Below are 72,089 nucleotides of genomic sequence, written 5' to 3' on the forward strand. Positions count from 1 at the left end.
CTTATCTTATCTTATTTCAAATTTCAAATTTCAACTTCCAAAATTCAAAATTCAAATTTCAAAATTCAAATTTCAAAACTTTTTAATTTAAATTCCTTATCTTCTCTTACCTAGCTTATCTTATCTTTTCTAATCTCAAATCTTAAAATCAAATCTTTTTCATATCTTTTCTTTTTTTTATTTTATTTTATTTTCTTACAAGTATCTTTAATTTTAAGACATATCTTTTTCAAAACTTCCTAACCAATTTCTCTCTATTTTTTTCGAAAATCCTCACCCACATCTTTTTTTCAAATCTTTTTAATTAATTAATTTAGTTTTCAATTTTCTTTTATTTCTTTTTCTTCAAATTTTTGAAATTATAAGTCAATTTTTCATTTATTTTATTTTATTTCCATTTCGGTTTTCAAAAAAAAATTATTTTATTTGCAATCCGCATCATCTCCCTTTCTCCATCATGGACCTAAGTGGAAATGAACAGTCCAGAAGGACTCTGGGGTCATATACTAACCCCATTACTGCTGCATATGGGAGTAGCATCTGTATACCTCCCATCAAAGCAAGCAGTTTTGAGCTAAATCCTCAGCTCATTGTCACGGTGCAGCAAAATTGCCAGTATTTCGGTCTTCCACAAGAAGAACCTATTGAGTTTCTGGCGCAGTTCTTGCAAATTGCTGACACAGTGCGTGACAAGGAGGTAGATCAGGACGTATACAAGCTGTTGCTGTTTCCGTTTGCTGTAAAAGATCAAGCTAAGAGGTGGTTAAATAACCAACCCACAGCAAGCATAAGAACATCGAAACAGTTATCAGACAAATTCCTGAATCAATATTTTCCTCCAATAAGGATGACACAGCTAAGGCTGGACATCCAAGGCTTTAAACAAGAGGATGATGAATCCCTTTATAACGCTTAGGAGAGGTATAGAGGGATGCTAAGGAAATGCCCCTCTGAAATGTTTTCAGAGTGGGTGCAGTTAGATATCTTCTACTACGGGCTTACAGAAAAAGCTCAGGTATCTCTAGACCACTCAGCTAGTGGATCTATACACATGAGAAAGACTATTGAAGAGGCTCAAGAGCTTATCGATATAGTTGCTAGAAATCAGCATCTGTACATAAGTAATGAGTCCTCCATGAAAGAAGAAGCCAAGGCAGTATCAACTGACTTTAGTCCTCAGGAACAAGTTGCTGAACTCAATCAGCAACTATCTTCTATAACAAGGCAGTTAGCAGAAGTTAAGGAGATGCTACAAGAAACCGAAAATGCTAACAAGGATATGGAATCACAATTGAATCAGACAGAACAGCAGTTATCAAAACAAATAACAGAGGAGTTCCAAGCAGTTCAATTAAGAAGTGGAAAAATATTAAATACCTCAACTCAAGGCAGCAGAAAGCCAAGAAAAGAATAGCTAACAGAGGATGAGCAACCTGCTACCCAAAATCCCTTTGAGGATAGTAAGAGCCCAGAGAGGAATAAGTCTGGCGTTCAAACCCCAGAAAAGGGTGAAAAACTGGCGTTAAACGCCCAATCCATGTTCAGTTCTGGCGTTCAAGTGAGAGATCAGACACCTGCAAGTGCTGATAATAACTCCCTCAAGAAGGATTCTCAACCTGCCTCTGTAGGAAATAAACCTGCAGCAACTAAGGTTGAAGAATATAAAGCCAAAATGCCTTATTCTCAGAAACTCCGCCAAGCGGAGCAGGATAAGCAATTTGCCCGCTTTATAGACTATCTCAGGACTCTTGAAATAAAGATTCCATTTGCAGAGGCACTTGAGCAAATACCCTCTTATGCCAAGTTCATGAAAGAGATCTTGAGTCATAAGAAGGATTGGAGAGAAACTGAAAGAGTTCTCCTCACTGAAGAATGCAGTGCAGTCATTCTGAAAAGCTTCCCAGAAAAGCTTAAAGATCCCGGGAGCTTTATGATACCATGCATATTAGAGGGAAATTGCACCAAGATAGCTTTATGTGATCTTGGGGCAAGCATCAACCTAATACCTGCATCCACTATCAGAAAGCTTGGTTTAACTGAAGAAGTCAAACCAACCCGGATATGTCTCCAACTTGCTGATGGCTCCATTAAATACCCATCAGGCATAATTGAGGACATGATTGTTGGTGCGCAGAAATTGTGATTACACTTTAATTATGTAAAATTCATCGCTCTTTCTTTCCCTGGTAATGACGCCAAAAACATGATGCCAATACCATGGTTCACAACTTCGCACAACTAACCAGAAAGTGCACTGGGTCGTCCAAGTAATACCTTACGTGAGTAAGGGTCGAATCCCACGGAGATTGTTGGTATGAAGCAAGCTATGGTCACCTTGTAAATCTCAGTCAGGCGGATATAAAATAATAATGGAGTTTTCGAAAGTAATTAATAAAATAGGGATAGAAATATTTATGTAATTCCTTGGTGAGAATTTCAGATAAGCGTATAGAGATGCATTTGTTCCTCTGAATCTTTGCTTTCCTGCTATCTTCATCCAATCAGTCTTACTCCTTTCCATGGCTAGCTTTATGTAATGCATCACCATTGTCAATGGCTACTTTCGGTCTTCTCTCGGGAAAATGATCCAAATGCCCTGTCACAGCACAGCTAATCGTCTGGAGGCATCACCCTTGTCAATGGTTTACATCCTATCCTCTCAGTGAAAATGGTCAACGCACCCTGTCACGGCACGGCTATTCATCTGTCGGTTCTCGATCATGCTGGAATAGGATTTACTATCCTTTTGCGTTCTGTCACTACGCCCAACAATCGCGAGTTTGAAGCTCGTCACAGTCATTCAATCATTGAATCCTACTCGGAATACCACAGACAAGGTTTAGACCTTCCGGATTCTCTTGAATGCCGCCATCATTCTAGCTTACACCACGAAGATTCTGATTAAGAGATCTAAGAGATACTCATTCAGTCGAAGGTAGAACGGAAGTGGTTGTCAGACACGCGTTCATAGGGAATGATGATGATTGTCACGTTCATCACATTCAGGTTGAATTGCGAATGAATATCTTAGAAGCGAAATAAGATGAATTGAATAGAAAACAGTAGTACTTTGCATTAATCTTTGAGGAACGGCAGAGCTCCACACCTTAATCTATGGAGTGTAGAAACTCTACCGTTGAAAATACATAAGTGAAAGGTCCAGGCATGGCCGAATGGCCAGCCCCCTCTGATCTAAGAACCAGGCGTCCAAAGATGATCAAAGGATCAAAAGATTCAAAGATAATCCAAAGATGTCTAATACAATAGTAAAAGGTCCTATTTATAATAAACTAGCTACTAGGGTTTACAGAAGTAAGTAATTGATGCATAAATCCACTTCCGGGGTCCACTTGGTGTGTGCTTGGGCTGAGCTTGAATGTTACACGTGCAGAGGCTCTTTCTGGAGTTGAACGCCAGCTTTTGTGCCATTTTGGGCGTTGAACTCCACTTTGCAACTTGTTTCTGGCGCTGGACGCCAAAATTGGGCAGAGAGCTGGCGTTGAACGCCAGTTTGCGTCGTCTAAACTTGGGCAAAGTATGGACTATTATACATTTCTGGAAAGCACTGGATATCTACTTTCCAACGCAATTGGAAGCGCGCCATTTCGAGTTCTGTAGCTCCAGAAAATCCACTTTGAGTGCAGGGGGTCAGAATCCAACAGCATCAGCAGTCCTTCTTCAACCTCTGAATCTGATTTTTGCTCAAGTCCCTCAATTTCAGCCAGAAAATACCTGAAATCATAAAAAAACACACAAACTCATAGTAAAGTCCAGAAATGTGAATTTAACATAAAAACTAATGAAAACATCCCTAAAAATAACTAGATCCTACTAAAAACATACTAAAAACAATGTCAAAAAGCGTATAAATTATCCGCTCATCAATTGTCAAGGTTGAGCCATTTGCTTTCCCTACTGACTTTGTAGTGCTGGAAATAGAGGAGCACAAGAGTGCAACTCTCATTCTAGGAAGACTATTCCTAGCAACTGGACGAACCCTCATTGACGTCCAAAAAGGGGAGATAACCTTGAGAGTCAATGAGGATGAGTTTAAGTTGAATGTTGTCAAAGCTATGCAACATCCAGACACATTAGAAGACTGCCTGAGCGTTGATATTATTGACTCCCTGGTGGAAGAGGTCAATATGACTGAGAGTCTCGAATCAGAGCTAGAGGACATTTTTAAAGATGTTCAGCCAGATCTGGAGGAACCAGAGGAAATAAAAGCACCTCTGAAAACTCCTCAGGAAGAGGAGAAACCTCCTAAACCCAAGCTCAAACCACTACCACCATCCATGAAATATGCATTTCTGGGAGAAGGTGACACTTTTCCTGTAATCATAAGCTCTGCTTTAGAGCCACAGGAAGAGAAAGCACTAATTCAGGTGCTAAGGACTCACAAGACAGCTCTTGGGTGGTCCATAAGTGATCTTAAAGGCATTAGCCCAGCCAGATGCATGCACAAGATCCTATTGGAGGATGATGCTAAGCCAGTGGTTCAACCACAGAGGCGGCTAAATCCCGCCATGAAGGAGGTGGTGCAGAAAGAGGTCACTAAGTTACTAGAGGCTGGGATTATTTATCCTATTTCTGATAGCCCCTGGGTGAGCCCTGTCCATGTTGTCCCTAAGAAGTGAGGTATGACAGTGGTTTATAATGAAAAAAATGAACTGGTTCCTACAAGAACAGTTACAGGGTGGCGTATGTGTATTGACTACAGAAGGCTCAATACAGCCACCAGGAAGGATCACTTCCCTTTACCATTCATAGACCAGATGCTAGAAAGACTAGCAGGTCATGAATACTACTACTTTTTGGATGGCTATTCAGGTTATAACCAAATTGCAGTAGATCCTCAGGACCAAGAGAAAACAGCATTCACATGTCCATCTAGAGTATTTGCATACAGAAGAATGCCTTTTGGTCTGTGCAATGCACCTGCAACCTTTCAGAGGTGCATGCTCTCTATCTTCTTTGATATGGTAGAGAAATTTCTGGAAGTCTTCATGGATGACTTCTCAGTATTTGGAGACTCATTTAGCTCCTGTCTTAACCATCTAGCACTTGTTCTGAAAAGATGCCAAGAGACTAACCTGGTTTTAAATTGGGAAAAATGACACTTTATGGTGACTGAAGGAATTGTCCTTGGGTATAAAATTTTGAACAAGGGAATAGAGGTGGATCAAGCTAAGGTAGAGGTAATTGAAAAATTACCACCACCCACCAATGTTAAGGCAATCAGAAGCTTTCTGGGGCATGCAGGATTCTATAGGAGGTTTATAAAGGATTTTTCAAAAATCGCAAAACCTCTGAGCAATCTGCTAGCTGCTGACACGCTATTTATATTTGACACAGAGTGTCTGCAGGCGTTTGAAACTCTGAAAGCTAAGCTGGTCACAGCACCAGTTATTTCTGCACCAGATTGGACATTACCTTTGGAACTAATGTGTGATGTTAGTGACCATGCCATTGGTGCAGTATTGGGACAGAGGCATAACAAGCTTCTGCATGTCATTTATTATGCTAGTCGTGTTTTAAATGATGCCCAGAAAAATTACACAACCATAGAAAAAGAGCTGCTTGCAGTGGTTTATGCCATTGACAAGTTTAGATCATACTTAGTAGGATCAAAAGTGATTGTGTACACTGACCATGCTGCTTTTAAATATCTACTCACAAAGCAGGATTCAAAGCTCAGGCTCATAAGATGGGTGTTGCTTCTGCAAGAGTTTGATATAGAAATAAGAGACGGAAAAGGGACAGAGAATCAAGTAGCTGATCACCTATCCAGGATAGAACCAGTAGCAGGAGCATCCCTCCCTCCTACTGAGATCTCTGAAACCTTTCCGGATGAGCAATTGTTTGCTATTCAGGAAGCTCTGTGGTTTTCAGACATTGCAAACTATAAGACTCAAGGTTCTCCTTCTGTAACCATGGAGAGGAAGCATGAAAAGCTTCTCTCAATACAGAGTCAAACAAAACCCCCCACATTCAAACTCTAAGTTTGGTGTTGGGAGGCCACAACCAAACTCTAAGTTTGGTGTTGAGAGGCCCCAACCCTGCTCTGATTATCTGTGAGGCTCCATGAGAGCTCACTGTCAAGCTATTGACATTAAAGAAGCGCTTGTTGGGAGGAAACCCAATGTTATTTAATTATATCTATTTATTTTCCATTGCTATTTTATATTTTCTTTAGGTTGATGATCATGTGAAGTCACAAAAACAACTGAAAAATCAAAAATAGAATAAAAACAGCATTAAAAATAGCTCACCCTGGAGGAAGAGCTTACTGGGCATTTAAACGCCAGTAAGAAGCATCAGACTGACGTTTAACGCCAGAAAGAAGCATCAAGTTGGCATTAAACGCTAGAAACAAGCACCAGACTGGCGTTTAACGCCAGAACAGAGCATCAAGTTGGCGTTTAACGCCAAGAAAGGGAGAAAAGCTGGTGTTTAACGCCAGAAACAAGCAGTAGTCTAGCGTTAAATGCCAGGATTGCACACTAAGGGCATTTTTGCACGCCCCAATGGAGCAGGAATGATAAGTCCTTGACCCCTCAGGATCTGTGTATCCCACAGGATCCCCACCTGCCACACCTTTTCATAGACACTTCCCCCACCCTTGGCAGAACCCACCACACATCTCCATCTCCTTCTTTCCTCCTTCTTTTGCTCGAGGACGAGCAAATATTTTAAGTTTGGTATGGAAAAAGCATTGCTTTTTTTTGTTTTTCCATAACCACTAATGTCCCAAGGGATGCACTTTCCTCCACAAAACTATTGGGAGCAGATTAACACCTCCCTAGGAGAATTAAGTTCCAAAATGGGACAACTAAGGGTAGAGCACCAAGAGCATTCCATCCTCCTCCATGAAATTAGAGAAGATCAAAGAGCTATGAGGGAGGAGCAACAAAGGCAAGGAAGAGACATAGAGGAGCTCAAGAGCACTATTGGTTCTTCAAAAGGAAGAAGACGCCACCCTCACTAAGGTGGACCCGTTCCTTAATCTCCTTGTCTATTTATTTTTTCTGTTTTCATTCTCTATGCTTTATTTATGTTTGTGTCTTCATTACATGATCATTAGTATCTAGTGTCTATGTCTTAAAGCTATGAATGTCCTATGAATCCATCACCTTTCTTAAATGAAAAATATTTTAATTACAAAAGAACAAGAAGTACATGATTTCGAATTCATCCTTGAAACTAGTTTAATTATTTTGATGTGGTGACAATACTTTTTTGTTTTCTGAATGAATGCTTGAATAGTGCATATGTCTTTTGAATTTGTTGTTTATGAATGTTAAAATTGTTGGCTCTTGAAAGAATGATGAAAAGGAGAAATGTTGTTGATAATCTGAAAAATCATAAAATTGATTATTGAAGCACTACAACAAATAAGGGTTTTCGCAACGGTCAAAAACCGTTGCCGTAGATTGAAAAACCGTTCCTAAAACTTTAGGCAATGCTTTGGCAACGGTTTTTGACCTGTGGTATATGCGGCCGTTGCCAATGGTCAAAGGCAACGGTTTTTTACCTAAGGCAATAGTAACCAAAAAACCGTTGCCAAAATTACTGGCATAGACAACGGTTTTGAAAGAAAATTTTAAACAACGGTTTTGAACCGTTACTCGATAAGCAACGGTTTTAAAACGTTCTCTTTCATAATCCAACGGTTTAAAACCATAACTGAATAGGCAACGGTTTTAAACTGTTGTAGTTTTATTATTCACAAAGCCAACGGTTTTAAAGCGTTACTGTTGGTGTCGTTTTTTGGCAACGGTTTTAATATCATTGCCATTTTATAGTCGTCTAAGACAACGGTTTTAAAACGTTACCATTTGTGTCCTTTTTTGGCAACAGTTTTAATTTCAATTTTTTTAATTATTTAATGTCAATAAATAATCTAAACTATTTGAATAAATTCACTAAAGAAAAATAATTGCACATTTCCCATTAAATTTGACTTATAAACATTGTTGTCAGATCCACAATCACATTATTTGCTAGTAAGAATAAAATATATGTATATGTCCTTATGTTTCTAAAAGAAACAAGACTAATATTCTCAATTGAACATATTCCCAAATAGCTTCTTTATCTTTAATCCTCTTGCAGTTTGTGAAAATTAATGGACAAATATTTGAATTCCTTGCCACTGTGCCCAATTTGCTCAAGTTGTTTACAGCTTCACCAGTAGGACCAATTGCCTCTCCTTCAATATCTAGAGTAATTTCTTCTCTATCTTCCAACTGTCCTGCATGAATCTTCAAGCATTCTGTAGGTCCTCATGTTTTCTTCACTGTTGTCTCTATACAAAGAGACTAATTAAAATTACCATAATATATTTAAAGATACTAAAACTACTAGAAAAGATGCAGAATGAACTAGAAACTTCCCCAAAGAATGAACTAGAAACTTTTCGAAAAAAGAAAGAAGAAAGAATGAACTAGGACTAAATAGAAAAGATGCAGAAGCTAAAAAAATAGATAGCTTGCAGTGAAAGTAAACTGAACTATTATTTAGAAAAATGATAGCAATTACACCTCAATTACATAGAGAGAGAGTTATTTATAGCCTAGTGCATCAAGTAAAAATCACAGACTCTCACAACTGCTATAAGAAAACTAACTATTTAACACTTGAGTCTTGATTTTCTTGTTCAGGTTTTGCTATTTAACTTGAGTCTTAATTTTATTGAAAGCCTAGCTCAAATTAATCAATTCAAGTAAATTAATTGTGCTTATTAATGAAAATAACAAAAAACCATGTCCTCACATACAACCATTTTCATCATCATGCTCACCAAACACTCTTTTTCAACCCCCGCCCTGCCGCCCCTCACCAATTAATAGATCCAATAAATTATTTATTAAAATATATCCCTATTATACAAAGAAGTTATCATATATAAATCTTTCATAGCAGTAAATTTAAAGAGAAATGATGTCATAAAATGTTTTTAAAGAGATCAAAAATTTACCTTTCACAGTATTATCTATGACCTTAGTCTCAGTTGGATTAATATAATCCTTGTCCTGCTCCTCTATATTATTTCCTTCATTCTCATCCAATTGCTCTTTACCTGTAGTGTAGCTCAATTGTAGAAGATTTAAATTTTGGATTCATTGTGATTCAATATGATTAAGAAAAAAGTTCAAATAGTAAAGACTATGATAGAGAATATAAAAAAAATAAATAAATATGTTAAAACTTATAATATCAGTGCTAGAAGAAGCTATGAAAGTACTAGTTTTTGAAGAAGATAAAAAGTATATACCAAGTCAATTTATGACTATTAAAGCCAAGACTTATTACATACTCATCTTTTCATATATTCCTGAGTATGGTATCTATATCCTTCTCACAGTAAATGATCCAAAAGAAAAAAGATACCGTTTGATTTCTCTGCAACACTCATCAAGAACTATGAGTTAGTTATAGCATTTCCTAAGGCATCTCTTGCACACTGCTACCTCTGATATCAAGGTAACGCAAGCTTATCAAATCACATATTCTTTTAGGTAAACTTGTGAGTTTAGGGTAGTTTTTCAACAATAGTATCTGCAAATTATGCAGATCACAAATGGAATCTGGTAGTGTCTGCAATGGAGTGTTAGAGAGGTCAAGAAAACACAGATGAATCAGTTTTCCAATACTCTTATCCTATTCTGACCAAAATCAGAATAGCACTATACCAAATCAATGTTAAAATTAAAATAGCATTTCCAGAGAACCAATTTCCAAATCAAAATCAAACAGCATTATACTACATCAATATAAAATTAATATTAAAACCAAAACAAAACCAGAATAACATTTTCAGAGACCTAATTGCCAAATCAAAATTATAACAGTATTATAACAAATGAATATTAAAATTAAAACAAAATCAGAGCAGCATTGACAGAGAACCAGTTACATACTAAATCAATATTAAAATTAAAATAAAATCACAACAGCATTTTCAAATAATAATTTAGTGAACAAAAGCAACAGCAAAAGATTAGTAAATCCCACATTCCCATACTTTATTCCACTCCCTAATCGCAACACCATAATCAGTTAATCACATCTCATCTCATAATCCAAACTCTAATCACTATTCAAAGGACTGAAACAAACACAAAAGCAAAAACTCACACACCACTTTCCTTTCTTCTTCTTAACTCCAACAAAAATGGCCAACAGCCAAACACGCCCTAACTAAACAAAAGAAAATCAGAGAAAAAGACCACTTACCACAGATGACAACCCACAATCAGCCAAGGCGGTGAAGCAGAAGCAGCGAGGTAGAAGCAGGGAAGCAGAATTAAATATAATACTAAGTTCTCCCTCACCTTTATAATGATTTTCCAGTGAACAAAAAAGTTAGCAAATTAAATATAATACTAAGCCTAATGCTAATAATGTTTACTAATAGAGAGAGGGAACGAGGAAAAGAAAGATAACTATTAGGATAAAATTTGTGGAAAGAAGACTAAATAAAACATTTAAACAATTCGACTACCTGATGTTTCTCAGAGCAGTACCACACTTGTCTGCAACCACTGCAGAGTTTATCTCCTTTCCATGTTACACACCAATTGCAAAAAGCAGCTAAAAGAAAAAAAGATTCCCATCTTTTAATAAGATGTGCCTAATCAATAGAAGTACTAATACACTGATCTTAATGTGAAAACAGGTCATATATTATACAAAGCAAAAATAATAGTAGAAATAATGCACAGTATAGCAACAATAAAAATACAATGTAAGAGCAGCTTGTTCAGGGCATCAAATTAAGTCTGAGATTGAAATGTAGCAAAAGCATAGTGCCACAAAATAAAAAAGATGGATTGCATGTATTCATGAACTCTATAACTCATGCAATAACTCATTAACTCTAGAATGCTACTCCTCATAAGGAAATAGTCACCAGTTATAATCCATCTCCATGTTTACAGTATCTTTAGGGTGGTGAAGTGTGATAATCCATCTCTATGTTTATAGGGAGTGTTATAAAGCTTAATTTACATAAAAGTTGCATCACTCAATCACCTAGAATATTATCACTGAGAGAACCCATCATTTAAACTCAGAGAACTAGTGACCAAAATAGACAGCATTATACCAAATTAAAATTCCAATCAAAACAGAAACCAAATCAATTAAACTCCAACAACAGTGACCATGGTTACAGCAAAATGGAGAATTCAAACTCAATGGAATCAAAAACAGAAATGAATTCAATGGAATTCAAAACAGAGACAGCTTACAATAAAAGTACGAAGCAGCAGCAACAGGAGTGGCAGCCCCCTTCTCCCCGGTCCGTGATTCCGGCGACCAGAGGCACGGCGGTACGGTGTGTTTTCCAGTGACAATCGACGGTGGCAGCGGCTCTTCTTTTGGTGGCGACAAGCATGAACGGCGGCTCCTCTCCACGGCCACGGCGACGGACCTTCGACGGCGATAGTGGAATTCATACGCGACGGAGCTGGCAGCACAGGCGGCGTCTTTTTTCTCCCCTACGAGCTTCCTTCCTCACGCATCTCTTCTCCCTTGCGACAGCAATGACATCACGGCAGCGGCGGTGTGACGGGTTCAACGGAGGCAGAGCGACGGTGACGCGACGGTGCGGCTTCGACGGCGTTCGGCTCCTCGGCGGCTTCAGATCTGACGGTGACATGACCTCTCTTCTCTTCCTTTGCTGTGTGTGCATGGGTTGAAAGAGAAAAGGGGGGTGAAGGGCTGCGTGTTTCATGCTGGGAAAAGGAGAAAATTAGGGTTTCTTTTGTTTAAGGTAGGAATTTAGGGTAAAATGAAATTGGGAATTTAGAGTTAAAGGAATTTGTTGTATCAATTTATTAATTGATTTTTAATTATGCATTCTCATTTAAAATTATAAGACGAAATAATTAATTTTTTACTCATAAAAAATAAAGTATTAAATTACATGAATATCAATTATTTAAATCAAATTATATAATGTAAAATATTCATAATAAGGAATAAAGTATTAATAAGGAACTTAATTAAATCATAAATTATTTATAATAAAAGTTATTTAACTTAAATTATATAATTCTTTTTTATTTATTAATTACTGAAATTATGTGAAACATTCAATTATAATAAAAATTTTAATAAAATTTAAATTAATTTAAATTTTAATTTTCATGAAACTCTAATTAATTATTCTCAGTCAAATAATTTTCTTAAAATAAAATTCTCAACAATTATAATAAATTGTAAATAACTCATTATTTAATTTTTTGAAAATTTGGATTGTTACAGCTCTGAGTCTGATGGCTTAATTGGTGTACGTTAGAGTTACGTTGATGGTGGAGGGAGGAAGAGCGCGCTCTGATATTTTTTTTTAAGAGATCAGTGTCCTTAATTATCTTAGAGAGAAATTTTTTCAATAAATATATAATATTTATTCTAAAATTATTTTAATTTTATTTTTTTATAATAATATTTATTATATATTTATAATAAAAATATAAAATATTTATTATAAATTAATTTTATTTTTATTTTTTTAAATAATATTTGTTATATATTTATAACAAAAATATATAATATTTATTATAAATTTATTTTAATTTTATTTTTCAAAAAAATATTCGTTATATATTTATAACAATAGTTTTTGAGTATTTTATAAATTCAGTATTTATAGAAAAATAGTTTTAATTTATATGATTATTTAAAATTATTTTTATTGGTATTGTTTAATTTGTATAATTATTTAAATAATATTAGAAAATTGTTGTTTCATAAACAATTGTTGTAATGGTTATAAAACCGTTCTTTAAAATAGTCAAAGAGAACGGTTTTATTTCATTACTATAGCATAATAAAAAATTGAACTTCAACAGCAACACTGTAAAAATCGTTGTCTAAGACCATCTAATAGAACGGTTTTAAAGTGTAGCATTTTGGCAACGGTTTTTATGCGTTTTCTTTGTACAATTATTTAAACAACGATAAAAAATCGTTGCTTAAATACAAATCATGGTAACGGTTATAAAACCGTTCTTTAAAATAGTCAAAGAGAACGGTTTTAATTTGTTGCTATAAAATAATGAAAAATTGAATTCAACGGTAACACTATAAAAAACCGTTGTCTAAACCTATCTACAAGAACGGTTTTAAGATGTTACAAAATTTGGCGTTGCTAAAGGCCATATTTGTTGTAGTGAAGCAAGAAAAAGCAGTGAATACCAAAGCTTGCAAAAAAAAAGGAAAAGAAAAATGGCAAAAAAAAAAGAGGGAAAAGAAAAAGCAAGCAGAAAAAGCCAAAAGCTCTTTAAACCAAAAGGCAAGAGCAAAAAGCCAATAGCCCTTAAAACCAAAAGGCAAGGATAATAAAAAAGGATCCAAGGCTTTGAGCATCAATGGATAGGAGGGCCCAAAAGCAATAAAATCCTGGCCTAAGCGGCTAAACCAAGCTGTCCCTAACCATGTGCTTGTGGCGTGAAGGTGTCAAGTGAAAACTTGAGACTGAGCGGTTAAAGTCGAGGTCCAAAGCAAAAAGAAGAGTGTGCTTAAGAACCCTAAACACCTCTAATTGGGGACTCTAGCAAAGCTGAGTCACAATCTGAAAAGGTTCACCCAGTTATGTGTCTGTGGCATTTATGTATCCGGTGGTAATACTGGAAAACAAAGTGCTTAGGGCCACGGCCAAGACTCATAAAGTAGTTGTGTTCAAGAATCAACATACTAAACTAGGAGAATCAATAACACTATCTGAATTCTGAGTTCCTATAGATGCCAATCATTCTGAACTTCAAAGGATAAAGTGAGATGCCAAAACTGTTCAGAGGCAAAAAGCTACTAGTCCCGCTCATTTGATTGGAGCTAAGTTTCATTGATATTTTGGAATTTATAGTATATTCTCTTCTTTTTATCCTATTTGATTTTCAGTTGCTTGGGAACAAGCAACAACTTAAGTTTGGTGTTGTGATGAGCGGATAATTTATACGCTTTTTGGCATTGTTTTTAGATAGTTTTTAGTATGATTTAGTTAGTTTTTAGTATATTTTTATTAGTTTTTAAGCAAAATTCACACTTCTGGACTTTACTATGAGTTTTTGTGTTTTTCTGTGATTTCAGGTATTTTCTGGCTGAAATTGAGGGACCTGAGCAAAAATCTGATTCAAAGGCTGAAGGACTGCAGATGCTGTTGGATTCTGACCTCCCTGCACTCAAAGTGGATTTTCTAGAGCTACATGAGTCCAAATGGCGCGCTCTCAATTGCGTTGAAAAGTAGACATCCAGGGCTTAACAGCAATATATAATAGTCCATACTTTGCCCGAGTTTAGACGATGCAAACTGGCGTTCAACGCCAGCTCTCTGCCCTATTCTGGCGTTAAACACCAGAAACAGGTTACAAGTTGGAGTTAAATGCCCAAAATAGCCTAGGCACGTGTAAAGCTCAAGTCTCAACCCCAGCACACACCAAGTAGGCCCCGGAAGTGGATTTCTACACTATCTATCGTAGTTTACTCATTTTCTGTAAACCTAGGTTACTAGTTTAGTATTTAAACAACTTTTAGAGATTTATTTTGTACCTCATGACATTTTCACGTTTCACATTGTATCTCTACGGCATGAGTCTCTAAACTCCATGATTGGGGGTGAGGAGCTCTGCTGTGTCTCGATGAATTAATACAATTATTTCTGTTTTCTATTCAAACACGCTTGTTTCTATCTAAGATGTTCATTCGCACTTCAATATGATGGATGTGATGATCCGTGACATTCATCAGCATTCTCAACCTATGAACGCGTGCCTGACAACCACCTCCGTTCTACCTTCGATTGAATGAGTATCTCTTGGATTCCTTAATCAGAATCTTCGTGGTATAAGCTAGAATCCATTGGTAGCATTCTTGAGAATCCGGAAAGTCTAAACCTTGTCTGTGGTATTCCGAGTAGGATTCAGGGACTGAATGACTGTGACGAGCTTCAAACTCACAAGGGTTGGGTGTAGTGACAGACACAAAAGGATCAATGAATTCTATTCCAGCATGAGTGAGAACCGACAGATGATTAGCTGTACGGTGACAGCGAACCTGGACCATTTTCACTGAGAGGACGGATGGTAGCCATTGACAACGGTGATCCACCAACACACAGCTTGCCATAGGAGGAACCTTGCCTGCGTGAAGAAGAAGACAGGGGGAAAGCAGAGATTCAGAAGATAAAGCATCTCCAGAACTCCAACATATTCTCCATTACTGCATAATAAGTATTATTTAATCCATGCTCTCTTGTTCATTTGCAAGTCAACTGATAATTATAAGTGATATCCTGACTAAGAGTTACAAGATAACCATAGCTTGCTTCAAGCCAACAATGTCTGTGGGATCGACCCTTACTCACGTAAGCTATTACTTGGACGACCCAGTGCACTTGCTGGTTAGTGGTACGAATTGTGAAAAGTGTGAATTACAATTTCGTGCACCATGCGCCACTGGTTAGGGCTCACTTCTGCTCAGTAATCGCGCTCAAGGGAATTGGGGTTTGGCCGTTTGGGGGTGGGGGGGAGTGGGTTGGTTTTTAAGGGTTTTTTTTACTAAACCGGTTCGGTTCGGTTCAATTAGGGTTTTCCTGGTCAGAACCGAAAACCGAACCGAACCACAAAAAACTGCAAAACACATTTTCGGTTGGTTTTGTTCGATTTTCGGTTTTTTCGGTTCGGTTGGTCGGTTTAGTTCGGTCCAGATCGATTTTGAACACCCATAATTATGACTACACAAAAGTAAGCTAGACTCCAATACCTCATCACCAAGCTCCATATCTTCACTTCCAACATCCGTAACATCCGACAACTGCGTGACCTATAGCTCCAAAACAAACAGAGTACCAAAAGGAGGAAGATCCTTATCAAAACTCATTTAAATAAAATCCCTAAAACAATCACCGAAAACACATCAACAGCTACAAATCAAGCCAAGAGAATTGTTTTTACATAATTAGTTAATCTATACAAATGTAGGATACACATAACCATATAATCTCATAAGAATGAAAAATATTAAAATAATATGCAGGACGCATATCAGCATATAACTAAAAAAATATGCAGTGAGCATATAAGCATAAAATTAAATCATTAAAACACTCATATAAGCATTCCATGGTTAGCATGTTGCAAATACAAGTAGCATTTACTTCAATTCAGTAAACAAATTCAGCCACTGCATCACCCTATGGTTATCTATTTTACATACTTGCATGATCATCATGTATGGATAATATACACACACCATAGATAAAAAAGCATTCATATTAGCATACCAAAAAATTAAATTATGCTATCCCATCATCCATATAAGCACATGTAGGATACACATAACCATATAATCCCATAAGCATGAAAAATATTAAAATAATATGCAAGAAGCATATGAGCATATAACTAAAAAATATGCAGTGAGCATATAAGCATAAAATTACATCATTAAAACACTCATATAAGCATTCCATGGTTAGCATGTTGCAAATACAAGTAGCATTCACTTCAATTTAGTAAACAAATTCAGCCACTGCATCACCCTATGGTTATCTATTTTACATACTTGCATGATCATCATGTACGGATAATATACGCACACCATAGATAAAAATGTTAGATTTCTTTATAAAACCAGTAATTTACGTACCTCCAGCCATTGCCAATAAATTCTTTGATTTAATTTGGAACTTCCAATTCTTGAATCACAGAGAGCCAGATGGAATCAAGGTGTATCTTTTTTCTTATGATCAGAATTGGGGACCCAAATTTTATAAAGTTTATGATGAACATTCGTGTGTTCTTTCCATCAAAGAACAGACCAACTGTCAATATAATAATGAATAATTACAATACCACCCAAACTAATTTCTATATTAACAAATTGGACCACAATTAGAATAAAAATTCTAACAATCTCCCACTTGGTCCAACATTTGTTACGTATAGTTTGTAATTACATACTATGCTTAAACAATTAAGACAAATTACACGAATCATAGCGGTAGTTTTTCATTAATCGAGTATTACCTTCTATGTATTACAATGTAATATCTCCTAACTGAATAAACTCTTCATGTGGTATTTCTGTAGGAATAAGCCCAATGCTTATTCCAGGTCTTTCACTGAATTTTATTTGTCATTCTCAATCATGTATGCGTATATATACTGACCAAATGAGAAACAAACAATAATAGGAATTTCATATCCAAATATGTCATATAATATAACATAAGTCATATAAGTGACATTACAGAACATAAACCCATACTAGTAACATGATCCTTAAACAATCCTGGTGGCATGCCTTTTGTCAAAGGATCCGCTATCATCTGTTTAGTACTAATATGCTCTATCTGTACCTCATTAGACCTAACTCGGTCTTTAATGGCTAAGTACTTAATATCGATGTGCTTACTTCGACTACTATTTCTATTATTCTTAGCCATAAATACAGCAACTGAATTGTCACAATATATTCTTAATGGCTTAGAGATACAATCCATAATCTTAAGCCCAGAGATAAAATTCTTTAACCAAACACCTTGTGATGTAGCCTCAAAACATGCAATAAACTCGGCTTCCATGGTAGAAGTGGCTACAAGTGATTGTTTTGCACTCTTCCAAGATACTGCTCCATCAGCAAGCATAAAGATGTATCCTGACGTTGACTTTCTAGAATCAACACATCCCGCCAAGTCTGAATCTGAGTATCCAACAATTTCCAAATTTTCGGTTCGTCTATATGTAAGCATGAAGTTCTTGGTCCCTTGAAGGTACCTTAAGACCTTCTTTGTAGCTCTCCAATGGATAATTCCTGGATTGCTTTGATATCTTCCTAACATGCTAACAGCAAAAGCAATGTCAGGTCTTGTACAGACCTGAGCATACATTAGGCTTCCAACGGCTGAAGCATAAGGAATATTTTGCATCTGTTTCTTTTCAAGTTTATTTTTGGGACATTGATCTAAGCAAAATTTGTCACCTTTCACAATAGGTGCAACACTTGCTGAACAATTTTGCATTTTAAACCTCTCAAGAACTTTATTAATATAGGCTTCTTGAGATAAACCTAAAATTCCTTTATGTTTATCTCTATGAATCTTTATGCCAATGACATAAGATGCATCACCCATATCTTTCATATCAAAATGTCTAGAGAGAAATTGTTTCACTTCATGTAACAACCCTAAATCATTTGTTGCAAGCAAAATATCATCTACATATAAGATGAGAAATATGATCTTGCTCCCACTAACCTTGTGATATATACATTGATCAGAAATATTTTCAATGAACCCAAATGAAGAAATCATATTGTGAAACTTCAAATACCACTGTCGGGAAGCCTGCTTAAGACCATACATTGCTCTCTTAAGCTTGCAAACTAACTCCTTACCAGCACTTGAGATGAACCCTTCGGGTTGTCTCATATAGACCTCTTCTTCCAAATCTCCATTAAGGAATGTCGTTTTCACATCCATTTGATGCAATTCCATGTCAAAGTGTGCTACCAATGCCATAATGATGCGGAAAGAGTCTTTCTTTGAAACAGGAGAAATGGTTTCCCTGTAGTCAACTCCTTCCCTTTGAGTAAATCCTTTGGCAACAAGTCGAGCCTTGTAGCGCTCAATATTTCCTGATGAATCCTTCTTGGTTTTAAAGACCCATTTACAGCCAATGGCCTTTTCCCCATCAAGCAATTCTACAAGATCCCAAACTTGGTTATCTGCCATAGAATTCATTTCATCCTTCATAGCATCTAGCCATAAATTGGAATTACGACTTTTCATTGCTTGTGAAAATGTCGTTGGGTCATTTTCATCACAAACATCATAGTCAGACTCAGCAAGATATACTACATAGTCACTAGAAATTGCAGGCTTTCTAATTCTTGTTGATCTTCTTAATGTTGCATCATCAACCTCTTGTAAAGGTAGTGGCATAACAGGTTCTCCCTCTTCTTGAAGTTGCTCTTGAGCAATATGTTCTTGAACAACATTTTCATTATGAAGAGTTTGATCCTCCACTATATGATCTACTTGAACATTATCTTCATGATGTGGAACATCAGTAACAGGTTGTTCTGTATTGAGCCTATCTGTATGGGCATTGTATTGAATAATCACTCTTGTACATGGAGAGGTTTAACAAACATTATCATTCTCAACAACTTTAGGAGGATGATTTCTCCCACTTTCCACATCATGCTCTAAAAAACTTGCATTTCTAGATTCAACTATTTTACTTGAATGGGAGGTACAATAAAATCTGTAACCCTTAGACTTTTCTGCATAGCTGATAAAATAAGCACTTATCGTCCTTGGGTCCAACTTCCTTTCTTGTGGATTATAAACCCGAACTTCAGCAGGACAACCCCAAATGCGTATATGATTCAAACTAGGTTTTCAACCTTTTCATAGCTCAAATGGCGTTTTAGAAACTGCCTTTGTTGGAACTCTAATTAATATATACGCAGCTGTCTTAAGGGCTTCACTCCACAAGGATAAAGAAAGATTGGAGTTGCTAAGCATACTCCTCACCATATCCAGCAAAGTCCTATTTCTTCTTTTAGCTACACCATTTTGATCTGGTGTGCCAGGCATGGTGTATTGTGCCACAATACCATGCTCTTGAAGATACTTTACAAATGGACCAGGTGCTTGCCCACTTCCAGTATATCTCCCTTAGAATTCTCCACCTCTATCTGATCTCACGATCTTAATTTTCTTTCCGTATTGTTTCTCTACTTCAGCTTTATAAACTTTAAAAGCGTCCAATGCCTCATATTTATTATGAAGCATATAGAGATACATATATCGTGAATAATCATCAATAAAGGAGATGAAGTATTTCTGACCACTTAAGGACATATCAGGACAACATATGTCAGTGTGAATTATTTCTAATATGTCAGAACTCCTCTTAGCACCTTTTTGAGACTTTTTGGTTTGCTTTCCCTTAATGCAATCCACACAAGTATCAAAATCAGTAAAGTCTAGAGTTTCAAGAACTCCATCACTTACTAATTTCTTTATTCTCTCAATGGAGATGTGTCCTAACCTTCGGTGCCATAACATGGAGGATTTTTCATTCATACCATTACCATGCATAACCATAAGATTAGATGGAATATTATTAGCTAAATGGACTTTAAATAAATCACCAATTAAAGTACCACGTCCAATAATATTAGAATTTTTAATAATGTCAACAGAATCATCATAAAAATTTATACATAATCCTTGTTTTACAAGCTTAGATAAAGAAATTAAATTTTTAGAAAAATCTGGAATATAAAAGGTTCTTTCTAAATATAAAATATAACTAATACTTAATACAAGCCTAAATGTTCCAACAGCTTCCACACGTGAACGCATCCGATTGCCCATATAGATGCTTAGTTCACTTCCTATCGGTTTTCTTTTCCTTATGAAACCATGCATGGTATTTGAAATATGAATTTCAGCACCAGAATCAATCCACCAAGTGTCATGACATATTTCAACAAAATTAGATTCAAAACACACTGAAGGAATAAGATCACAAAGGTTAGTACCTTTCTTTTCAAGCCAAACTTTAAATTTTGGGCACTCCTTCTTCATGTGTCCTTTCTTTTTACAAAAGAAACACCGTGCGCTTTCTTTCTTCATAGGATGGGATACAATACCCTTTCCTTTCTTCTTATGAGCTTACTTTTTACTACCCTCAATTGTCACTAATAGTGCACTTTCACCAAATTCCTGAATTAGCCTTCCTTCCTCTTGCACACACATCACCAGTAATTCGTTAATGGACCATTTTTTCTTATGTGTATTATAAGAAATTTTAAATGGTCCGTACTGGGCAGGAAGAGAATTTAGAATAAGATGCACCAGAAATGAGTCAGAGATCTCAACCTCTAAAGCTTTCAGTTGTGCTGCAATGTCTCTCAACCTCATGATGTGTTCACGCACACCTCTTACGCTGGTAAGCCTCATAGATGACAATTGTGCCATTAGGGTGCTTGCAAGTGCCTTACTAGAAGACTCAAATTGTTCATCAATAGCCTTCATATAATCCTTGACATTCCTATAATCAGGAATTGAACCTCGGATACTAGCTGAAATACGAGACTTAATGAACATCATACTTAAACGGTTGGATTTCTCCCACCGTTCGTATAATGCTACCTCGGCTTGAGAACTATCATCAGTAGGTGTCGGAGGCTCTTCCCTACGAAGAGCATAGTCAAGGTCTGCACACCCTAAGTAAAAGAGAATCTTATCTTTCCATTCTTTATAGTTGTCACCACTTAACAAATGAACTTCAGATACAGTTTCAGATATCATTACCGCTGCAAATAATAAATCATGCTAACATTACTCAACTTTAAATAGGCACATCAAAATCCATAATATATGATAATACATGCCAATGCAAGTCATATCAAAATAAATATAAATCATAGTGTCATTAAAATCTATCTGTGGGCAAAGATTTTAACACACATAATATTCACTATATGAACTAAAGTATTGAAACTAGAAAATAAAATACTATTTCTTAATACCTGTAGGCTAATTAAGAAGTAAAAAATATTTTCTATTTCAATCTAATTATATGTGAATAACATAATAAATTCCTGTGGGTAAGTTTATTATATAGTTCACAACAATTACAAATATATCATATTAATATTTATGTGATTTCTTTAAATATAATTATTATTAAGGATGTTGTGGCTACTCCTCAATAAATCATATATTAATCACAATATGATATGCAGCAGAAGAATTTATATTGCATGCAAATATAATCATTAAATAAATAAATTCAATAACATGATTAATATCAAAAGTGAAGATGATCTAGTGGATAACTATTTTGCCAATATTTAGAAGATCCAAGTTCAAACCTCACTCCAACCAAAATTTAAATTTGAAACACAACAACTTCAACGTAAAAGTAGAAAGCATTTAATATTATATAACAAACAAAATTTCTTCTCTCTTCCACCGTCTTCCCTTTCTTCTTCTCTCTCTCTTTTTTTTTCTTTATTCAAGAATAAGAAAACTTATGGAAATCATGGAAAATTATACTATTATGAAGAACAACTACCACACAAATTTAGAAGATTCCTTCTGAAAATATTATTTATTATTCCCTCTTCTTATGGTACGTCAACTTTAATTTCAATAGTTTTTCTTACTTATTTCAAAATTCATACTATACATTCTTCTTTTGAAAATAATTTATCAAAATAATGCACAGTAATTAAATTTTTAAATGGCAAGGCAGAGACAATTTTGCTCTGATACCACATGTTAGATTTCTTTATAAAACCAGTAATTTACGTACCTCCAGCCATTGCCAATAAATTCTTTAATTTAATTTGGAACTTCCAATTCTTGAATCACAAAGAACCAGATGGAATCAAGGTGTATTTTTTTTTTCTTATGATTAGAATTGGGGACCCAAATTTTATAAAGTTTATGATGAACAGTCGTGTTCTTTCCATCAAAGAACAGACCAACTGTCAATATAATAATGAATAATTACAATACCACCCAAACTAATTTCTATATTAACAAATTGGACCACAATTAGAATAAAAATTCTAACAAAAAATGCATTCATATTAGCATACCAAAAAATTAAATTATGCTATCCCATCATCCATATAAGCACATAAGTCCATAATAGGATGATTAGCAAATAAAGATGCCATTATACAAAAACACGTATGAAAATATGCTTCCTAGATATAATCATATAAGCATGAAATGATTAATTAATTTCACCTAATCCTCAATGCATATAATCATACCATTAAATATAAAACAAACATAAATTTAGTTGCATCTCAACTGATCGATTACAATTGCATGTTTCAATAAACATACAATTAAAGAACTCACTTACATTGTGACTAAACATAAAAATTAAACGCAAAATAAATATCCATGACAGAATTTGAGGATCCTAATTTCTCACCTTGTTCGACTTGTGACCGTGACCTGCGACATCGCCGGCTAAGTTTTCTTGTTCGTATGATAAATTTTCTGAAACGTCAGAGGCTACACATACTAACGGTTCAACTATATCTACCTCCATTAATAAATTTCGGGTAGGTGATATGCATAAAGGAGGACCCTCACTTGAAACACGCTCTTCTTGCAATTCTGCCATTCTGAAGGAGTCAAAACCTGCTGCGTTCTGTGTGGATGAGAGGGCGGCGCTGGTTGGTTAATTGTTATTGGCGGTGGACTGTTCGATCGTAGATGAAGGAGGAAATCGATCAACATGAGGCAGTGCTAGGCAGTGGACTGCTCTGGGAAGTGGAAAGATACGCATAGGGCAGCCGTGTGATCGTGGAGGAGACCACGCGAGGAGATTCTCGTTTTGACCTAATTAGTTGATTTGAATCTATAATTAAGATTAATCCTAAATGGTTTTAAATTTCAAATTAGAAATAATACAAAATTAATTAATAACCCATGATTTATTTTAAATTTCAATTAAACCCTCATTGTATGCATTAACACTACAACATTTTTGGCCTAAGGTAACCCTTATTCGAAGCAACATTTAACAAAAGTTGCCTTAGATAGGCAAAGACAACATTTTTGACGTGTTACCTTTGAATAAGGCTAAGATAACTGAATTTTTGGCCACCCACAAAAATTGTTGTCTTTGATATCTAAAACAACACTAAAAAAATGTTACAATATAAAATATTTAAGACAATATTTTTAAATAAAAATACAACATTTTATAAAAGTTATAAAAAAAATTGAATAAATAACATTTATAAAAAGTTGCCTAAAATTATTCACAGTTACAAATTTTAAAGGGAAACTTTTCATATTCCCACCAATTATTTTCCAATCAAATAACTTGAAAAAAAAAAGGAAAGAAAAGACACAATTCTCTTCATCAGTTCATCACTTCATTCCTTCATCACTTAGCTTCCTCATTTCATTAGATACTGTAACCCTAACATTATCACACAGACGGCCACACCACCGATCGCGGCTCTCCTCCTCATCGACCACAACTCTCAATTGCAGTGTTTTCCACTCCAAACGGTGATGGCGCAGTTCTCCCTTTCACGGTTGTCGGAATGTTGCTCTCATCCACGGGCTCCTGCGCGGTGCTCTCCTCTACGGGTGTCGACGCGATGCTCTCCTCCACGGGCATCGGCGCGGTGCTATCCTCCACGCACGCTGCTCCACGGCTCCCCCTCTTCCTATCTCGGCTCCACGTACAGGGTCTTGTTTGAGAAACCCCTCTCCTTCTCCCGCTTCCACTTCTTCCCCTATCTCGCCTTCTCCTCTTCGCAAGGTCTCAATACTACACGCAGCTGTAACCCCCTCCTCCTCCTCTGCTTATTGGTAAGAAAGCTTCTTAATTTTACCATGGAATGAATATTCTGAATGCATTGATTGTGAATGAAGAATTGGGACTGTTCTGAATTTTAGTATGTAAATCGAATTTCTGAATGCATGTCTTTTTAAGGCTTCTCAATAATTCTGAATTTAGGGGTTTGCTTTCAATTTTTCTGAAGTTTTCATGTGGATCAACATCTTCCTGGTGCTTTTTCAGTTCCATCTTTTTGACCCTGGTCAAACAAATTTCCACTATTATATTTTTCTTGCAGCTTCTATTCTAAAAGCTGTGTTAAGGTACGGAAAGAAGCAGTTTGCGGTTGATGAGACCAGGCGTGATACTTAGAATTGTCTAGTGCCTTCATGCAATGAACCACCAGTATTGACTAATTGGTATGAACTTTTCTTATTGCTTTTTCTCTTTTTCTTATCTTCGTGAACTAGATAAAACAAAATTGGAAGCATATATCAAGTATAGAGTCATCTTTTGCTTCTTACTTAGATTTTTTTCAACATCAGGTTGGTAAGAAAGCTTCTAAATTTTACTATGGAATGAAATTTCTGAATGCATTTATTGTGAATGATGATTGGAAATGTTCTAAATTTTATTTTGATTATGAATTCTGAATGCATTGAATCTTAATTTTTTGGGGCTTCTTTATAATTCTGATTTTAGGGGTTTTATTTCAATTTTTCTGAAATTTTCATGGTTCTGATTGTTGCTTCTTAGGGTTTTCTGAATTTTTGTGCATCTTAATTCTGATTTCTGAAGCTGTTTCCTGGGGAAAAATACGAGGATCTGCAAAAACTGTTAAGGTACATCCTCTATATGATTTCACAATTTCTTTTCTTTTTGTCAGAATTCTCTAAATTGTTGCGGTGAATGCTATGGCTATAGTTTCATACTTTTGGGTTATTGTAGCCAGCTAATATCATCAATCATCATCCTGATTTAGAATATGACTGAAAATTCCAAGGTTCATCTAATTTTATATTATAAAATACAACCATGATTTCTACTAACATTAACAGAATTGCAAAATATGCTGATGTCCATAGTTCTTGTTATATTTGTTGGACTTCTAAAGATTTATGTAACGTAAGTCGGTATATTTTTATCTTTTTTCCAACTCATGGCCAAATTTCATGTTGGAGGAAAAGATGTATCACAATTCAGACCTTATTTATTTTTCTGAATCATATTGCTATGCCCGTACTTGTGTTCTTGATTGTATATATGATTTTGAATACAAGTATGTGCAATTCCTGTTCTCTTTTTTACATAAATTCTTAGATATCACCAAGCATCTAACCTACATCAAGCAGTTAGAAAATTAAAATCTTAACCCATATAGTTCAATGTTACTATATATATATATATATATATATATATATATATATATATATATAATTTAATCAAATTTCAATTAGCACAACACAAACTGGGCATGCAAATCATACATTTAATTTATATCAATCAATAGAAATATATAAATCAATATAGAGAGATAAAGGGATAATTAAAAAAATAACCATATAAATTAAATTATAATACTTGGATCTCAAGACAAACCTTACCTTGAACCTTTTAAATCTTTAAGTTACTCTTAAAGTCTAGTATTATGTTCCATGAATTACAAGACTTTATGTAGCAAAAGTTGTAACTAAAGAGTTATGGAATCTTGGGTTTTCACTGTATTTTTTTTCAGCTGCTCAAAAACAGAATTAAGTTCATGCCATTCTTCTTGGGCTTTATTCTTAAATTCTAGGAAACATTTTTTGTGCAGAGAAAGGAACAAGGAATATCTATTTTTGAATCAGAGGATGATATTTGATAATGACACTAATCTATTTTTGTGTTTATCCTCAATCATGCGACATTATATTTTGTGTGTCTGTGCTTAGAAGGCAAGCAGCATGTTTTATTTTATTATTTAAATTGCATAAGCTTTTGTTCTTGTGTTTGTGTTTGTGTGTACTTGGTGGAGGACAGTGCCTTGGACTTTTGTTCGATTATTATTTTTTGTTTGATTTTTCTTTTTTCCACATGGAGTAATGTAAATTTGATACTTTCCTCTGTTATACAGAAAGATTGCTTCAGAGGAGTTTGAAGAACATTGGTGGACATTCTAGGACTTGAAGATTGCAATTTGTTTAGCCATGACTCCGTAAGTTTTTTTTATCTTACTTATACTTGTATGTTTTCATATGTATATTATGACCTTTGTGCAGTTTTTTTTCATGTTGAATGTCTTTTATGTGTCTTTTTCATTGTTTCTTAATTTTAATAATAATATTTTTATGTGCCTTTTTTATGAATTTATATACTTACTGTGCATAAACATTATTATTTACATGGTTATTAGTTAAATAGTAGTAATAATATATGAATAATTAGATTTTCCTAAGACCTAGAAAAAGATTGGATGAGTTTACCGAGAGATAAAGCTGAGTTTAGTAACGGTGTCAATGACTTCTTAAACTTTGCTTACTCCATCGGATACCCACAAGGAGAGGAAATCTTATGCCCTTGTGCAAAGTGTTGTAATTTCTTGTGGCACAAAAGACAAACAATTTATATTCATTTGATTGCCTTTGGATTCGTTAATGGTTATACGAGATGGATTCATCATGGGGAAAGCGTAGTCGGCATGGATGTTGATAGCGATAGCGATAATGAGATTGATAGTGAGAGTGAGACTAACTCGTATGACGACATGGATGCCTTGTTGAACGATAGATTTCGGGATGTGGCACAAGCGGAAGGGATAAAAGAAGGTATGAATGAAGATGCAAAGAAATTCTATAACTTGGTTGAAGAGGCTAGCAAAGAACTATATCCCGGTTGCGACGGGTTTTCTACGTTGTCTTTCACCATCTGACTATACTTGTTAAAGTGTCAACATGGGTGGAGTAATGCCTCTTTTACTTCTCTCTTGGAGTTGCTAAAAGAGGCTATTCCTAACTTAAATATTCCTACTTCTTTCAATAAAGCCAAGACTATGGTGAGAGACTTAGGTCTTGACTATAAAAAGATTGACGCATGCCCGAACGATTGCATGCTATATTGGAAAGAGTACGAGAAGGACACATCTTGTCATGAATGTGGCACTTCGCATTGGATTGTGCATCCTGTAGTTGAAGCTGATGTTTTGCCTTCAAAAAAAATCACAATATTCCTGTGAAGACGTTGCGACACTTTCCCCTAATTCCCAGGCTTCAAAGACTATTCATGTGCTCAGCAACAGCTAAAAGCATGAGGTGGCATGACGAAGAACGCAGAAAAGATGAGAAGTTAAGGCATCCCGCTGATGGGCAGTCATGGAAGGACTTTGACAATCGTCATACAAATTTTGCTCTCGATCCCCGTAATGTGAGACTTGGCTTGTCAAGTGACAGATTCAATCCATATCGAAACCATGAGCATATCTCATAGCACGTGGCCTGTTGTTTTAATGGCTTATAATTTGCCGCCATGGATGTCTATGAAACAGGAATACTTTATGTTGTCGTTGCTAATCCCTAGACCAAAGTCACCAGGAAATGATATAGACATTTACTTGCAACCTTTGATCGAGAAGTTGAAGGAGTTGTGGGAGGACGGGGTGGAAACATATGATGCATCAAAAAATAAAACCTTCCAAATGTATGCAGCTCTTATGTGGACAATTAGTGATTTTCCGGCTTACGCAATGCTATCTGATTGGAGTACAAAAGGGAAGCTAGCTTGCCCTTGTTGTAACCATGGGACTTGTTCTAACTATCTTAAATATAGTCGCAAGACATGCTATATGGGTCATCGTGCCTTTTTGCCTGAGGATCATCCATGGAGAGCTAATAAGAGATCTTTCAATGGAAAAGTAGAATATAGGCAAGCTCCACCATTATTGTCGGGTACTGAAGCTTTAAGTCAGTTGGAGTATGTGGATAATTCATTTGGGAAGCTAAAACCAAAGAAAGATGGTCCATGGAAGAAGAGGTCAATATTCTTTGATTTACCTTATTGGCAATATAACATATCACGACACAATTTAGATGTGATGCACATAGAAAAGAACATAGTTGATAGTATTCTTGGAACTCTCTTGGATATTTCTGGCAAGACAAAAGATCACACAAATGCTCGATATGACTTGCAAGAAATGGGCATTCGAAAGAACCTTCACCCCAAGAAAACAAATGGTAGGAAAAAGGTGAAGCTGGCAAAGGCATGCTGGTGCGGTATTTACAACCACACTACTAACCGGCAAGTGCACCGGGTCGTACCAAGTAATACCTTACGTGAGTAAGGGTCGATCCCACGAGGATTGATGGATTAAGCAACAATAGCGTTTGATAGGATTAGTTAGACAGACAGAAAATAGTGTTTGGAAGTTCAAAAGCATTAAACAGTAAATTTAGAATATTAAAGATAGGCAGATAAATAAGTTGGGAATAAAATATTGAGAAGGTAGTTAAGGTTTCAGAGTTATCTATTTTCTGGATTGACTTTTCTTATTAACTATTTTAATCATGCAAGATTTAATTCATGGCAAACTATTTGTGACTAGACCCTAATTCCTTAGACCTTCCTAGTCTCCTCTAAAATTCATCAATTGCCAATTCCTTGGTCAATTAATTCCAATTTAGAGGGTGATGATCAAATTCCAGTTTATATGCCACAAGAATCCTAATTGTCCAAAAATAAAGGGATTATATGTCACGTATCCCGTTAAATACAAACAATTAGAAATTCAGGATAATATGTTTTCAAGCTATTGTTCAAGTAAAGAGCTTTTCCAAGTTATACAAGAACTCAAATAGAACATGGGTCATACTTCCGTTCCACCCAAATTCATAAAATACAGAACGAAAACAATTATTGAAATATAAATCAAAACATGAATTAAAATAGAAAAATAATATTATCAATCCATACAATAGACAGAGCTCCTAACCTTAACAATGGAGGATTAGTTGCTCATGGAATATGGAATGTAAATTTGCATGGAATAATGTTGTGGAATGTTGTTCTGGAACCACCCTATTGGGATCCCTTTTATAACTAATCCTAATAATTTAAAAATCAAATTTTTAAAATTAAAATTAAAATAATATCTTTTCCTAAAATAAGAATTGAATTTAAATTCGAATTAATTAACAAGTCTTCAGCTGATGGGTGGGGACCACTTGATTTGTCCCTTCTGCAGCTTCTAATCTGTGATTTCTGGGCTAAGAACTGGGTCAAAACAGCCCAGAAATCGCCCCCAGCATTTTTCTGCATTTCTGCACGTGGCGCATGTCATGCGTATGCGTCGGTCACGCGCACGCGTCGATGGTCCTTTTTCGCGAGTCACGCAGACGCGTCGGTCACGCGTTCGCGTCATTTGTGCAGATTCCAGTCCACGCGTTCGCGTCAGGCACGTGATCGCGTCATTGCGAATTCCTCCATTCCGCGCGGTCGCGTGAGCCATGTGTCCACATCGGTATTCGCTGGTCATCTCCTTGGTTTCTTCTCTTTCTCTGCAGAAACTTCATCAAATCCATCCGAATGCTACTTAAAATGAATAAAATTGCACAAAACTCAAAATAGCATCCATAGTGGCTAAAATATAATTAATTCTTAATTAAACTCAACAAGTTAGATGCAAATTCACTAGGAAAAGATAGGAAAGATGCTCACACATCACAACACCAAACTTAAACTGTTGCTTGTCCTCAAGCAACCAAAAACTAATATAAGCTTAGGATGTGAATTTGCATGAGAATGAGAGTTCGATTAAACTCATGTCTCTTCTTATAGTGGGGTTTACAACTGCAATCCTGAATAGTTTTGGCATCTCACTTTATCCTTTGAAGTTCAAAATGATTGGCATCCATAGGAACTCAAAATCCAGATAGTGTTATTGATTCTCCTAGTTCAGTATGTTGATTCTTGAACACAGCTACTTTATGAGTCTTGGCCATGACCCTAAGCATTTTGTTTTCCAGTATTACTACCGGATACATAAATGCCACAGACACATAACTAGGTGAACCTTTTTAGATTGTGACTCAGCTTTGCTGGAGTCCCCAGTTAGAGGTGCCCAGAGTTCTTAAGCACACTCTTTTTGCTTTGGATCACGACTTTAACTGCTCAGTCTCAAGCTTTTCACTTGACACCTTCATGCCACAAGCACATGGTTAGGGACAGCTTGATTTAGCCGCTTAGGCCAGGATTTTATTCCTTTGGGCCCTCCTATCCATTAATGCTCAAAGCCTTGGATCCTTTTTACCCTTGCCTTTTAGTTTAAAGGGTTATTGGCTTTTTCTGCTTGCCTTTTTAGTTTTTTTTTTCTTTATTTTATTTTATTCTTTTTTTTCTTTTTTTTTCGCAAGCTTTGTGTTTTTCACTGCTTTTTCTTGCTTCAAGAATCAATTTTTTGATTTTTCAGATTATCAATAACATTTCTCTTTTTCATCATTATTTCAAGAGCCAACAATTTTAACATTCATAAACTTCAGTATAAAAAATATGCACTGTTCAAGCATTCATTCAGAATCACAGAAAATACCACCACATCTAAGTAAGTGAGACTATTCTAAAAATTAAACTCAAATTCTCATGCACTACATATGTTCTTCTTTCTTTTTGATTTCAAGCTTAGTGGGCAATACATGAGACATCTTTCAGAATTAAAGCACTTAACAGAAAAATTAAACTATAACCTATGAATCTACTAATAAAGGATCATGCAGCAAACAAAGCAAACTAGTAGAAAACCGAAACATACATAATAAAAGCGGGAAGGAAAAAATGAAAGGAACTCAACCACCTTAGTTATCTGAGCGGTCATTTTATTCTTCAGGTTGTGCTCCTTTGTGAAGATGATTCGCCTCCCTTTTGGTGCCATAGGAATAAACAGAAAACCCTTAAGCGAAGCGTCAACACCAAACTTAAAGGTTTGCTTGTCCTCAAGCAAAGAAGAACTGAAAATAGAAGGAGACAAATATTATTATGAAAGAAAAAGGAAAGGATAAAAGAACAAGAGAGAATAGGGATTGGGAGAGAAAGAGAGAAAGAAAACTGGGCGGTGCAAACGACGCGTTCGCGTACAGCACGCGATCGCGTACGTCGCGCATTCTTCATAATGACGCGTTAGCGTCAGGCACGCGTCCGCGTGCCCTGGATTTTGTGCGATTCGCGCGAAGCCAGCCGCGTGCCCGCGTGACTTTCTGTTCGCATGGCTTGGGAGCCAAATTCTCATACGACGCGTTTGCGTCGTGCACGCGCTCGCGTGGATGGCCGTATGTGCAACTGACGCGAACGCGTCAGTCACGCATCCGCGTGACCAAATTTGTGCTTTTAGCACACTTCTTGCCCCAAGCCGGCACAACTCTCTGCCCAAACGCTCTTTTACGTCGAATTTGCAGGTCACGCGTTCGCGTCGATGACGTGCCCGCGTGAATGGCAAAAATCACAAACGACGCGAACGCGTGGGGTACGCGTTCGCGTGGGATCGTTTATGCGAAAGGCATGAATCCAGCGCCACTCCCGTGCAACTCTCTGTCAATTTTTATTTTTTACACACACATGATTGACGCGTTCGCGTCAATGACGCTTGCGCGTTGTGTGCCTTCCCCGCTTTTTTTTTTTTTTGAAATATAGCTTGAGGTGTTTGGTTCCTAGAAGAACATAGCTGCATGATCAGAAAATTAGTAAGAACTCAATAAAAATCAAATAACTAAGAAAACTACTACTACGAAAAATAGCTAAGGATATGAAATTATCGGGTTGCCTCCCGACAAGCGCTTCTTTAACATCACTAGCTTGACAATCAGTGCTGCTAGTTCAACAGATGAGTGGACCTCTGGCGATCAATCTCGCCTCCAAGATAGTGCTTCAACCTCTGGCCATTCACTGTAAATTTCCTGTCAGAATTCTCTTCCTGTATTTCCACATGACCGTACGGTGAAGCTCTGGTAACCACAAATAGTCCTGACCACCGGGATTTCAGCTTCCCGAGAAAGAATTTGTGCCTTGAATTGTATAGAAGCACTCTCTGTCCTTGCTCAAAGACTCTGATGGCTATCTTCTTGTCATGCACTAGCTTAGTTCTCTCCTTATAGAGCTTGGCATTCTCATAGGCTGAATATCTGAATTCATCAAGCTCATTCAACTGAAGCATTTGCTTAATTCCTGCAGCTTCTGAATTAAGGTTCAGGTACCTGATTGCCCAGTAAGCTTTATGCTCCAGTTCGACTGGCAAGTGACAGGCTTTGCCATAGACCAACTGATAAGGGGACATGCCAATAGGAGTCTTGTACGCTGTCCGGTATGCCCAGAGAGCATCATCAAGCTTCCTAGACCAGTCCTTTCTTGAAATACTGACAGTCTTCTCTAAAATTCTCTTAAGTTTTCTGTTGGAAACTTCAACCTGTCCACTTGTCTGAGGGTGATAGGGGGTTGCCACTTTATGACGGACTCTATATCTATGCAGAAGAGAGTCCAGCTGTCTGTTACAGAAGTGACTTCCTCCATCACTAATGAGTGTCCTTGGGACACCAAACCGGCTGAAGATATATCTCTGAAGAAAGCTCATTACCACCTTGGCATCATTGGTGGGTAAAGCCACAGCTTCCACCCACTTGGACACATAGTCGAATGCCACTAGAATATAGTTGTTTGAATGTGAGGGTGGGAAAGGTCCCATGAAATCAATACCCCACACATCAAACAACTCAACCTCAAGAATCCCCTGCTGTGGCATTTCATGGTTGGCAGGGAGATTTGTGGCTTTTTCACATCTGTCACAGCGCTTTACAAATGCTCTTGAGTCTCTGAAGAGAGTCGGCCAGTAAAACCCACTCTGAAGGACTTTTGTAGCTGTCCTTTCACCACCAAAGTGGCCTCCATACTCAGAACCATGACAGTGCCAAAGAATCTGCTGTTTTTCTTCATCTGGGACATACCTCTGGATAATTCCATCTGAACACCTTTTAAAAAGGTATGGTTCCTCCCAAATGTAGTACTTTCCATCAGTCAATAGCTTCTTCACTTGTTGCCTACTATACTCCCTTGGGATAAAATTCATGGCTTTATAATTTACAATGTCTGCAAACCATGGAGCCTGCTGAATGAGGAACAATTGCTCATCCGGAAATGTCTCAGTTACAGCTGTGGGTGGTTGCACTCCTGCTTCAGGCTCAATTCTGGAGACATGGTCAGCTACTTGATTTTCTGACCCTTTCCTTTCTTTTATCTCAATATCAAACTCCTGAAGGAGCAACACCCATCTGATTAATCTTGGTTTAGAATCCTGCTTGGTTAGAAGGTACTTCAAAGCAGCATGGTCAGTATAAACAATAACCTTAGAACCAAGTAAATAGGACCTAAACTTATCAACAGCATACACAACAGCTAATAATTCCTTTTCTGTAGTTGTGTAATTCTTTTGAGCATCATTTAACACACGACTGGCATAATAAATGACATGTACAAGCTTACCATACCTCTGTCCTAAAACAGCTCCTATAGCAAAATCACTAGCATCACACATTAATTCAAATGGTAAATTCCAATCAGGGGGAGCTATAATGGGAGCAGAGGTAAGGTTTGCTTTCAGAGTTTCAAAAGCATGCAGACAATCAGAATCAAAGACAAAAGGAACATCAACAACCAACAGGTTGCTCAATGGTTTAGCAATTTTAGAAAAATCCTTTATAAATCTTCTATAAAATCCTGCATGACCCAAGAAACTCCTGATTGCCTTAACATTGGTTGGTGGTGGTAATTTTTCAATTACCTCCACCTTTGCTCTGTCAACCTCAATCCCCTTACTTGAAATCCGATGTCCAAGAACAATGCCTTCTGTAACCATAAAATGGCATTTTTCCCAATTTAAAACAAGGTTTGATTCTTGACACCGTTTCAAGACAAGAGATAAATGTTTAAGACAGGATTCAAAAGAATTACCAAAAACAGAAAAGTCATCCATAAATATCTCAATAAACTTTTCAACCATATCAGAAAAAATTGAAAGCATACACCTCTGAAAAGTTGCTGGAGCATTGCAAAGTCCAAATGGCATTCTCCTGTAGGCAAACACTCCAAAGGGGCATGTGAATGCTGTCTTCTCTTGATCTTGAGGGTCCACTGCAATTTGATTATATCCAGAATATCCATCTAGAAAATAATAAAAAGCATGACCAGCTAACCTCTCAAGCATCTAATCAATGAAAGGGAGAGGGAAATGATCCTTCCTTGTAGCAGTGTTGAGCCTCCTGTAGTCTATGCACATTCTCCATCCTGTGACTGTTCTTGTAGGAATAAGCTCATTTTTTTCATTCTTGATCACTATCATCCCTCCTTTCTTGGGAACTACCTGCACAGGACTTACCCAAAGACTGTCAGAAATAGGGTAAATAATACCTGCTTCCCATAATTTCATTACCTCTTTTTGGACCACCTCTTTCATAGTTGGATTGAGTCTCCTTTGTGGTTGCACAACTGGTTTGGCATCATCTTCAAGGAGGATCTTGTGCATACACTTGGTTGGACTAATCCCTTTCAAGTCACTAATGGTCCACCCAAGAGCTATTTTATGGCTCTTGAGCACTGAAACAAGCACCTCTTCCTCTTCAGGCTTCAAGGAAGAGCTAATAATTACTGGATATGAATCATTTCCATCCAAGAACACATATTTCAGAGAAGGGGGTAAGGGTTTGAGCTCAAGCTTGGGGGCTTCCTCCTTCTTGATTGGCGTGTTCATCAGCTCCTCTTGGGGTGGTGAATCGTCAACTTCAACTAATTCACACTCAAAAATAGGATCCAGAATATCATCAAATACCTCAGTTTCCAATACTTCTTGAACAAGTGGTTCAATAACATCTATTTTCATACACCCCTCATAATTATTGGGGTGCTTGAGGGCTTCAAAAACATTTAGGACCACCTGTTCTTCATTGACCCTCAGGGTTAATTCACCCTTTTGCACATCAATCAGAGCTCTACCTGTAGCTAAAAATGGTCTACCAAGTATAATAGAGGGTTTTACCTCCTCTTCCATGTCTAATATAACAAAATCAACAGGAAAAATAAATGGTCCTACTTTAACAAGTAAATCTTCAACCACACCCACAGGTAATTTAATAGAAAGATCAGTAAGTTGAAGAGAAATACGAGTAGGTTTTACCTCCTCAATTTGAAGTTTTTTCATCACTGAAAGTGGCATGAGGTTGATGCTAGCTCCAAGATCACATAAAGCTCTCTGAATGCCAACTTCTCCAATGGTGCAAGGAATGACAAAGCTTCCTGGGTTTGGCATCTTCTCAAAAAGGGTGTGTTGAATAATAGCACTGCATTCCTTGGTTAACACCACGGTTTCTTGCTCCTTCCAATTCCTCTTGTGGGTCAACAACTCTTTCATAAATTTAGCGTAGAGAGGCATTTGCTCCAGAGCCTCTGCAAAAGGAATGTTGATCTGCAGCTTCTTGAAGACATCTAAAAATTTAGAGAATTGCTTTTCTTTGGACGCCTTCTGAAGCCTCTGAGGATATGGAATTTTTGGCTTGTATTCAGGGGCCTTTGATAAGGTGGGATAAGTGTCAAGAGAGTCAGGAAACGGGTTGTCTGCACGCTTAGGAGGGGTGTGCTCTACTTCTTCCTTCTTCTCCTCTGGAGTTTCCTTTTCAACTAGATCTTCATTGACTTTAGTCTCAAAACCAGCTACCTTACCACTTCTCAATTGAATAGCCTTACAATCTTCTCTTGGATTCACCACTGTATCACCAGGGAATGTATTTGAAGACCTTTCAGGTAATTGCTTGCTCATTTGACCCATTTGCACCTCCAAGTTTCTAATGGAGGCTCTGGTTTCTTGTATGAAACTCATCATCATCATCTCCCATTTAGAATCTTCTTGGGATTTAGAATTTGCCTGCTGAGGTGGTTGTTGTTGATGAGACTGAAATTGGCGGTTATTATAGTTGTTCTGTTGAAAACCGCCCTGAGAACTATTGTTGAAGTTCTGAGGTCTCTGAGGTTGATCTCTCCACCCAAAATTTGGGTGATTCCTCCATCCCTGGTTGTATGTCTTAGAATATGGATCATTGTTGGGATTCCTAGGACTACTCCCCATGTAATTCACCTGTTCAGAAGAAGGTTGAGCATAATCATAATTATCATTTTGTATAAAGTTACTTGCCATGTCATAGGAGACTTCCTGTGGTGGATTTTGGGTGTTGATAGCTGAGACTTGCATGCCACCCATCTGTTGAGTAAGTAGATTTATCTACTGAGACATAAGCTTGTTCTGAGCAAGAAAAGCATTAACAGCTTCCACTTCCAACACGCCTCTCTTCTGAGGGGTCTCAGAGTTCACAGAATTCCTGTTAGATGAGTATAAATATTGGTTGCTTGCAACCAATTCAATCAGCTCAATAGTCTCCTCTGGTGTCTTCTTCTTGTGCAATGAACCGCCTGCAGAAGTATCTAAGCTCATCTTGGACATCTCACCCAAGCCTTCATAGAAGATATCTAGTTGGGTCCATTTGGAGAACATGTCCGGAGGGCATTGCCTAGTCAGTAGCTTGTATCTCTCCCACGTTTCATAAAGTGTTTCTCCCTCCTTCTGTTAGAAGGTCTGAACCTCTAACCTAAGCTTAGTCAGCTTCTTTGGTGGGAAAAATTTAGTGAGAAACTCTGTAACAACCTTGTCCCAAGTATTCAGACTCTCCTTTGGTTGTGAATCTAGCCATAGCTTTGCTTTATCCCTCAGAGCAAACGGGAAAAGCATGAGTTTATACACCTCTGGATTCACTCCATTTGTCTTCATAGTATCACATATCTATAGAAAATCAGATATAAATTGATTCGGGTCTTCGTGAGAAAGACCATGATACTGGCAATTTTGTTGCACCAGGGTGACCAATTGTGGCTTCAACTCAAAGTTGTTTGCAGTTATAGGAGGTACCACAATGCTCTTTCCATAAACATCTGCAGTAGGAGTAGAATAAGAGCCAAGCACTCTCCTCTGTTGATCATCCCCATTCGGATTTACCACATTGGCATTAGCGTTATTATTTGCCATAGTGGATTTTGCAGTCTTACAAAGTCTTGCTTGTTGTAAACATCACCTGAAAGTTCTTTCAGGTTCAGGATCAAAGTCTAAGAGATGTTCTTTGTCTCTATTCCTGCGCATACACAAGCAGAAAACAAGAAAAAATGGGACTCTCTACGTCAGAGTGTAGAGAAGTCCCTGTGAGGTAACCTGTGTAAAATAATAAAATAAAAATACTAAATAAATAAATAAATAATTTCGAAAATAATAACTAAAATTAAATAAAAAAATTTCAAAAATTAAAAAAGAAAAATAAACAGAAAAAATTAAAATAAAATCAACTGGGTAACACTAAACTTAATTTCAGAAATTAAGAAAAATTATTAATATTAAATTATTAAAAAAAATTTTAATTTTTTTATTTAAAGACAAAAATAAAATAAAACTAATTAAAAAAATTTAATGGCAGGAAAAAAAAACGAAAATAAAAAATAAAATAAAAATAAAATAAAAATGGGATAAAATAAAATAAAAAATAAAAACGGACTAAAAAAATAAAACGAAACAGTAAGGGGGGAACGAAAAAAAAGGAAAACAGGGAGGGGGGAAAGTAAACGAAAAGGAAGAAAAAAAATAACGAAAAGGAAAAAAATAACGTAAAAAAATGTAAAATAAAAATTAATAAAAAAAAAATATATATATAAAAAAATTATCTAATCTAAGCAATCAAACAACGAATAGTTGTTAATCACTATCAACCCCTGACAACGGCGCCAAAAACTTGGTGCGGTATTTACAACCACACTACTAACCGGCAAGTGCACCGGGTCATACTAAGTAATACTTTACGTGAGTAAGGGTCGATCCCACGAGAATTGATGGATTAAGCAACAATAGCGTTTGATAGGATTAGTTAGACAAACAGAAAATAGTGTTTGGAAGTTCAAAAGTATTAAACAGTAAATTTAGAATATTAAAGATAGGCAGATAAATAAGTTGGGAATAAAATATTGAGAAAGTAGTTAAGGTTTCAGAGTTATCTATTTTCTGGATTGACTTTTCTTATTAACTATTTTAATCATGCAAGATTTAATTCATGGCAAACTATTTGTGACTATACCCTAATTCCTTAGACCTTCCTAGTCTCCTCTAAAATTCATCAATTGCCAATTCCTTGGTCAATTAATTCCAATTTAGAGGGTGATGATCAAATTCCAGTTTATATGCCACAAGAATCCTAATTGTCCAAAAATAAAGGGATTATATGTCACGTATCCCGTTAAATACAAACAATTAGAAATTTAGGATAATATGTTTTCAAGCTATTGTTCAAGTAAAGAGCTTTTCCAAGTTATACAAGAACTCAAATAGAACATGGGTCATACTTCCGTTCCACCCAAATTCATAAAATACAGAACAAAAACAATTATTGAAATATAAATCAAAACATGAATTAAAATAGAAAAATAATATTATCAATCCATACAATAGACAGAGCTCCTAACCTTAACAATGGAGGATTAGTTGCTCATGGAATATGGAATGTAAATTTGTATGGAATAATGTTGTGGAATGTTGTTCTGGAACCACCCTATTGGGATCCCTTTTATAACTAATTTTAATAATTTAAAAATCAAATTTCTAAAATTAAAATTAAAATAATATCTTTTCCTAAAATAAGAATTGAATTTAAATTCAAATTAATTAACAAGTCTTCAGCTGATGGGTGGGGACCACTTGATTTGTCCCTTCTGCAGCTTCTAATCTGTGATTTCTGGGCTAAGAACTGGGTCAAAACAGCCCAGAAATTGCCCCCAGCATTTTTCTGCGTTTTCTGCACGTGGCGCATGTCACGCGTACGCGTCGGTCACGCGCACGCGTCGATGGTCCTTTTTCGCGAGTCACGCGGACGCGTCGGTCACGCGTTCGCGTCATTTGTGCAGATTCCAGTCCACGCATTCGCGTCAGGCACGCGATCGCGTCATTGCGAATTCCTCCATTCCGTGCGGTCGCGTGAGCCATGCGTCCGCGTCGGTATTCGCTGGTCATCTCCTTGGTTTCTTCTCTTTCTCTGCAGAAACTTCATCAAATCCATCCGAATACTACCTAAAATGAATAAAATTGCACAAAACTCAAAATAGCATCCATAGTGGCTAAAATATAATTAATTCTTAATTAAACTCAACAAGTTAGATGCAAATTCACTAGGAAAAGATAGGAAAGATGCTCACGCATCACATGCTACTCAATGACCAATGCTAAAAATCAATTTTTTGTGACGTCTTGAAGGCAGCAAAGTTGCCAGATGGCTCTGCTTCAAATATTTCTCGGTGTGTGAACCTTTTGGAGAGAAGAATATCTGGTTATAAGACTCATGATGCTCATTTCATGCTTCACTATTTGTTACAAATTCCTATCAAAGGAATACTTCTAGATCAAGTTGCAGTTCCTTTGATTTGACTTAGCTCATTTTTTCGTCAATTGTGTCAAAAGTCTATCACATTACAAGAGATAGATCAATTAGAAGAGGATATTGTCACAACATTATGCCAATTAGAGAGGATCTTTCCTCCTTCTTTCTTCGACATAATGATTCATTTGCCTATTCATTTGGCTAATGAAGTGAGATTGGGAGGTCCAGTTCAATTTCGGTGGATGTATCCTCCCGAAAGATACATGTGTACTTTGAAGTCCTATGTTCGAAACAAAAGTCATCCTGAAGGATCTATTGCAGAGGCATATTTGGTTGAAGAATGTTTGACATTTTTCTCGCGTTACTTATATTCTGGTGTCCAAACAAAATTGAATAGACAACCCAGAAATAATGATGAACCTAATAATTCTATGATGGAAACTACAGATGCATTTTTGAATCTATTTCCAAAAAGATGTGTTCCTTTGGGTGCAAAGAAAGGTGAACCTTTTCTCCTTGATGACAAGTCTCGAGAGCAAGTTCATAGCTACATATTATTGAATTGTCACAAAATAGACGACTATGTTAGGTAAATCATACTAATTCTACTATATTTTGGTATTTTAATTAGAAATTGATAGGTCTATTTTATACTTACAAATATTATACTTTTGAGTTTTAGTGAGCATGAGACTTATCAACAAGGAACACGATGGATGAGAGCTAAAAACCATAGCAAAAACTTTCCTACATGGTTTAAAACACGTGCTTTGCGGCATGATGTTCCAAATTGGATAAAAGAGCTCTCTAGAGGACCAACCCAATGTGCAAAAAGATATTCTGGTTATTTTATCAACGGATATAGATTTCACACTAGGCAACGTGAGATAAGACGCAAGACACAAAATAGTGGTGTTACTTTAGTAGCATTAACGACAAGCTTTGCAAGCACAAAGGATGCAAATCCAATTCATGAAAATGTTTCTTATTATGGTAGAGTGAATGATATCATTGAGTTGGACTACTATGGAAATTTTAAGGTTATATTGTTCAAATGTGATTGGTATGAGGCTAGGGAGGAAGCTTATGGCTCGACATATGTGCATTTTAACAAAAAGTGCTATCAGGAAGAACCTTTTGTATTGGCATGTCAAGTGCACCAATGCTTCTATGTGCAAGATGCATTTGATAAAAATAAACATTATGTAATGAAGACTGTTCCAAGGGACCTATTTAGCATAAGTGATCAAGTTGCCATTGATGCTGAAGATACTTATGAAAATGAGCCATTTGATAATTCGATGGTTCCTTCTATACCTAATGATGATGGTGAAGTAGACTTGGTAAGGAATGATTTGAATGAAGTTCTGGTCGATGTCACAAAAGAAGTCTATTTTCCCAAGAGTATAACACAGGATCGGATGAAGAATATGATTCCGAAGACTTTTGAGTGACTTGTTTCCCTCTTTTATGGTATATAAGTCAAATTTATCGCTTTATGTTAGCAGTTTTCAACTTGTTTTTCCTCTTTTATGTTCTGATTGTTGCTTCTTAGAATTTTCTGAATTTTTCTGCATCTTGATTATGAGTTTGTGTGGGACATATTTTTCTGCATTTTGAATTTTTCTGCATTTTTCTGCCTTTTGAGTGAAGAATATGATTCTGAAGACTTTTGAGTGACTTGTTTCCCTCTTTTATGGTATATAAGTCAGATTTATCGCTTTATGTTAGCAGTTTTCAACTTGTTTTCCCTCTTTTATGTTCTGATTGTTGCTTCTTAGAATTTTCTGAATTTTTCTGCATCTTGATTATGAGTATGTGTGGGACATATTTTTCTGTATTTTGAATTTTTCTGCCTTTTGAGTGAAGAATATGATTCCGAAGACTTTTTGAGTGACTTGTTTCCCTCTTTTATGGTATATAAGTCAGATTTATCGCTTTATGTTAGCAGTTTTGAACATGATTTACTGAATATTGTGATATAGAATTTGGTAATTGTTTGTTATGGTTTACCTCTTCCCCTTATTAGATGCATATGCAATTGTATTTTATGGCTGTTTTAATATTTTTATACAGCAACTTAATGGAAAACGGAGCAACTTCAAAGAGGAAAAGACTGGTAAAAAAGTATCAAACTCATGCAAAAGTTAAGGAATTTGAAATGAAGGAAGTATCTTCTGCTGCGAAACTAGTTCGAAATTTTATAACTAAAGGTGATAAAGGAAGTAATCAAGCCAAAATAGCACAACAGCCTAAGAGAAAAATTTCAGAAATTGGAGACAAATATAGTAGGGAGAATTCAATGGAAGGGAGAAAAAAAACACTTGTAGACAATGTTATGAATCGGTCTTTGAGGTCTTCCCATAACCAAGTGAGGAGTAATGTTCAATTAGAAGAACAACCAATTCCTAAGAAGATGAAGAGCAAGGCAAAGTGTCCAGCAATGGCTCTTGATGCCTTTTTGCATACTGAAAGAGTAGAAGTGGAAAGAGAAGAGGAAAATGACTTTGAGTCAATTGGTGAGGATGCTGGAGCTACTGAAAAAGAACCAGCTAACTTGACAAACTTAAAAAATAACTTAAAGCGTCCAGCAATGACTCTTGATGCTTTTTTGGGTGACCAAGGAATTCATGTGGAAAGAGAAGAGGAATATACTGAAGTTCCAACTACTGAGGATGCTAGAACTAGGCCATCCCCGAATAATGGAGAAAATGTTCATATCCCCTCTGAGGAAGATTATATTGGTGAACATGAAAGTGACAATTTTGATGTAGAAGGAGATTAAATTATGGAAGAGGTTCATGTAGAAGGTGATGTAATTTATTTTGTTGCTATTTGTTTTACATTTTCTTTTTATCTATGAGCATGGGGATGTCCTTTCCATACCTTTCACGGTATCCCTCTCCATATATGATTCACCGCTGTCTTTGGTTTTAATTTGTACTATTTCTCAATTTTTAATTTAGATACTTCAAAGGTTAAAAAGACTCATGGAAAAACAAGATGCCTAAAGATTTATGCAAGAACTTGGAAAGAAAGGGAGGAAGTGACTTTTGATCAGGGAGCAGCCGTGGAGCCAACTGCTCAAAGAGTGAAGGATTTAACTAATTTTATTGGAACAATGGGAAGGAATAGTGATTTTATTACCTTGATGTACACTAATTGAAAAGCTGTGCCTAAGCAAATCAAAAAGCGCATTTGGAAGTATATTAATGTAAGCTCCATTTATCTTTATGTTTATGCCATATGTTAATAATCTTTTTATGCATATAATATGATGAAATTGATGTGTTTGTAGTCAAAGTTCATTCTTCCAAAATCTTCAAAGTTATGGGTGATGACTGGTGTTCAAGGAGCATGGAAGCGTTACAAAACAAGAATAAAAAAGAAGCATTTTGAACCATATTCTGGAAATATTGAGGATATGTTGGTGAATCGTCCTTTGAAAATTCCAGAAATACAATTTCGGAAGCTAATTGCATATTGGAGTATTCCAACTATCAAAGTGAGCTAGAGGATTTCAATTATTATTATTTGATATGATCAAGTATAATTCTTTCAATTTTTATATTTTTTTCATCATTGTTTATTTTAAACACAGGCCATGTGTGTTATAAATTCTGAAAATCGCAAGAAGCAACAATGGAGGCATAAAATGGGACCAATCAATTTTGCAAGAGTGCGTGTTGATTTGGTAAGGTCACATTTGAGTTAAAATTCTCTACTTGTTACTTCTCCCTAATTTTAGTATGTTATAACTTTGTAAATGTTATCTTGATCTATAGCGTGAGAAAAAAGAGAACAAAGAGAAACCAAATCAAGCTGAAATGTTTGTTGCAACTCGGAATGGACTAAAAGGGAAAACACTTGATGTAGAAACACAAGCTGTTATTGTAAGTTCCTCTATAATTTTCTTGTTTTAGTTGTTGTTTTATGACTGTCATGGATGCTTTTTTTTTTTGCTTTTTTATGGCTATCATGATTATTGTTATGGTATCTATTTTATGGCTGTTTCATGGCTGTTTTATGGGCTGTTTCATGGCTGATTTAGTTGCTGTTTTATGGCTATTTTATGCATATTTTATGGCTGTCATGGCAGCTATTTTATGACTGTTTTATGGCTATCATGGTTGTTTTAGTATCTACTTTATGGCTGTTTTGTGGTTGTCATGGTTGCTGACTTGCTGCTTTCTTTTTTATGGCTGATTTAATTGCTGTTCTATGGCTATTTTATGCCTGTTTTATGACTATCGTGGTTGTTATTTTAGTATCTACTTATGGCTATTTTATGGCTGTCATGGCTCCTATTTTATGGCTGTTTCATAGCTGTTTTATGGCTGATTTATATGTTGTTCTATGGCTATTTTACCCATGTTTTATGGCTATCATGGACTGCTATTTTATGGTTATTTCATGGCTGTTTTATGGCTAATTTAATTGTTGTTTTATGACAATTTACAACTATGTTTTATGACTATCATGGACTGCTGTTTTATGGCTCTTTTATGGGTGTCCTTATTAGTTATCAATAGATTTTTGGATTCTTTCATTGAATTTTTATCACTAAAAATAGACATATCATATATTTGTGTGTATAGGATAAACTTGATGATCTCCAAGAAGCTGGAGAAACTCCTACTAATGCATTTCAAAAAGTTTTTGGTAAAGAGAATCCAGGAAGAGTTCGATGTTATGGAAGAACTGTTACAAAAACTTCTCTTAAGAAAAATAAAGAAATAGATGAAATCAAAAAACAAAGTGAAGAGAAGGTAACAACTTTAAAAACTGAATTAGACGATCATAAGCAATGACTGCAAGGATTGGAAGATATTGTGAAACTTATGTTGCAACAAACTTCTCCTGGTATGAATGTTGATGAAGCGCTTTCTCTCTTGTGATCTAAGCAATCGTCTGCAAATAGTGCACAAGATCCAAATTTAGTTCCTCGGCATTCTCCTCCATCGACTCATATACCAAATCATGATTAGATATATGTATGCTAAATTGTTGTACCACTTGAGTATACATATTATTGTATAGCTGATGTTTTTACTATAATTTTTTTGTTCATTTAAATTTGACTACAGCTTTCTTATTGTTGGAGGAAGTTTTCTGAAGACATAAAGACAATTCTTGCCACAATGGTGAAGCACAAAGTCTTTTTGGTTTTAAGTGGACAACTTAGTTTCTTTTTTGTTTAAGTTCATTAGCAGAAAAACATGTATTTTGCTTACTTAGGTTTATTATTTATTTGACTTGGTAACTTATTAGCAAGTATATATGTTAATTGGTACTTGGAAGACCTTTCTATATATATATATATATATATATATGCAATATATATTATTATCTTATTCAAATGCGGGTGTTATATATTCTTCAAATGTCATATAAATATAACAAAGATAAAAAAATATTATTTTAGATATTAAAAAAGAGAATCTAAGAAAAATTCAATAAGGTGTTGCTTTAGGTATTAAAAAAAAGACAACTATAAATAAACCTACATAAGTGTTGCATTAGGTCTATAAAAAAGGTAACTTAAAAAAACCTGGACAAATATTGCTTTAGGTGGAGGAAAAGGCAACTTAAAAAAACTTGCACAAGTGTTGCTTTAGGTATATGAAAAAACAACTTAAAAAACTCTGGACAAGTGTTGCTTTATATATTAGACAATACAACTCGTAAAAAGTGTTGCCATAGCGTTTCATATAAAGCGTTGTGTTTGGGTGCTCTAAGGCAACCCTTTCGCGGAGTTGCTTTATTTGCAGAAAAGGTAACGTTTTTTGAAGGTTGCCAAAAAAAGGGTTCCTTTAATATATAAAAGCGTTGCTTTAGACCAAAAATAACGGCCGTATAGCCAACCCCTCAAAAAGCGTTGCCTTTTGTCAGAAAGTGTTACCTTTTATCAAAAGCAACACTTTCTCTTATTATAAACAACGTTTTTAAAGAGTTGCCTCAATTCGAATTTGTTGTAGTGATTGTACAATAAACCTATTGTTTCCTCGTACTTTTCCATATGTATATATGTTTACAAGACACGTTTTCATTGCTTGCTTTTCTTTTGCCTAAGGCTTCGGCCATTTCTTTTTTTTTTTTTCCTTTTGAACAATAATAATAATAATAATAATAATAATAATAATAATAATAATAATAATAATAATAATAATAATGATAATTTTTTATTAATTTTTTTAAATATTTTATTATAATAAAAATTATTTAAAATTTTTAATAAATTTTAAATTTAAAATATTATAAAATTTAATTTAATTATTTTTTAAAAAATAATTTTTTTTAAATAAAATAATAAATCATAAATAATTCATTATTTAATTTTCAAAAACTCGAAATATTATAAAATAACTATTTATATCTATCAAAAAAAATAACTATCTATCTTGACTGTTGTTGGTTAATACTTAATACTGTAATTATTAATTATCTTTAAACCATAGCATAAACATAAAAAAAACTAATATTAATTGATATAAAATTTGATTCTCTATACATTTTCTTAAAATTCAAATCTATTAAATTATTACAATATCCAAACACTAATTTTCTGTCTAGTTATTATTAAACTATTACATTATCTCGAGTAGCTTTCATGCATGCTCTGATAGATTTGTGCTCCAAAATATCTTATAGTTTGTTTGGAAATTTATAAAAAAAAATTAAATAGTCTCTTTTCTTAAAAAAAAATAAAGTAAAAATAATTTGATATTTGATTATCTCATGTAAAAATATTTTTTTTATTTATAAGTATTAATTATATTTAGATACAATAATATTAAAAATTCCTTTTGTTTATTTATTATGTTAAAATATTTTATTTTTAAAGTAAAATTTTATTTTAAGAAATATGTTTTTTAATTTTTTTTATAGTTTGTATTTTTACTATTAAAAAATTTGCTAAATATACTTAAAAGAAAGCAAAACATCTTGTTTTCACTAAAAAAAATTAATAACTTAAGACATACAAACAAATTCTTATTTTACTTTATAATTTAGCAAGTTAATTTCATGTATGAGTAAAAAACCAGCAATAGGATATTGTAAGTATAACAGTAAAGTATTCATCACTCAATTTCTGTTATTGTCCACCTAGTCGAACCAATAAAAAACAAGTTCCAGCTCCACTTGCCATAAGAATAAAGCTGTTCCATCAATCGATAGGCGTCGCAAAGATTCTAAAGAGCAGACGAATTTCTATAAACTAACGTCTTCATCGTAGAGTTCACCAAATTTAAAATTTAAAACTAAAATATTTAAAATAAAACAAGAAAATAAAAAAAAATTGGTAAACAACAATTCAAATATTAATATGACAATAAATTAAATCAAATAAAATATAGTTAAACTAATTAAATTAAGCTATTATATAACAAATTAATTATAATTATTTGGTTCAATAAAATAATTTATATAAATAAAAAATATCTTATAAATATGTTATGTAAAAATTATATATTTTTAAAAATTATTAATTAAAATACACAAGATGAAAAAATTAATACAAATTAAAACAAAATTAATTCATTTATTTCAATCAAATCAAATAATTAATATAAGAGAAATATTACAGGCACTACAAAAATAATCACTTTTAGCGGCCATTTATTTTATTTTTAGCGGCAATAAAAATAGCCGCTAATACATTTACCGGCAATTAGATATTAGCCATCTTATGCTTCGCCGCTAAAAGGTTTTAGTGGCCATTATAACATTTGCCGGTAAAAGACCATTTTAATGGCCGCAAAAAGTATATAACTTTTAGGGACAATTTTCTCGACAATTTATATAACCACTAAAAGTAATTCTAAAATGGAAACATTGTTTACTTTTAGTTGCCATTACTATTGCTGTTAAAATCTATTTTACCGACAATTTATATGGTCACTAAAAAAATTCTAAAATTATACTATTATTCACTTTTAGTTGCCATTACTATTGCCGCTAAAATCTTAAGACTTTTTTTTTATTATATTCACTCTTTTAGAAATAACAACCTATCTTTTTTCTAAAATTTCAAATTATTTTTACAAACAATTATTATTGTTATACATAATACAAATATACTAAAATTAATTACTACAAAATAAAACATTTCATTAAATTCAAAATATTTATACACAAATTTCTCTTAAAAAGTAATAAAGCATAATACAAATTTATACTATAGTTACAATCTACATACAACCAGTCCATTAACCATTATACTATAGTTACAATTTAACTGCATCATCCAAAGCATATATGAGAATCAAAATAATTGTGACAGCAAAAAGTAAAATTCATCTTCGTTTCTGCTTGCTGCTTTTTCTCTAAGCCTCTGCAAAAATAAGAAAAATATAAGGAGAATCTCAATTCTAACCGCCACCTACTAATATAAGTATTATGTAATTTACACATGAGAATTACACAATCAGTAACCAAATAAGATCACCACAAACTATAGTATGGCATTAGCAAGGGTTAGCACTTGCAGCATGGATTTTAATGAGTCTATAACACCCTCCTATTGGAACCTGCAAAGTCCATTCAAATTTTTAGAAAGCTTGCATGAATAATTTGCAGCTATTCATATTCATCATGAGTGATGGACAAAAAACATCAATGAAAGAAATAGTAGCCATGATTTTCCCTAAAAATGGCATCTGGGTTCAAGTGTAGCAATGGTTCCTTGATGAACTGATCACTACAAATGTGTTTAGATAAATAAAAAATTTTAAAATTTGAGAGAATTTTTAAATGCTATTAAATTTAATTCATCAATTGAACCTGCTTCATTTACAAAGTTTCATTTTCCAAAAATTAAACTTAGTAAACATAAACAAGGAGAAAATTATAAAATTCAAAGAACTCATATTCCTTTGAGGCATTTCATCAAACACATTCATTACACGAAAACATTCCTTACTCACAATCCCTTCACGCTACATCTTTACTATCAATCAAGCAATAATCTTGTGCATCTATGAAGCAATAACTATGAAGCTAAAATGAACCTAACAAGCAACATGCAAAATCAGAAAGCAAATTCAAACGAAGCAAGCAACATAAATTCAAAAAATTAGAAAACTAAGCATAAACGAAGCAAGCAAACAGGACAAAAGTAATAACACAGAGAGAATCACAGGCTTCTAAATATTCAAACCAAAATCGAAAAAATAAAGGAAGACCTACTAGCAGCAATAATCTTGTGCGTCTACACGTAAGAACGGCGGCTGTACAAGTGGCAGAAGTGTGGTGTTGCAACAAGAGCAGCAACGGTGGCTGGAAGACCTTGGCGACGTAGATCTGAGACGAACAAACGATGATAGCGAGGCGGATCTGTGGCAGATCAGATGGAAACGAAGTCCAAGGAGTCGTTCGCGGAGGAGATATGTTGACGAAAAAGGCGTTTACTCTCGATCTCAGAGGCAGAAGAGGAGCCTTTGCTCGATTCCAGAAGCCTTTGGAATGCAGCGGCGATGCCGACGGCGACGAGCTTAGAGTTTCGACGGGGAGCACTCTCTTCTATCTCCGTTTCACGCACTCTCCTTCCGTCAGTTAATTGGTCAATTGTTATGAAAATATTATTTTAGTAATACTACTACTAGCCATAACACTATTGCCACTAAAAGCTTTTTACTAAAAATTTTTTTCATATATTTTTTAGTGGCAATAATAATAATTGCCATTACAATATATAGTTTTAGTGGTAAATATATAATTGCCATAAAAATATAATTTAAATAAAACAAACAGTAGTCATTAAGTTATTGCCGCTAAAAATTAGTCGCTAAAACTAATATTTCTTGTAGTGAGGGTCATCGTAATTTATTAGTTTTTGCATACAATTCACTATCAATATTTAAAAATATAGGTCAAAGTATATTGTTAAATTAATAGACTAAAGGAATGAGGCTGATGGACAAAAATAATGAGTAAAAATAAATTTTAATGGTCTTCTAATAATTTTTTTAATATAATTAATTAGTTATAGTTAATATAGTCAAATAAAATATTACATAATTTGATATTTATTTCAATCATATCAAATCAATACATGGTTAATTATAACATTTTTAAAAACCATTAATCAAAATACATAAGACAAAAAATTAATACAAATTTAAAGAAAATCAATTTTTATTTATTTTAGTCAAATCAAATAATTAATGTAATTAATTAGTTATAGTTAATATAGTCAAATAAAATATTGAATAATTTAATATTTATTTTAATTAAATCAAATAAATAATTAATTAACTAATTAATTAATGTATTTAAATGAATCAAATAAAAAAAAAGAAAAAACTCTACATCCATGTAAAAATTACATGGATGTTATTCAAGTTCCTTCCACTCCACGCCCCCACACACTCATTTGTGTATACGTGCCTCATATAACGTATATCACATAATTCTTATTTTGCGTGATCAACCTTTCTCAACGTAAACCTTTCTATACAACATCAACCTTCTTCTTCTTCTTCTTCTTCAACCTAATTAAATTCGTTACTCTCCTTTATTCACGTTTTTCTTCTCTACATTATGGATTTTTATTGACTTCAACGTAATTAGCTTCGTCGTTCATCTTTTTCTTCGTTTTCTTCTTCGATCTGCACTTCTGAATTGAAACAATGAATGAATCAACTTCAAATCAGTTGAATGAGTGCGATTTAGATCATTCTTCCGAAACGTATCAATTTGATGAGGTTTGGATTATTGAATTTTGAATCTAATTCAATGGAATGAAATTGCTAATTTTATTTAAAGTTGATTGAATGGACTGAGGTGATCTATATCTAAATTGAATTGTTAATATGTAACTGTGAGTGTGAGTAAATGTGACTAATTGTGAGTAACTTTTCGGTTCGGTAAGTACTAAAGAGTTGATTCACCATGTGTATGTGTTCGGTTCAGTAAGCAGAAAGTAGTCTAAAAAAATTAAATGAATATATTCTGTTTTGTTCCTTAAGCACTATATAATTGTTTCACCGTAATTAATATATCGGTTCACCATAATTAAGATTTTGGTTCACCATGAGTACTGTGTTCGGTTCACCATGAGTACTGTGTTCGGTTCATTCTGCACTATTCAAAACTCTTCTTCCTCACCTTCTACTGCTTCTTCACCAGAGAGAGAAGGAAGAAAAGACAAAAAATACAGCAGCAACAATAACAAAAGAATGACGATAGGATTTCAGGGTTTAGGGTTTTAGGGTTTAGGGTTTATGGGTTTAGGGTTCAGTGTACAGGGATTTAGTGTGTTTCAAACTTTCGGTTTGTCCTGTGTATTAATTTTGGTTCACCGTGTTCATGGTTGAGAGTTTAGGGTTTAGGGGTCTAAGGTTTAGGGTTCAGGGTTCAGGGTTTTAGGGGTTTAGGATTTACGGTAGGGTTCAGGGTTTAGGGTTTAGGATTTAGGGTTTAGGGTTTAACATTCAGGGTTCAGAGTTTAGTGTTCATGTTTCGGGTTCAGGGTTTAGGGTTTAGAGTTTAGGGTTTAGCATTTAGGGTTCAGAGTTCAGAATTCAGAGTTCAGGGTTCGGGTTTAGGGTTTAGTGTTTAGGTTTTAGGGTGTAGGATTTAGGGTTTAGGTTTTAGGGATTTAGGGATTTAGGGTTTACGGGTTCAGGGTCAGAGTTCTGGTTTTAGTGTTTAGGATTTAGGGCTTAGGGTTCAGTGTTTAGGGGTTCATAATTTTTTGGTAAACAGGAGAGCGATTTGGATTACTTTTCTGAAACGAATCAAACTGACAAAGTTTGGATTATTCAATTTTGAATTGAATTGAATGGAATACAATTGCTAATATGAATTGAATTAAATGGACGAAGGTGTACTGAATTGAATTGAATTGAGAATATGTAAATTGTAGGCAGAGTTATTTGAATTTAATTTTATATAATGGATTATGTTTCGTTCACTCAGTACTATACAATTGTTTTACCATGAGTACTGTGTTCGGTTCATTCTGCAGAAAGCTGTTTGAATTTGATTTTATATAATGGATTATGTTTCGTTCACTCAATACTATACAATTGTATTGTGTTCGGTTCACCATGAGTACTATGTAAGAGTTGATTCCCCATATGTATGTGTTCGGTTCAGTACGCAGAAAGTAGTCTAAAAAAAATTAGACGAGTATATTCTTTTTTATTCCTTAAGCACTATATAATTGTTTCACCGTAATTAATATTTCGGTTCACCATAATTAAGATTTCGGTTCACCATGGGTACTATGTTCGGTCTACCATGAGTACTGTGTTCGGTTCACCATGAGTACTGTGTTTGGTTCATTCTGCACTATTCAAAACTCTTCTTCCTCACCTTCTACTGCTTCTTCACCAGAGAGAGAAGGAGGAAAAGACAAAAAAATATAGCAGCAACAACAACAAAAATGACGATAAGGAGAAAACACGTGAATCAATAATTCTAATATTTATGTGAATCAATAATTATATCTTTTTAGTAATTATCATGATTTTTTTCTTATATTTATGTGAATCAATAATTCTAATATTTTTTTTATATCTTTTTAAAAATTATCACAATTTTTTTATATTTTTGTAAATATTATATATATTACTTTGTTTCATTATGTATGAATGTAAGTTTTAGAGTCAAATATACTACTATAATCTATGATGCACGGACACTAATACGGACACGGGACACGACACGACACGAGACACGTCGACATGTGAAATTTGAAATCTTACATGACACGGGGACACGCATACATATAAAATATAAAGTATTTTTTAAATAAATTATAATAATATTTTGTATTTTATTGACATTAAAATATAAATTAAAATTTTTAATTATTTTTAATGTCTTATTTTAATGATATCAAGTATTTAAAATAATTTTTGTTTTAATAAATAATAATATATACTATATCTAAATTTATTTTAAAAATATATGTTAAGAATAAGACTGGACATGCTGACACGTGATGGTATTTAAGTGTGTCCAGACGTGTCCGAAGAAGAATTTTTTATTTTTTATTAAGACACGGTTGGACACAGCAAACACGCATGTCGGACAAGTGTCTGTGAGTGTCGTATCCGAAATGTGTCCGACACGCGGACACGGTAACTCAACGAAGTATCCGTACTTTATAGACTATAACATGTTTTAGTGACCGTCTATATGTTAATATTATTTTTAAAAAATATTATACATTAAATAATTAAGTTTGTTAATATTTAATGATTAATTATAATGAGATTTATCATTAATTATAATATTTTATATTATATTTTTTTATAATTATTTTAATTATTTCTTATACTTCTATAAATATTATATATATCTTTTAAATATTTTTTTATTCTTTTTTAATATTATAGTTATTAAAATTGGACCGAATCGGTCGGTTTGATCAAAAAATTAGTGAACCAGATCCAATACCGGTCTAATATTTAGATCGTACAAAGTAAAAAATCGGAACGAATCAGTCAAATTCAAAATAAACCGATAAAAACCAATCAAACTCGCTGAAGAACGATCCGACTGAACAGCTTGAAATTTAAAATTTTAAGAAATGTGTGAAAATGGGGTTCAAACCAGTGTTGTCTTCGTGAAAAAAGGATGTCTTTCCTAGCCATTGAGCTATCATATATAATATTAATATATATGCAAATTATAATACATATAGATATCTTTTGTCAAATAGTTTACTTCTATTTAATTTATTTTAATTTTAGTTATAAACTCACTCATTCTTAAATTAATTATATTTTTATTTAACAATAATTATAAACTCACTTATTTTTTAACAAATACTTGTAATATATAATATAGTATAGTAGATATAAACTAATTAATAAATTATTAAAATTTTAAAATTATAATTATTTTAATATCAAAATAAAATCAATATTTATGATAGAGTAAAATTAACAAAATATTTATTGTTTATGTTCCATATTATTTTAGAATAGTTAGATATTTTTAAAATATTAGTAAAAATATGTATTTTAAATTTTAATTTTAAATTTTTGACTATTTTTTATTTTTTATTTATATAGGACCAAATTAATTAGTTCAACTAGTGACTCATTAATTGAGCCAATAATCTAGTAATCTAATAGTCTAGTCAGTTCAATTACCGATTTAATTCTGACCACTATAATACAATATTTTATGGATAATTCTAGGATAGAAAACGTATCTTTAGATCTTTTAAGGACATGAATGCTTTTATAATATGAAAAAGTGTGAGAGTTATTTTGTTAATAACAATTTTTGTTAAAAAGCTCATATTTTGAACACATGTAGAATAATTAACGTTTTTTTTTTTTTTGCCATGAATGAACGTCTTAATTGGGAAAAGAGAAGCTCCAGATGCTTGTATAAAAAATATTTCTTGTTAATTGTTTATTTGTTTTCAAAAAAGCCCCACAAACTTATGAAGTGTTATGTTAATTCTATACTATAAACCCTTAAGAAAATTAAGTTAATACAAATATGAAAAAGACAACTATACCCCTCTTACTTTTTTACCACTTTTTAAATTATTTTTTCTGTGATAGAATTTAATTTATTCAGTCATAATTAATTTGATTATTCCTTAACTAAGGACTTTAATGTGTATGCTTGTACAATTAATCTGTATAAATATTAGTTTTCGTTCTGATTCTCTTAAAACACTTCAGTTATATATCTAAGTTTTTTTTATTAATTAAATCCAATTAAGTTAGTGTAAATTTAACAAAAATAACTTTTATTACACTAGTGTATATACACGCATATTTTAATAACGCAAACATATTCTTTTTTATCTTCGTAATTTTTTTTTTTTTTGCGTTCTTTCTTCTTCTTCGCCTTCTTCCTTTTTTGTCTTCGCATTCCTCTTCCTCCTCTTCCTCCTCCTTCTTCTTCTTCTTCTTCGTATTCTTCCTTCTTCTTCTTTGCATTTTTTTCCTTCTTCTTCGCGTTTCTTCTTCTTCTTCTTCGCGTGTTTTTCCTCGTTGCTGTTGTTGTTGCCACTTTTTTTCTCCTTTTAATTGAGGTTCATTTGGATCCAAAAATGAATTCGATGTGTTTGTTGATAATTGAGTCTTTTTTACTGCTTGTTCAAAATTGAACTAATTTCGTTTCATTTGTGAATTAATTGAGGTTCATTTGATGCTGCTGATAAGTATTGACCAAAATTTTTTTCTTAAGTAATTTCAGTTCATTTCTTAGTTTAATTGAGGTTCATTTGGATCCATAAATAAATTGTATGTGTTTTTGTTGATAATTGAGTCTTTTTGACTGTTTGTTCAAAATTAAACTAGATTCATTTGTGTGATAATTGAGGTTCACCTGATATTGCTGATAAATATTGACCAAGTTTTTTATTCCTTAAGTAATTTCGGTTCATTTCTTAGTTTATTTGAGGTTCATTTGGATTCAGAAATGAATTCGATGTGTTTTTGTTGATAATTGAGTCTTTTTTATTGCTTATTCAAAACTGAACTAATTGAATGGAATGGAGTGGATCTAATTCAATTTAATAAAGTAATCTGAATAATTTCATTTTTCTTTGCTAACAAATTTGGTCAATACTTACTAACAACATCAAGTGAACCTCAATTAGCATACAAATGAACCAAATTAGTTTATATTTGAACAAATAGTCAAAAAGACTCATTCATTAATAAAAACACATCGAATTCATTTATGGATCCAAATGAACCTCAATTAAACAAAGAAATGAACCGAAATTACTTAAGAAATAAAAAATTTGGTCAATACTTATCATCAGCATCAAGTGAACCTCAATTAACACACAAATGAACTGAAATAAACTAAGAAATGAACCAAAATTATTTAATGATAGTATTAAAAAAATAGAACCAATATAGATGTTAGCAAAATGTTGGTGTTATTGGTGATGACGATAACGAAAGAGAAAGATAACAAAGGAGGAGGAGGAGGAGGAGGAGGAGGAGAACTTGCGTGCACAAATTTAGAAGAAAAAGAAAAAGGAGGAGAAAAATGAGAAGAAAAAGCAATTATAACAACTTAGTTAGACTTAATTAAATATTTTGTTTAGATGTAAAGCTTTATTCCTCTTAAAATAATATTTTCAGCCCCATATATAAAACTAATATTGAACATTAATATAAAAAAAAATTTTACGTTGATAATTTATGAACTAAAACTCACGAGCAAAGTTTCTACTGCTACTATAATAATAATAATAATAATAATAATAATAATAATAATAATAATAATAATCCTTTATTATATACATTATTTTAACAAAGTATTAATTCCAGCCAAAATATATAATAATTTTTTAAGGGATATGTTTTAGGATTCATTATGTTTATTTGTATTATAGACAAATTTAAATTTAATTTTAAAAAGATTAATATATTATTTTATTAATTTTAAAATGACTAAAATTAGATTGTGAAAATAATATGTGTAATTTATTTGTCCTTAATTACTATATTAATTTAATAATGATATTATATGACTAAATTATTTTGGTAACTAAATTCAATGAAATTGATTTAATAGCTTAAAGATTGATAACAAAAAAAATTAGTTAAAGAAAAAAAAAGGCATAAGAAAAAAAATTGATTAGATTTTATTACAAAAATAATTTATTCACCTAATATTTTTTATAAAATCAAAGAAAAGTTGAATTTTTTTCATTTTTAAATATATTAAAAAAATTATAGGTTAGATTATATTTACTTAATTAATAGTATTCTTCCAGGGGAATTGTTTGCTATTTGGAGAGGATATCTCTTAGCTTGGGATGTGGGTCAACGAGATGTTATTTGTGAGATGGATTGTGTGAAAGCATTTAATCTTGTTACTAATCACCAAGATGGTTTTGGGTTTATTGATCCATTGGTGCTCAAAATAAGAGATATCATGCATTGGAATTGGCATGTTGACTTTCGTTTGATTAGGAGAGATGCAAACACGGTGGCAGATACTATGGCAAAGATGGCGATGAAGTTACAACTTTCTCATGTAGAGCTTCCTTCACCTTGAAAGAAGTTTAAGAGTAGTTTTAAAAAGGACTGTTTCTTTATTTAAGTATATCATTGTCTTATTTTTCTTTGTTTAGTTTATTTAGCATTGTACGAATAATAATTAGAGCATTTAAATAATAACACTATATTTTTAATATTTATATGACTCATGACATATGTAATTATTAAAATTTGTCTATTTATCCATTTATGATTTATCAATATATACAAACTACACTGTTTGTAAATAATAATTTTAAATTTAATATTTACTTTTTGTTAATAATTTTGTCAAAAGATTTAAATTAATTATATATTTTTTTGTACTAATAAAATAAAACAAAGCAAACAATTACCAATTTTTTTTATCAAAAGCAAAAATAATTTAATTTTAATTCACTGTCAACATAAAACAATTTTATACATACATTCACTTATGTATCAGCAAAAATAACTTAATTTTACTTTGATTACGTGAATAGTCTTCCAAAACAAACAACAAATATTATTAGACGACTGTATAAAATATTTTATACTATTAATACATCAAAAGTAAATTCTATAAAAAGATAAAGGCATAAATAATTATTTTTTACTTAAATTTGATATATATATATATATATATTAATTTTACTAAATTCATGTTTATCACAAACAATTTCAGATTTTGTTTTTCTACTAAATTCAAGATTTTAAAATTTAAATCCATCTAAAAGTAGTCCTCAAATTTCTATACATCTTAAAATTACTTGTCATAATTTTATTTTCACTTCCTATTACCTCATATCAATTGAGTCATTCCTCAATTCATTCCTTCATTATATTTTCATTAATTTAGAAGTCATTCATGTAATATTAGAAAATTGTGTATAGAAAGCACTATAGCCACAAAAATAATATATTTCTCTTTTGTCCTTGAAAAATCTGATTATACTTTGTTTATTATAGACAAATTCATATTTTACAAGTAGAACAGGCTCTATCCAGCACAATCACTGACTGAAGCAAACCAATCTCGCTTTCTGCATCATCCATATAAAAATAAATGACAGGTGCATCGACCATTTCAACCACCCTCAAGATGTAATCTGCAGCTTGAGGGAATGGGGTAAAAGCAACTTGGTTTCTTAAGATTACTGTAAACATGCAAAGTAATCAATCAATCAATGAGTGAGTAGCAGAATGGTAGAGCTAAAGAGCTTGCAGTTGCAGAAGATCCAACAATGTGAGTGAGCTAGAGAGCAAATAAGTGAGTGAATCGTTGGTGAGTCACTAAGTCGAGTTGAAGGTGCGTCAGTGAAGGTTACTCGGAGAAGGAGGTAGTTGGATTTGTTTTGCTTTTGACATTAATCAATTCAAGCCTTTGGTAGTTTATCTTTCTTTTTTGGAACAGCAAGAGTTTGTGGGCCAAATGGACGTGTCAACAACTTGTTGTTGGAGCTTGGGCCAGCCAAACAAACGATACTAATTGTTTCTTCAAGCATTACATAAGTAAGAGTCACTTTAATTTTATAAATAGAAGTTGGGTTGGTCTAGTGGTTAGTTTACTAATTCGCTTAAGTAAGTGTCCATTTATCACATAGGAAATTCCTCACTCTATCACGACCTCCGACACAATTTACACAAATTACAACATTCATACACCCAATTCTCGATTAAAACTTTAACATACATACTCATTTTCATGCAACATAGCAGTGACATACATAACAATATTTAATTGCCACAATATCACATACCACCTCTCAATTCATCAAAAATTCATTATTTCACTCTCAATTTCATGCCAAAAATACATCAACTAACTCAATACTCATAGTCTGTCGGGTTGAGAGATACGGTAGGAAACAAAAAAAAATAGAAATCAAAATAATACTATAAACAATATAGAAAAAAATAAAAATACAAAAATTAATATTTTTATATTTTATTTAATAATAAATTATATATAAAAATATAAAAATTTTATTTCAATCTTATTTTTTTTCACACACAAAATTTTAAATATATAATGATAAAAAATTAATAAAAATAATAAAAAATATTTTATTAATATTTTTATATCATTTCTATTACAAAGACATAAATACACTAATTTAATATTTTAGAACACATTATCAACATCCATATTCCATCTGTTAAAGTTTCAATGTCTAATACTAATAAACAAAGACAATCTTATATCCAATTTTTTATTTTAAGTACAAAGGGTCAAAATAAGAAGAGAAAGGTATGAAGAGTCTTGCAATATACTGTTGGGAATAAGGAGTATGACCACAATCCAATCAATCATGTATTAAATAATTTGTTATTGTTATTATATTAAAATGTTAATATAATAACATCCTTGATTAAATTTAGAGATATATCATTGTGATAATGACCATAATATTGAGAGATAAATCTTTTATAATTTAATCTAAATTGTTCTTGGTCATAGGATTATTAAAAAGGACATTAATAATTCGGAAAGATCAATATATATATATAATGGTCTTCATTGGATGAAGATTAATAGATCTCATTTATTAAATTATATATATATATGGTGCATATAGAGATATGACCATTGAACTGACTCATTTTGAGAATTTCTAATGGTTATAATTACCGTATATTTGTCAATAGGATATTCTCAAGATGAACATAGTAATAGAGTTTCCTTTGACCTGTGACTGTCATAGTAATTAACAATGTATTTATTATACTTTGATTCCGGACACCTAATACCCTAGGGTGCTAGTTGAATGGATATTGGGTATGATTTAAATACTTGTAGAATTAATGATTAGTCAATAAGGAATCCGTCAACTCTCGGTAAAGAGTTTGAGCTCTATGATTATAATGACTGAGATAAATAAAACCTTGGCCAAGGGGATTGAATGAATGAAGAAATGAGTTTCTTAAGTCATTCACAGTTCATTATAATAATGGTAACAAGTTAGAGTTTGACAATTAAACCATACTCTAAGAGTTAACCAAGAGCCGGAAAAATGGAAGGAATTATACTTTGTTCTTCTAAGGTTCTTAGTAAAAATATATTACTTCATACTATCGGGTCATTGAGGAGTGTTGCTAGACGCCAACCTTGATTAGTAAATTTAGTATGACTAATTTACTACCCGCTTAGTATTGAACCTATGGGGTCACACACTAACGAGTGTTCTAATCTTTGCTGTAGAATTATTTAATTATTAATTTGATTTGATCAAATAAATAATTATATTAATTCAAATGGAATATTATTATATTTTTTACTAGCACCAAGAATATAATAATAGTATGATAATTGAGAATATTAAATGAGATTTGAGAATAATTAGTTATTCTTTTTTCTAAATTTGGATGAGATCCTAACTGATTCTGTTTTAAATTGAGTTATGATATGATTCATAAATTTGAAGGATTCAGATTTAGAATTTTAAGATATGATTTAAATTTGAATTGAGATTCAAATTTAAAATCAGAAACAAATCTCATACTATATATATGTATGCCAAGAATAGAGAAAAACATGAGAAAGACAGAGAGAATAACAAGAGTTGTTATTCCTTTACCTCTACGCACATAAATGTATGTGAGCCTAATTCTTGGAGAAGAATTTTATGGTGTGCAAAGAGTTGCAAGAGGTTTCTCAATTTAGATCAGATGTCCATTGGTCAAGGAGTTGACAGCAAATGTTGGTTTCGGTGTGGATACGCATAGCGCCTTCGTACCATCGAAGGAGAAAAGGATTTTTACTAGCGTACTCAGGTATTTAGATCTGATCTATATATTGTTTATTATTGGAATAAAGTTTAAGCACAAAATAGATCTTTAGGATTATCTTTTTTTTCTTCCGCTGCGTGTTATGAACACATGGTAATCCTTCATATACACTAAAATTAGGAAAAACAATTGTATGAGTAAATTACACCACATTCAAAGTTATTAAGCAATATTTTTGAAAAAGTAATTTAAAATATTTATAAAAAAATAAAAAATTATTTATTACTTTTTTGTAAAATAAATATTTCTGTGACTAAAAAATTAAATATAAAATAATTTATTTATAAATTACTATTAATATAAATTTGTATTTTAATCTTATTTAAAAAATTAATTAAATTATTTATTCGAACAATATCCAAATTTCATTTAAATATATCAAATGAACTTTAAATGAACTAGTGGGTAATTGAGCAAGATGCAAGATCTTGTTATACATGTAGGCGTAGATAGAAAACTTACAGATAAGCAGCAGATGCACAATTTTATCGATTTTACTTTGGTTAATTATCGCATAAAGTAGACTAATTTCAAAGTTTTTTTTTTTTTTTTGGGGTCATGGACTAATTTCAAAGTTTAAAAAAGTTGTTAAGAAAGTTTTTTTTGGTCCATTTTTGTTGTTGATAGGTAAGAGTATTTTCTCATTTTTCAGGTGGACTGTTGCTATGATGTTCATTAGGATGGAAAAAAGTCTGTGGATTCTGATGCTAATTCTAATAATAATAATAATAATAATAATAATAATAATAATAATAATAATAATAATAATAATAAGTGTAAGAGTTGTAAAAATATTGTCAACATTGAAGGATTAGGGTACAAAAGAAGGAGAAGGTACATTTCTGGTATTATTTTGTTGTTAGAATGTGAAAGACTGACGGTGGAGCAACAATAGACTAATTGCGATGTCATAGGCTTAAAAAAAGAGTTAATAGTTAAAATTGTCCCTAAAAGATTACTCGATTTTCATTTTGATCCCTAAAAGATAAAATTAATCAAAATAATCCTTGAAAGATGACTGTGTTAGTGGAGTTCGTCTTTCTGTCATCTCAGTGATGACGTGGCTAATGGTAGGTGAAGTGGAACATCAACGGATAACAGGACAAACCCAAAACGACATAGTTTCATTTTTTCCCCCTCCAAGTACTGAAACGACGTCATTTGATGTTTAGAATGGACATTCAAAAGTTTCTTTTCATCACCACCTCTCATAACAGCCACCTTTTTGTTTTTCCTCTCATAACCTTTGCATTCATGTTGTTATTGTTACTCCTTAATTCCCTGGATGTTAGAACCAATGTTAGAACCCTAATCCCAATCTCAAGCATAAATAACTCTTCTCCTTCATGTTGATGGCGGTGGTGGCTATGGGGAAGTACTCTCATGTGGTGGGGCTGAGTCTCCCAAAGTTATTTCCATGCCTGTGTGATCAAATCTCTGAATTTTAGAGATGAATTTATTAGTGATCAACTGATATATCAAGTTACCTTAATATGGGTTCTATCCATGATGCAGAGAAGCTGTTCGGTGAAATGCCTAACAAGAATTGTGTCGTGGAATTCCTTGGTTTCTGGGTTTCCGAAAATGGGCCACCTTGATAGGTGTATCATTTTGTTTTCTATGATGAAATCTGAGTTTGCACTGGATTTGAAGGAGTTTACACTACTATTTGTTATCTCAGTTTGTGTTTCTACTAAGACTAAGGATGAAAGGTCAGTATCTTCATTGTTGTACATTGAAGTTGGATATACTAGCTGAGGAACAACGTATAAGGTCATCCAACTGGAGAAGAAGACTTATTTATGCTTGAGATTAGGATTAGGGTTTTGGGACTGATTTGACTTAATTTAACAAACTTATCTTGTCATTGTAACGTTTGAGGCTTGCCACACTGTCAGATAACGTTCCACATCAGCGAACGTTAGCCAGCTCATCAACAGAGATGACGGAAGGATGAACTCCACCAACACAATTATCTTTCGGAGATTCTTTTGATTAATTTTATCTTTCGGGGATTAAAATGGAAATCGAGTAATCTTTCAGGGACGATTTTGACTATTAACTCCTTAAAAAAAATTATGAAACTCATTAGACTGGTTCGTCACAATTTTTTTTTGTAAAAATAATTATTTTAGTTTGAACATTCAACTATTCACTTATATAAAACAAAACCAAAATAACTATAGTCAAGACTAGTTAAAATTGTAGTTTTATTTTGTTTAAATAAAATATTTATGATTATAAATTGTAGGTATAGTTATGAACTTATGATATATGACTAACGATGTATAAATAAATTATGCTTTACAAATTATGAATTATAAATTCTATAATGCATTTAATGTCAATTTTAATTTTTCTAATTTATAATTTTGAGTTATAATTCACCAAATAGGCTTTTCAAATAGGCTCGTGGACTTGTCGAGATTTTAATTAAGCCGAACTTGACCCTAAAAAAAAAACATATTAGAGATAACAAACCTAAACTTGGGCCATCTATTTACAAAATGAGTCAGTCTTGTCTAAGCCAAAGTTCAGCTCAACTCGGCCCATTTTCACCTTTAAATGCTTCCTTCATAATTTTTATTCCATGATAAATACCATGACAATTATATCTCAATCTTTACTCCTAATAAATTAAACTTTTTTAACCATATAGTCATTGTCATTTTTTAATGGTAGTAACATTTTTTTCCAAGTTTATATTGCTCTATCGGTTTCAAAAATTAAATTTACTATAATTCTATTTTTACAAATTTGGCCTAATTCTTTTTTTTTTATTCGAATAAATTTCCTAACTTTCAATTCTAAGCATTACATCACACAATTATACCCACATTTATAATTTTTCTATTATACCTTCTTTCCCTTATTCTTTTTATCCTTTTTTTTTATTCCAGGGTCGAATTTCCACATTTACAATTCTATATTTCTTCTTATCCATATACAATATAAACGCCAGAAATTAATTTCTAAATGGATCAAAAAATGGTGAAGTGCTGATAAATAGATGCATGACGTGTTATGTTAAATTGTGGAGCTGCTGCTGTCAGAAGTCACAAAACGCAGGTTACGTTTTGGATGGAAAGAAGTACAAGAAAGTGCAGTATGCTGTAAAACGTAGCCTGCAATTGGGCTGGGAAGGGAACCAAGTTGCGAAACGTGCCCCGGTGTCCTCTGTATGCTGACAGGAGCAGGTGTTGACCAGCATTGGATTAGGCAAAACGCAGCTTGCGTTTCTCAGCCTTGCAGAGCAAAGCGCAGGTTGCGTTTTGCAGCCTTCTTAGCTACATGCACGACACATGTCATGGAAGGTCGTCACTTGGGTTCTTAAAAGCCAAAACGCAGATAGAGGAGGCCAAGTAAAAACGAAGTAACGTTACTGAAGCCGAGGAAGAGTGAAATGAGAGTGAGGAAGCAAGAGTGAAGAAGGTTAAGAGTGAAGAAGCAAAGTGTGGGAGAAGAAGAAGTATACAGTGCAGGAAGGAAAAATGGTGCGTGATTTTATCAAACTGAAAAACATATTATTGAGTATTTGGATCATCTTCAATGGGTAAATAACTTTTTTAATATTTAATGATGAATATATATATTTATTCGAATTTTATTTATTTGTGTTGTAAATATTATTATCGTTATTAATATTATTATTACTACTATTATATTATTATTTATTTCTCATTACAGTTTAATATTTTTATTACTGTTATTATATTATTATATTATTATTATTACTATTATTATTATTATTATTAGAGTATATACCCATTTTGGTTATCAAAGAATTTCAGACTAGACACTTTAGTCTCCGACTAAAATTAATTACTCGATTGGTCCCTAACAATTAACTCCGTCAGTTACTTAGGTCCTTTACTCCGTTAATTCTAACAGAGGACAAAATAGTCCCTGACAACTCTAACAGGGGACAAAATGGTCCCTAATCTCCTCTGTTCGAAAACGATAATATTTTCTCCCAATTTTCATCATATCTCACATAACACTAACATTCTAACACTGTAACTTCAAACTACACAATGCACACTCTATAAATTTAATGTTCACAAGAAAAGAAATCCTCAACTTGTTCTCAACCAATTCATACTCAGGAAACTAATGCCTATGTCTCTCAACTAGTTGTCGTCTTCGATGGATCCCATGAATATAGACAGCAAGTCTGATTTGTTAAGACTCATCATTGTCGTTGCCATCTCCCTCCTCCTCTGCCCTAACATCTCCATGACCACATTGTCCACCACTCTGATCGCTTCCTTCAGCTTCTTCTCCGAATCAATGTTCAGTAATCGCTTCAATTTCCATATGAGCGGCAATGGTGACATTGCTCGTTGTAATAGTTTGGATACGAGGTCGAAGCTGTCTGCCAACTTGGACTTCGGAAAAGAAGGAATGAAATACTCAGTGTCTAATTCAAATGAGAATTTTCATATGATGTCGAAGGAGAATCTTCTCATGATGTCCTAATGTCCAACAATCTATATTGCTTGCCGGAGAGTGGAGAAAGGCGAGCCCTTGGAGTAGTTGTAGAACTTGGTCTTGAGGATGTCGTGGACGTTGTCGGGGTTGGAGGTGATGTTATCAAAGACGTGGAAGTGGATGCTTTTGGTGGGTGAAGTGCAGAGGAGGTGGATGTACTAGTCACAAAGATTTAGGAAGTGTGTGGTCCATGACATCTTGAGGTAAGTGCGACATATGTGACAATTACACCATGCCTTAATCTTGGAGCTAAAGAGGAGGAAGGAAAAGATGGAAAAGAAGATTGTGGAGAGTATGAATGTTAGGGTTATGCGAGATATGATAAAAAAAAATTGGGGAAGAACAGTGTCGTTTTCAAATAAAGGGGTCAGGGATCATTTTGTCCCTTGTTAAAGTTGTCAGGGATCATTTTGTCCCATGTTAGAGTTTTCAAGGACCATTTTGTCTTCCGTTAGAGTTGACGGAGCCAAGGACCTAAGTGACTGAAGGAATTAATTGTTAGGGACCAATCGAGTAATTAATTTTTGTTGGGGACTAAAATGTCTGGTTTAAAATTCTTTAAGGATATATATATATATATATATATATATATATATATATATATATATTTGAGTAATTATTATTAGGGATAAGTATTATTTTGGTCCCTAACGTTGAAGGTCAGAATCGAAACCGTCCCCAACGTAATTTTGGGTTTAGAATCATCCTTAATGTTTTTTTCGTATTAAAATCGTCCTTTTAATTTTTTCTGGACAAAAATGCCCTCCACTACCATCCATTATACCACTTCATAACTTCTTCAAAGTTAGGATTTGAGCACAACCAGTGATACAAAACCTGAAGCCACTTTGTGAAGAAAAACTTCTCCATCATGTTCACCATGATATGAATTGGAATCACAGAAGCCCATTTAATTACCCAAAAAAATTGAAATCAATTTAATTGGAATCACTTGGATGCCAGCACCAAGAACAGAACTCAATTTAAAACGAATGACCTGGTAAATGCCTTCCAACTTGTGCTCTATCCTTGGTAGCCATGGATGCACCCAAGTATGGATAGGAATGGTCTCTCGATGTAGTTCCCAAGTATTTGCAGACAATTTTGGCAAGATTATGTTGTCTAATATGGCAATGAGGACTGAAGGAGGAAGCAACTTCTCCCACAAATCAACAAATCGTAGCATTGGCTCAGGATCCCGTGCTCATATCATAAACCTTCTTGAAAATGCTCCTTGATTTTATTTTTGATTAAAAGCAAGAAAGCAGAAACAGAAGCAGCAGAAGCAAAAAGCAAGAAGCAGAAGCAAGAAAGCAAGAAGCAGAAGCAAGAAGCAAAATCAGAAAAGCAAGAAAGTAGAAGCAAGATACAGAAGCAGAAAGCGAGGCGGCGAGGGGGCGAGGTGCAGATGAAGCGGCGAGGTGGCGAGATCAGCGGCGACAGTGGCTTGCGTCTCCTCTCTCCTTCGCGATTCCCAACGGCGACGGCTACGATGATGGCGACGGAGGCTCCAAGCTTCGCCGCCACCGTCCCCTTCCTCCCACCCCCACTGCCCGCGTCCTTTCCCTTCTCTCTCCCCTTCCACACACGCGTTCTTTTATTTTTTTAATTTTATAATTTTTTATTAAAATAGGGGTAGTTTAGGAATAAAATTAAAAATTTTATTAAAAAAGACGATTTTAATACGAAAAAAATGTTAAGGATGATTTTAAACTCAAAATTATGTTGGAGACGGTTTCGATTCTGACTTTCAATGTTAGAGACCAAAACAATACTTATCCCTTATTATTATGATTAGTATATTATTATTTGTTTATAATAGTGGGTATGAAATGAAAATAATTTATTATTATTTTTTAATAATAATACTGTTTAATAATTTATTATTATTTTTTAGTGATTTATTATTATTTTTTATGATAATAATAATAATACTGTTTAGTAAACGGTATTTTTTTAACAATGTTTAATTAAAAAATTATTATTTTTTAATAATTTATTAATATTTTCTAATAATAAGTAATACTGTTTATTAATAGAATACCGTTTAGGATAATGATAATATAATAAATTATTATTATTGTTATATTTGAGTAATTATTATTATGATTAGTATATTATTATTTGTTTATAATACTGATTATGATAGTGAGAATAATTAATTATTATTTTTTAATAATTAATAATATTTTTTTATAATTTATTATTAATTTTTAGTGATTTATTATTATTTTTTATTCATGATAATGATAATAATACGGTTTAGTAAACAACATTTTTTTAACACTGTTTAGTAAAAAAACTTATTAATTTTAATAATTAACTAATATTTTCTAATAATAAATAATATTGTTATCTTTACTGTCATGATTATCTTTTTTTTCAATCTATATCCCCCAACTCATCAACATTGACTTCCTTGTCGATCGCGCTCAACTTTGACTATTGTTCAAATTTAACGTACAGTTTTATCATCGGTACGTAAAATTGGGTTTGTTGATAAATACACAACATCTGCTGCATACTGGCATCGTCAATGATGGGCATTATTTGAAACTGTATCAGCCCACCAAATACTTGCACAGAATTCATGTAATGTGACTTTGAATGTTATTACAAAGCCCATTTTGTAACTCGACAAAACTCATGGTACATGAAATAGCAAATGACAACAGACATTCACAAACAAAAGTCACTCCTTTATGTGTGTTTTGGTATAACCTCACCGTTATAATACACTCGCAAATTTACAATATTTTTCATAACTTCAACCTCACCTAATCTGACTTTTTTGACACACATAACTGCCAAAGAAACTAAGAACTACAACATATGTGCAAGAAAGAAGAATAAAATGAGTAGAAGTGGAGGGAAGTCTGAAGTCACTTGAGTGAGTCTTGCTTCGTATTTATAGGCAAGTTTCTTGATTAAAATATTTTTTTCTGCACAAAACGCAACCTGCGTTTTTGGTTTTCCAAAAAAAAAAATCTGACACCTCAAAAATCGCAGCCTACATTTTGCGTTTACCAAAAAAATTGACATAAAAAGCAAAACGCAAGCTGCGTTTTGTTATTCCAAAAAAAAAAAAAACAGCCCATCACAAAATGCAGACTGCGTTTGCAAAACGAAAATAAAAATTTTTTTAAAAGCTTTCAAAAATCCAAAATGCAAGCTGCGTTTCGTTATTTTTCAAAACAAAAAAAAAAGTGGGGACAAAAGCAAAACGTAATTTACGTTTTGGACTGACACTATAGCAGTGAAAATTCTGTCTATATATCCATTTCATTGCACAACTCCAATGTGTTTTTCATAACAAAAAAATCAGCCCATAAACGCTGCCTCTTATATAAAAGTACAGAAAATGAATCCTCTTCATTTTTTTAACACTTGAGAGAATAAAATGTGATCTTTTATTTTTAATTTTATAAATGAGACCAAAAATAAATAATAGAGAACAATAAAGAATGAGATTAAATATTAGATACCATCCATTTTTTTTACGAGAGAGGATCCACTCCCAAAAAAACACGCGGTCCAAATACCCATTCAAAGAATTTCAACCTGCGCTTCCAAACAACACCGCTGTTTTTCAAAAAAAAAAAATCCAAATACTTAATCATCATTACCAACAACAAACGTCACATTAATTACCGCATCAGAACTTAGACCATCTCCAATAAGGAACTCATTTCAGTTCCTATTTATGGCTCACTTGTTATAAAAAGTAACTCCACATCAGCTTTTGCGTCATAAATAGTAATTAGGAACTCAAAGTATCTCTTTCTTCTCCATTAGGAGAAACTAACTTTAGTCCTTATTGTGACTCCACTTAATTAATTAATTAAAATTAATATAGTTACTATATTTTTTGTAATAATATTATTAAAATTTATAAATTCAAAAATAAATTGAATATTTTTTTAGAGAAATTGATAGTACACTACAAAACTTTCCTCTCCTAATTGAAGTAATTAATATAAATTATTAATTGAATAAATATATAATTATTTAATATAATTAATTATTATAATTATTAATAAATTAAATATAATTTAATTAATTATTATTTAAATGATTTTATTAGATAAATAATATAAATTAAATTAAATAAAAATATAATTATTTAATATAATTATTTATTAATTATGAATTTATATAATTATTTATTTTTATAATAACTTGCCTTGTGGCAAGTTATTATTGGATGATAAAAGTCCCTGCTTAGAGGGACTCTCTTCCCTTAGAAATCACGCACGAACTCATTTTTTTTTCTTCTCTAATGGTGGGCCTCTACTTTTGTCAGAAACAGGGACTCATATTTTGGCCATTGGAGATGCTCTTAGACCATCTCTAGTAGAAAACTCATCCCAGTTCCTATTTATGGCCCACCTGTCATAAAAAGTAACTCCACATCAGCTTTTGCGTCATAAACAGTAAATAGGAACTCAAAACATCTCTCTCTTCTCCATTAGGAGGAACTAACTTTAGTCCCTGTTGTGGTTCCACTTAATTAATTAATTAAAATAATTAAAATTAATATAGCTATTATTTTTTTCAATAATATTATTTAAATTTATAAATTAAAAAATAATTTACTATTAAAAGATATTAATATTAAAAAAATCATATATAACAATAATACACAATATATAATTCGGGATTACATTAATTTGTAAAATTACTTAATACAAAAAAACATAGTTAAATTTTATAGTTAACAACAAACATTATAAAATTGTTATATGTGTTCAATTAAATTCTCTTTTAACTATCTATGCCGCTGTCTATTTAATTATTATAATTATTAATTAATTTAAACTAATTTATAAAATTATTTAATATAAAAAAATATAATTAAACTAATTTACAAAATTAATTAACATACATATAATATGTATGTAATATATATTTTAATTTATTTATATGTAATATTTTTTAATTCATTTATATGTAATAGCCGCCATTATAATATATATGCATACAATACAATTATCATTTTATATATATGTTTTAACTTTTTTTTATTGACATTCCACATGTCAAATTTTTGTTGGAGGCTGAGAGTCCCTCTGAGCAGGAACTCTCTTCATCGATCCATATGAAGGAACTCATTTGAGTTCACATTCTAACGGGCAAAAGTGCCCTTATGTCAGAGGAGGAACTTAGAATAATTACCATTGGAGTTGCTCTTAAGACCATCTCCAGTAGAAAACTCATCCTAATTCCTAGTTATGGCCCACCTGTCATAAAAAGTAACTCCACATCAGCTTTTGCGTCATAAACAGTAAATAGGAACTCAATGTAACACCCTAATTATCAGAAGTCACGCTTCCGGCTACGCTACTCTGATAGCAAGAAGTATTACGACTACTTTACTTACTAAATAATAAAATAGGAGCCTGTGACTCGACACTGTATCGCTGAATTCTTCGAAAACCAGAAATAAATACTTTATCTTAAGAAAAATACAAGCAGGCATAGATTCATATACAAGACTCCTTACATAATAACTCAATATATTATACATATAAAACATACAATTCCTATCCTTCTTACAAACTTGTAATAACAAAGACGAGGGAAGAAAATAATCTAATTATTACAGCAACATATATAAACCAAACGCAGTATAACTCTCCATAATGCTTGCTCATTTGGTTCCTGAAAAGGTAAAGCTGTAGGGAGGTGAGAACCTAACCACACGGTCTAACCATGGAATTTCAAAGTTGTCATAAGAAGATATTTAATAAGAAAACTGTTCTCAAGCTCAGTGATTATCATTGCCTTATGAATCTTTTAAAACCCATAGAAAATCGTTCAAAACTTTTTCAAAGAAACAATGTTTAATCTTTCAGAAATCCAAAACCTTTCCTTTCTTATAAGAAAATATCAATCAGAAACCAACCACGCAATCAAACAACACTATCATTAATTCAGCACCAAAGTTCATTCTCAAATGTAGCACGCCAGGACAAACACAGGCAAGACAGACAAGGAAAGCACAAGTAGGTAGCAGTTACAGCAAATAGTTCAAGTAGCAGTTAAGAACAGTTTAGCAATTAGGCAAACCAAAACAAGTTCAAACCCAAGCAAAGCATACAAATGCATATGATGCATGCCTGTCCTATAGCTGGTGAGGCTCATCTGTCGGTTATCCAGCCAACCCGACAAGTCTGAATTGTCCTTAGACTGTCCCCCGACGTGCATCCCCAAGAGTCTATGCATAGCTTTTTCTCAAATAATCAATATTGTTCAATGGGGGTAACATTCCTGGGAATTTATATAGTGCTCGGTCACACTTACGTCGTAGGGTCAATAGAGTATCGAGTTTTCAACCTGGTACACGTGGTGGCAAGCCATGGTACTTTACCCAGGGAACCTCGTATCTCAGATAATTCAAATTCATAAGCCATACGAATAATTCAAAGTTCATATCTCAACATTTCTCAACATTCTTAACATCATAATCATTCATCAATCCAAATCTCATTTCCAAATTCATTCAAAAACCATATTTCAAAGAAAATCCTCGTCATCCTCTTTCCATTCCATTCATTAACAATCCCAATTCAAAACATAATTCTTTCTTTGACAAATAAATCAATCTTAAAACATATCATGTTTAAAAACAAATCTTTTTAATTAATTATTTCAAATAAAACTTCCAATTTTATAAAATTTCGGAAGCATTTCCTCTAAAACTCGGACACTGCCACCCTTTCCGGGTCCTAACCAAACAATTCTCAAACCTTCTCTAAATCTCAAACATTTTCCAAAGTTAAACTAGTTTCAATATTAAATTATTTTCAAATTAAATCAATGCCAGTAATAAATCTCTTTTTAAAATCAAACCAACTCAAATACTAAATCATTTGTAAAATAAGACTAACTTAAAATCAAGCCGCTTTCAAAATTAATTCATTGTCATATCTCAAATTATTTCCAAAATTGATTCATTTACAGTATTAAATTAACTCCAAATCAAGAAAGACCACTTTTCGTAACATTCAACCCAATGACTTTACAAATTAAGTTTTTATCAA

The 72,089-nt window shown here is 33.3% G+C and overlaps 1 protein-coding gene, 1 long non-coding RNA gene and 1 pseudogene across 2 annotated transcripts; 1 reads left to right on the forward strand and 2 right to left on the reverse strand.

The window, feature by feature from the left end:
• Positions 1-7,926: 7,926 nt before the first annotated feature.
• Positions 7,927-11,796, reverse strand: LOC107624069 (uncharacterized). Its single transcript, XR_001616752.3, has 3 exons — positions 11,256-11,796; positions 8,981-10,596; positions 7,927-8,308 (listed from the first exon to the last, which is right to left on the reverse strand). It is a non-coding gene; the product is annotated as an uncharacterized LOC107624069 (long non-coding RNA).
• Positions 11,797-18,174: 6,378 nt separating this feature from the next.
• On the reverse strand, positions 18,175-21,235 carry LOC148579442 (uncharacterized; annotated as a pseudogene).
• A 21,907-nt stretch (positions 21,236-43,142) lies between these two features.
• On the forward strand, positions 43,143-44,616 carry LOC107624536 (uncharacterized). The gene is made up of 4 exons (XM_021113978.2): positions 43,143-43,310; positions 43,407-43,499; positions 43,591-43,698; positions 44,404-44,616. The coding sequence occupies exons 1-4, from the start codon at positions 43,143-43,145 to the stop codon at positions 44,614-44,616; spliced, it is 582 nt and encodes a 193-aa protein (XP_020969637.2).
• Positions 44,617-72,089: the final 27,473 nt, after the last annotated feature.

This window comes from Arachis ipaensis, chromosome B10 (assembly GCF_059453495.1).
Source record: "Arachis ipaensis isolate K30076 ecotype BB chromosome B10, ASM5945349v1, whole genome shotgun sequence".
Classification (NCBI taxonomy): domain Eukaryota; kingdom Viridiplantae; phylum Streptophyta; class Magnoliopsida; order Fabales; family Fabaceae; genus Arachis; species Arachis ipaensis.

What these genes read in the sequence shown, in the direction of transcription:
- LOC107624536 (XM_021113978.2), top strand. Translation starts at nt 43,143, where the DNA reads ATGACTGGTGTTCAAGGAGCATGGAAGCGTTACAAAACAAGAATAAAA. An exon ending in GGAGTATTCCAACTATCAAA is followed by an intron (nt 43,311 to 43,406) that starts GTGAGCTAGAGG and finishes TTTTAAACACAG; the next exon opens with GCCATGTGTGTTATAAATTC. An exon ending in CAAGAGTGCGTGTTGATTTG is followed by an intron (nt 43,500 to 43,590) that starts GTAAGGTCACAT and finishes CTTGATCTATAG; the next exon opens with CGTGAGAAAAAAGAGAACAA.